Below are 72,089 nucleotides of genomic sequence, written 5' to 3'. Positions count from 1 at the left end.
GTTTTAGAGTGGTGCCGGCGTAGAGGGCGTTTCCGTCATCAAGTCTGCTGCTGATGAGTGCATGAGTGACAGTTTTTCTGGTATCTGTGGGGATCCATTTGAATGTTTTTTTCAGTATACGGAGTGTGTTGAAGCATGAGGAGGTGAGAGCGTTGATTTGTTGGGTAATCGAGAGGGAGGAGTCTAGGATGATGACGAGGTTGCGTGCGTGGTTGGCGGGGGTGGGTGCAGGGCCTAGCGTGGTGGGCCACCATGAGGGGTACCAGGTGTTTTTGTGTGGGCCAAAGAGGATTATTTCGGTTTTGCTTGAGTTGAGTTTCAGGTGGTAGGCTGTCATATATATATCACTTTTGTCAATATGTGTGTGGTTTCCCTGGGGGGAAAAGGGTCGGACTTGTCTAGTGGCAGTTTTAGTGCCATAAAGAAGCGCAGAAGGTTTATATGCCTACTGCAAAGAGCAAATCTGTATTTTATGTAAATAGCTGAGTACATTAGTAAAGTCAGCCATTACCTGCGCTATACTACCAATGAAATGTATGTGCAGGGTGGAGGGTGGCTATGGAGAGATGAAGGGCACTTTTGCTGGGTGGTAATAAGGGAATCCTAGGAGGAGGGAGTGGGAGCACCAATAATGATTGTTGGACTGGGCGCAGGAGGTGCTAAAGACTGTGACGAATGTTATGTGACAAGATGTTTTTTGAGTGTCTTGAAAGAACGTGCTGATTGAGGGAAGAAGCGCAGGTAAGGTGGCCTCTACTGTTGAACGTATCTCACACACACCACCGATTTTGTGACTGTCTACGTAGGCTAGTGTTTTAGAGCAACAGTTTAGCCAATAACAGAGATGGCATCTTGATGGATGACTGCTGCCTGCACTCGGGTTATAGAGGACCGCTCTGACATAGGATCAGAGACTGAGATATCAGATACTGAGACAGCATCTGAGGGATAGGACAATGGCGCAGACTCTGGGAGTGATTTTTCAGTCGGAGGAGTCCCATTCGGTAACTCCTCTTCCAGTACATTATGAGGAAGGTGATGAGGACAGTCCTGCTGTCCCTTCGCAAGCTGTTTGTGCAACTGGGTAATAGTGGGTTAGCCCAACCCAGAGAGCAGGTGAATGTGGCGGCAAGCAGAGAGAGAGAGAGTGCTCTCTTGGGAGCTCCCCAATTTAGTTCAGCCCCAAATTCCACCGCCCAAATCGTATTGTGGAGACATCAAAATTATCTATCGCAAAACAAACTGGTTTTGTAAGGCAGGCACCTGTGTTTTTGGTCCTGGATTCGGCGGCCATATAGAGAAACACACTAAACCCAAACATTTCTGGAAACTAGACATTCGGGGGAGTCCACAGAGGTGTGACTTGTGTGGATTCCCCAAAGTTTTCTTACCCAGAATACCCTGCAAAGCTGAAATGTTGAAAAAAAACTCAATTTTTCTCGCATTTCTGTCACACAAACTACAGGACTATGCTGGAATCCACAACATTCCTACCACCCAGTGACTCCTCACCTGTTCTGATAAAAATACTACCCCACTTGAGTGCCTACACCTAGTGCCTGTGTCAGGAATGGATCACCCCAGGGTCAACAGCTGCCTCACGTGAGGACCGACATTGACCGTTGTGTGATCTATTCCTGTCACGGGCACCAGGCCTAACCACACAAGTGAGGTATCATTTTTATCGGGAGACTTGGGGGAACGCTGGGTGGAAGGAAATTTGTGGCTCCTCTCAGATTCCAGAACTTTCTGTCACCGAAATGTGAGGAAAATGTGTTATTTTAGCCACATTTTGAGGTTTGCAAAGGATTCTGGGTAACAGAACCTGGTCAGAGCCCCACAAGTCACCTAATCTTGGATTCCCCTAGGTTTCTAGTTTTCAAAAATGTGCTGGTTTGCTAGGTTTCCCCAGGTGCCGGCTGAGCTAGAGGCCAAAATCCACAGGTAGGCACTGTTTTCTATGAAAAAATGTGATGTGTCCACATTGTGTTTTGTGGCATTACCTGTCGCGGGCGCTAGGCCTACCCACACAAGTGAGGTATCATTTTTATCGGGAGACTTGGGGGAACGCTGGGTGGAAGGAAATTTGTGGCTCCTCTCTGATTCCAGAACTTTCTGCCACAGAAATGTGAGGAACATGTGTTTTTTTAGCCAAATTTTGAGGTTTGCAAAGGATTCTGGGTAACAGAACCTGGTCAGAGCCCCAGGAGTCACCCCATCTTGGATTCCCCTAGGTCTCTAGTTTTCAAAAATGCACAGGTTTGGTAGGTTTCCCTAGGTGCCGGCTGAGCTAGAGGCCAAAATCTACAGGTAGGCATTTTGCAAAAAACAGCTCTGTATTTTGTCAAAAAATGGGATGTGTCCACGTTGTGTTTTGGGGCATTTCATGTCGCGGGCGCTAGGCCTACCCACACAAGTGAGGTATCATTTTTATCGGGAGATTTGGGGGAACGCTGGGTAGAAGGAAATTTGTGGCTCCTCTCAGATTCCAGAACTTTCTGTCACCGAAATGTGAGGAAAACTTGTTTTGTTAGCCACTTTTTGAGGTTTGGAAAGGATTCTGGGTAACAGAACCTGGTCAGAGCCCCACGAGTCACCCCATCTTGGATTCCCCTAGGTCTCTAGTTTTCAAAAATGCACAGGTTTGGTAGGTTTTCCTATGTGCCGGCTGAGCTAGAGGCCAAAATCTACAGGTAGGCACTTTGGAAAAAACAGCTCTGTATTTTGTCAAAAAATGGGATGTGTCCACGTTGTGTTTTGGGGCATTTCCTGTCGCGGGCGCTAGGCCTACCCACACAAGTGAGGTATCATTTTTATCGGGAGATTTGGGGGAATGCTGGGTGGAAGGAAATGTGTGGCTCCTCTCAGATTCCAGAACTTTCTGTCACCGAAATGTGAGGAAAACTTGTTTTTTTAGCCACTTTTTGAGGTTTGCAAAGGATCCTGGGTAACAGAACCTGGTCAGAGCCCCACGAGTCACCCCATCTTGGATTCCCCTCAGTCTCTAGTTTTCAAAAATGCACAGGTTTGGTAGGTTTCCCTATGTGCCGGCTGAGCTAGAGGCCAAAATCTACAGGTAGGCACTTTGCAAAAAACAGCTCTGTATTTTGTCAAAAAATGGGATGTGTCCACGTTGTGTTTTGGGGCATTTCCTGTTGCGGGCGCTAGGCCTACCCACACAAGTGAGGTATCATTTTTATCGGGAGACTTGGAGGAACGCTGGGTGGAAGGAAATTTGTGGCTCCTCTCAGGTTCCAGAAGTTTCTGTCACCGAAATGTGAGGAAAACTTGTTTTGTTAGCCACTTTTTGAGGTTTGCAAAGGATTCTGAGTAACAGAACCTGGTCAGAGCCCCACGAGTCACCCCATCTTGGATTCCCCTAGGTCTCTAGTTTTCAAAAATGCACAGGTTTGGTAGGTTTACCTATGTGCCGGCTGAGCTAGAGGCTAAAATCTACAGGTAGGCAGTTTGGAAAAAACAGCTCTGTATTTTGTCAAAAAATGGGATGTGTCCATGTTGTGTTTTGGGGCATTTCCTGTCGCGGGCACGAGGCCTACCCACACAAGTGAGGTATTATTTTTATCGGGAGACTAGGGGGAACATAGAATGGCAAAACAAGTGTTATTGCCCCTTATCTTTCTCTACATTTTTTCCTTCCAAATATAAGAGAGTGTGTAAACAAGACGTCCATTTGAGAAATGCCCTGCAATAATATGGGCACCTCCGAATTCAGAGATGTGCAAATAACCACTGCTGCTCAAAACCTTATCTTGATCTCATTTTGGAAATGCAAAGGTTTTCTTGATACCTCTTTTTCACTCTTCATATTTCAGCAAATTAATTGCTGTATACCCAGTATAGAATGAAAACCAACTGCAGGGTGCAGCTCATTTATTGGCTCTGGGTACCTAGGGTTCTTGATGAACCTACAAGCCTTTTATATCCCCGCAACCAGAAGAGTCCAGCAGACAAAACGGTATATTGCTTTCAGAAATCTGACATCGCAGGAAAAAGTTACAGAGTAAACCATAAAGAAAAATGGCTGTTGTTTTCAGCTCAATTTCAATATGTTTTTATTTCAGCTGTTATTTTCTGTAGGAAAACCTTTAAAGAGTCTACACAAATGACCCCTTGCTGAATTCAGAATTTTGTCTAGTTTTCATAAATGTTTAGCTTTCCGGGATCCAGCATTGGTTTCACACCCATTCCTGTCACTAACTGGAAGGAGGTTGAAAGCACCAAAAATAGTAAAAATGGGGTATGTCCCAGTAAAATGCCAAATTTGTGTTGGAAAATGTGGTTTTCTGATTCAAGTCTGCCCGTTCCTGAAAGGTGGGAAGATAGTGATTTCAGCACCAGAAACCCTTTGTTGATGGCATTTTCAGGGAAAAAACCACAAGCCTTCTTCGGCAGCCCTTTTTTCCCATTTTTTTGGAAAAAACGAAATTTTCACTGTATTTTGGCTATTTTCTTGGTCTCTTCCAGGGGAAACCACAAACTCTGGGTACCATTAGAATTCCTAGGATGTTGGAAAAAAAGGACGCAAATTTGGCGTGGATAGCTTATGTGGACAAAATGTTATGAAGGCCTAAGCGCGAACTACCCCAAATAGCCACAAAAGGGCTCAGCACTGGGGGGGAAACGGCCCAGCAGCTAAGGGGTTAAATTAAAAAGGAATGCATTTCAAAACCAAAAAAAAACACATTTTCTTGTCATTTTTTAAGAGTAGGCAGTGGTCCCACACTTAATACGCTCCTTCGTAACACTGAATCGCAAACCATATTTTGCAATTCAATAATAGGTTACTGCCTCACAAAATAGGATAGTACATAAAAAAAAGCTTTTTAGCTATCGCAAATGGCCGGATTCTGCAAATAAGACCCTTTGCGACTGCCAATTAGCTTTGTACATGTGGCATGTTGTACTTATTTAAAAGAACTATAAGAGTTGATGAAGCAGTAGAAATTGGACTTTATGTAATGGAACACTGTGAGCTACTGAAATCTACTGAAAGCATTACTCTTTTAAGGTCAAAGCCTACCAGACAGTGCAGCTTTCTGGCTTGCTAATAACATCTTGAGGACATTCCACCCATTGCTTACCATTGGCTTTGTGGTTTGTAACTCTCCTTTGTTTACTTTAAATTTGCTGGCTTTATTTGTCTTAAGCTGTCCAACTTGAGTTTTTCCCTTCCCTTGCCCAATCCCTATTTACTGTATTCTTTTACCACTACTGAATCTGTAAACAATCTTCTAAATCTTGTTCTTATCTTGTCACTTTTCCTGTGCATTCAGAGACAAATGCCAATGTCAGTCTCTGTCTTCCAGGGAGCTTGGTGTTTACTTTTCTTTTGTCTGACTTCAAAGTGAGACGATTTTTGTGACAATCATGCTGGCCACTCGGAGTGTGCTGGATGATGTAATTTTTTTTGTTGCACAAAACAAGATGTAAATGTCTGTAAAGGAACTGTGCAGATATTTCAGAAAACAGAAAGCACAAATAAAGTACATTTTGGTAATTCTGAAGTTTGGTGGAAATAAATAATTTCGTATGATCAAAATAAATCAATACAGTGGATGATATTTCCACATATTATTGTTTGTTCGCTGTATTCTTTTAACAGTAAAGCTGTATGTCTGTGCAAATGTCATTTCAATTGAAGATGTGTTTATAATGGGAGTGCGCTACCACACCATGCATACTCCACTTTACCCCACTCCTCTCTACACCACTCCACAACACTGCACTCTACTCTGCATCACTCTACATAATGCCACTCCACACCACTACACACTACGCCACTGCACTATACTCTTCACCACTCCATGCTATACCACTCAACTCCATGCCAATGCACTCTAACCCACAATGCTCTACTGTACACCACTGCACTCTTCACTGCTGCCCTCTATGACACACTACTCTATGCCACTGCACTCTACGCCTCTCCACTCTACACCTCTCCACTCTACACCACTGCACTCTACTCCAACAACAATCGACTCTATGACACTCTATTCCACTCTTCGTCATTCCACTCCACTCTATGCCACTGCAATCTACCCTGCACGACTCCACTCTGTGCCACTGCACTCTACACCACCTTTCTCAAAACCAATACACTCTACACCACTGCACTCTTCCCCAATCTACTTTGCACCACTGCACAGTATAACACTTTACCTGCACCATTCTATGCCACTGCACTCTGCACCAATGCACTCTATGCTACTTTGCACCATTGCACTCTATGTCACTTTACTCTGCACCACTCTACACCATTACACTCTACACCAATGCACTTTATTGCCACTCTGCTCTACTCCATTGCACTCCATGCCACTTTACTCTGCAACACTGCACTCTCTGCCACTGCACTCTACACCTCTTTACTCTGCATCACTCTACTCTGTACTACTGCACTCTTTTCTGCATCACTCTACTCTAGTGCACTCTACACCACTATACTGTACTCTTCACCACTCTACTCCACTAAACTCAACTCCACTTTACTCTATGACACTGCACTCTACTCTTCACCGCTCAATTCTACCCACTCCACTGCACTCTACAGCACTCTACTCTGCTTTAATCTATCCTGCACCACTGCACTCCAACCACTCTTCTCTATGCCACTCTACACCTCTGCACTCTACAATGCACCATTCCACTCTACCCGCACAACGCCACTCTATGCCACTTCATTCTACTCCAAAACAATCTACTCTATGCCATTGCACTCTATTCTGCATCACTACACATTACTGCCATCTACGCCAATGGACTCTACACCCCTTTACTCAAAGCTAATGCACTCTATGCCAATCTACTCTGCAGCACTGTACTTTACACCACTTCACCCTACTCCACTCTATGATGCTCCCTTTTATTAAACTATACTCTGCTCTATGCCACTCCACTCTACAACTCTCTATGACAGTACTCCACTCAAGACTTTATGCAACTCCACTCTATTCTATGACATAGTACTCCACACTACTAGACTACTCCATTCCCATCTATGCCACTTCACTCTAACACTCTATGCCACTCGACTACACACCACTCCCCTTTGACATTCTATGCCACTTTGACACTTTGACACTCTAAGCTACTTCACTCTACTTCACTCTACTTTACGCCACTCAACTCTACAACACTCTACTCTACTCTTTGCCATTCCAATTTCATACACCACTCCACTGATGCCTCTAGACTCTACACTAATATTCTTGCTCTAGGTCACTCTACTCTACAACACTCTTCTTCACTCTAAGCAACATCCCCTACATCACTCCATTCTGCTCTACAGCACTCCACAACATTCTATGCTATTCCACTCTGTCACATTACTCCACTCTACCCCCTTCCACTCTGACACTTTACTCCTTTCACTCCTCTCTACAATACTATACACCAGTGGTTCCGAACCTTTTGACTCCTGAGGACACATGACACACGTTCTTTGCAGCAGCCGTATTAGTCATCTGCGCTACCTTAGATGAGTCAAAACTGCCACTAGATAAAACTCCCATCTCTCTCCAGCAAGTAAATTAATCACCGGAATTATCTTGAACCTTTTATGTTTGCCCGAAAACTGCTGGATATACAAGGAGCTTGCAGTGCTTTTAAAACTGCTGCACAATGAAGTAACAAATATTAAAACACTCACATGTTTCTGCCTAGAGGCCCCCGCTGGAGAAGTACCTTCCTGCCTGCCAAGGCCTTGAAATGCCTGAGGAGCCCCTGGAAATGTGTCACGGACCGCTGGGGGTTCGCGGACCACAGTTTGGGAGCCACTGCTCTACACCACTCTACTCTATGCCACTCCATGTCACTCCATTCAACTCTATGCCATTCCACAATTCTCTACGCCGCTCCATAACACTCCACTCTACTCCAGTTTATGGCTCTCCACTTTCATTACCCCACTAACTTTTAGCCAGGAGGTATAGGAGCCACGCTGGTGTACAACACGGCTAAAACATATTGACAAAGCCAGTAGCGCTTGCATTGGTGAGACCTATTGGCTCTGCCAATGCTTTTTTTTCCTTTGGGGTATATGGGTGTAAAATAGAGCCATAAACTTAATGTGAGCTCCCATTTTTTTTTTTTTGGTTCTTGCAATGGCATTGTTATGGCCCAAGTCACTATCCTGTTTGACCTTTTCTCACATGGCAATCAGTTTTAATTTGTAAGTCACCTTATCTTTTGCCTAAGGATTGTTTAAGGTATTCTTCCATGAAAGCTCTCTATACTTTTTGCTTTGGTTTGGTGGAAGGGAAATGTGTTAAACATTGGCTGTTCTTTCATTTACACACATATTTTCTCTATTTAAGGTAACAGGTTTTTCTTTGCTACTGGAAGCCTAATTACATTTTCTAGTATATTTTGACTTACCTAATCAGGATATTCAGTTCCCCCCACCATTAGGCTTGGATTGTTTTTACTCTATAGCATTTTGTGCTTCTGAATCTGGCCTGCAAGCTGAAGTTCCATCATGAAACTCATGCAAGTCTCTTTACCAGTTTTCGTATATCAATGACTTTTCTTTTATGCATTTTTATGGCCTGTGCAAACTTGAACTGCATCTATTGTAAAAACCTGGTTTTCATTTTCATTAACGGTGCCTTGTTTTTGCTAGTTTTTGCCTTTTGGGTAATTAGGCCTTCTTTTTACCTTCCAAAATGTTTTACCCCTGTGTTTTTCATTGTTGGCTTGGCAGACGTATCGAACTGGAACATGAATCTCAGTGATGGCTGGTGACATTTGAAAGGGGTGGGGCATAAAAGTTAGAAATGAGTTTTAAGTAGTGATCTACCACTACATTTTTGTTTGGTTTCGCCTTGTCATAACTTTGAAAACTGGGCACTCCCATGATGAGGGCTTCAACGCACCCATTTGCATAGAATCAGAATTACACCTGAAATACGTAACCACTGTCCTATGTGCTCTGCAGAGAGACCAATGATTGCATGACTTTGTATTTTGAACACCTTTTTGACCCACTGACAGACCCTGTGAGAACGTTGCAGTGCCATCAATCACAGCTCCAGAGGTCTCAATTGTGCAAACAAGTGGTGCCACTCAGTTCAAAATATGCACTGTACAAGAGGAATGTGCATATGCTACATGAAAACGTACAGAAACAACATCCTGGAAGTAGCTGACATTATCTTACATTATCCTTCATATTGGATGGGCACCCATGCAAAACTGATAGCCTATCTGAACGACAAAGCTATCCGGTGACTCATAATGCCTAGCTGTGGTCCAAAGTCACCCTCAGACGCTCATGAAGGAGATCGACACAGCAGCCCTGTTCAGCTTTTGGTTGTATTGGGTCACCCCATTCAACCAATGCTTGCTGTGTGTTATCCACATTTGAATCAGACCACAGGAGCATTTCCTCTTTACTATTATGCTGCAGTTTTATTGGCTACCAGTTGTATATTTTTACCTTTGGTAATGTGAAGTGCATGCACAGTGAAGCGTCCATGAAGTGCAGTGGGCACGCACTGTTCTTTTCTAAATTGTGCACTGCTCGCCATGTCAATGCAATCACACGTGATAACGCGTCAGAACCTTGATAAGTAAACTTACAAGGAGACACGTCTAGGCCAATTAACTTTTTGACCACGTTTGGAGACTTCCCAGAATGAGATGTCCTTTGGCATCACAATCAATATATCAATAACCCCATCAATATTCACAATCACTAATCAATTAAGCTAATCAATAACATTTAATATAGATCAATACAACGAATGCACCATGACCTTTCAGCCATGAATAACCACACAAATCTAGTAAGTGTTCGGATATTTATTCCCTATTGGTTACAATCTAATATCATATTTATTAGTTTCAATATCAACAAGCACACCAAAACCACTATGACTTGGCAATCAGAGCAAAACTTTATCAAACATACATCATGAGCATTTAGGATAAACACAACAGTATTATGAGTCAACTTCAACAGAGTATTGTTAGTACATTATTCAACAAAGCAAGATCTTAGTCGTTTGTCTATTTGCATCCAGTATTAGTGAACTCCTTAACCAACCTCAAATTAGCATCGGTGTGTTGGGCTTCATGCAAAACAATTTAGCAACACAAATCAAAAGAGCAGTTGGTACCTAGAAAGAAAAGACAAACAGACAATTACAATTATCATCAGATAGTTACCCAACCGAATGAGTCAGCAAACAGCATCAGTTTTCGTCCTCAGGACATCAGTCGGTTTGTCACCAGCAAGGATAGATCAGGGCAAAGTCTCAGTATGGCATAGCTAAGAATAGGCTCTTCCCTCATGAGGAGGAGAAGTCAATATCAGGTAAGGATTCATAAGAGGATGTTTAAGATATCAGAACAACAAAGTCTCAAAGCATAATGACAAAAGTATAGCTCGGTGGAATGTTCAGTAATGGCTCCATTCTCCTTGACTCATGCGATTATATTAAAACAGTCGAACTAGCCCATAATTCCCCATTGGATCAATTTTGGTGCATCATTATCTCTGTCCAATAATTCTCCACGCACCTCACTAGAATTTTCACCTAACACAGTTCTCATGCAGTTTATTGGTTCCTGTGATTGATGTCTTCATCGGGTGGATTGTCAGGTGAGAAAAGTTACACTTTACGCTCCAGTCAGTAGCTCCATGGTCTTCTCCTAGTCCAGGCAGCCTTGCACCTGTTGCGAATTACACTGTTGCATTTCGCAAGAATGTCTCCTTGAGCAAGTCGGGTCCCATGAGAAAGAACTTACTACGGCTACACACACGTCTCTAGCTTCTGGAAAAGTACAGCTTCGTGTCATTCAGGAAAACAGCACATTGCGCGTTAAAAAACACAATTAATATGAGACCAGGCAGCTAGGCCCAGACCTTTGCTAACTAAGGCCGAGTGATTAATTTAACAAGACCTAATACATCATTCTTAATGCTAATACAAAGTCATACATTAGTACATTATTAATTCATCATTAATCAGTTTCATTAATCATTGTATACATTGGTGGCCACTCCCCGTGGGCACATTTCAAACATGTACATTATTTTCTAGGTTAACACATTTTCTATGCAGTTTCACTACACATTATATTGCAAGCTTCTAATGTTAATACTAATTTTAAAGTTACACTCCAACACACGTATCAGTTGCTACCTCTGCAAGGGCAGCTCCATCCCTGCAGTGGTTTCTTCCTCGGCCTGCTTGCACCATGGAGCGTGTGATGAGAGTTGGGTGCTCCCCTCACATCTTCCTCATGTGAAGCTTCACAACCTTCTCAACAGAGCCCCCAGTACTTTAGAGGAAGGGGTGACCACGTCTGTCAGTTGAGGTCACATCTGCACCATATTCCTCTCACTGAAATCATATAGATCCCTCTTCTGTTTCTACATGTATGTGTCAATCCAAGTGAACAAGCCTGAAAACTATTAAAGGACTCAAAATAAAAAAAGAAAACGCAGCAGCTCTTTCTACACAAAAAAGAAAGTGAAATTTTTATAATGTTTTTAAAAAAATGTAAGCTTTCATGCCTTTAACAAACAATATAAATATTTGAAAGGGTTAGTTGTGTTTGATTTCACTCTTTTCGCCTCACCCATATCACGCAAGAAACATGTTTTGGTAATACTTTAACCAGGTGTTTCTTTTTGAAAGGGGTTGTGTTTGCCTCATCTGGCAGCAGACGGGCAGAGTGAAGGGGGCATGTGTGGATTGCCTGGTAATAGCGTGGTAGTTCGACTGATAGCGGCGTTCAAGAGACTGCAGGTTAAAAGGCAGGAGTGCCCGGGAAGGCAGCTGAGCACTTCATCGGGTGCTCAGGGCTGCAGGAGTAGGAGGTCTGACGTAGGTATGACACACAGGGCTGTGAGTCCACCAGCAGCAGCGTCACTCTGGACAGACCTCCTTCTTACTTCACCCCAAATTGTCTCTAAGTTCAAATGGGAACTCTAAATCTGTTTCTTCCTGCCAGCATATTCTTAACGTCTTGTTGGTTGTCTCGACACCTGCATTCTGGGACCAAGAGACTCTTGGGGAATAATTTCAGGCCAAGTGAAGAATGACAAATAATAAATGCACCTGTTGCTGGACCTTTCACTCCATAATCATGGGAAAGAAGCGTTAAAGCTGTCTCAGGGAACATGTTTTAAGCTTCCAAGAAATGGGCCACAGTGAAGGGAAGAAATGGAAGGTGGTTGACTTCCTACAGCCAAAGGGAACCTAACGAATCCTGGTGCTTCAATCATGCTCTTTTCAGCATGACTGAAATGCCAGGGTTGGTTTGAGCAGACTAACCCAGAGCTCCTTTTGAGGCTAGATGCCTGTGCAAGCAATCCCTCTGTAGTTTAACACCACTGGGATTAGTGCAGTCAGAATTGCGCATGTCGGGTTGCCCATGGCAAGACCGCAGCCAATCCGACGTGCACTCTGCACCAGCACCCTCTCAAGTCATCCTGTTGCTACCATCAACCCTGCCACCATTTTAATACTTACGCTAGTAATAAAATGATTATGGTAATGACCATTTTATTTAGATTTACCTGCTGCACTGGGAGCAGGCGGTGTGACGCTCCTCCTCCCTTTAGGAGGAACCACCCCTGGTGAATCTCATGCTATGGGCATAATTATTTTCTTGTGTTTTTGTCTGCATTTTTAAGTTCATATTTTAGAAATTTACCCTCCTTTTTCATTCTGCTTCAAATCAAATTTCTCTTGGCAGGAACTTTAGCCACTAGCCACATCGATTGCTGTCTTTTGAGTTGACCATTGTCCTTCAAGATAAGGAAGGCCCTGGTACCCAGCACATTCTCTCCTGCTGCTACTTCCTCCTCAAGGATTCAGCAACACAGCATTAGTAAATTGCTTACTTTCTTCCCCATCCTTACTTGTATGCATGCCTCTCTTTGACCAGTCACCACTACCCGCCGAATAACATGCACATATGTAAGGGGGGTGCTGCAGCTCGGAGAAATCCTAGCTGTTACCTCAGACCAAATAGTGGATTTCACGCCTTAGGCCGATGGATTGACACAACATTCATTAGGGGATGTGAATAGTATTTGTCATAATCATCACAATAAACATCAATAAACAAGAAATTGATAAACTGATTACACTGCAATGTCCACACCAGTTTATTAAGAAGGTTTGTAAATGTATTTCCCTATATTATCAATGCTAAAGTCACGAAAATAATTCTCAAACACAAATGATACATATAAAGAATCATCAATGGCTGATTAGAACGCCTTATATATCTGAGTTTAATCAAAGCAAGCAAACAAATTAACTCAAGAATTATGACACAACTTGATAACACCAATATCTGCGCCAGTGAGATACTATACATCGAAGCACTAGATCAAAGAACGTCAATATGAATCATAAGCAGGTAAAGACAGACTACCCAACTAACCACTAATTATCAATAACATGTTGGGCTTCATGTAAAAGTTTTAGAAACACAACTTTAAAAAAAAAACTCACTCAGGTTATATAAAAAATAATATTATTATGCAGCAATAAATTCATGAGTTCCAGCTGGCACCTATAAAACAAAAGACACATACCAATTTGCATTCTATTCATTACCCATAAGGTCAATGAATAACAACAGGAGTCACTTCAGCAAGGGGACACCATCAGTAGGAGAGATCTGTAAATCCCCCAAGTCTGCAAAACTCTAACAGGTCTCTCATAAACTGAATCTCTGAGAATAACTCATAATATCTGACTCTCATCTGGAATATCTGACAATATCTGAATCTCAAAATATCCCTGACTCAAAGAATAAGTGACAGAACATTAAATTAATTCTCACAAAGCTCATGATTGGTCAGGACATGGGGTGTTATACATTCAACCAATAAAACTACTGTTAGATAACAAAAAGTTACACATTCATACTACACTAAGTTTTAATTCGCCAAAGTCTTATTGACGAAATCATTAACTCAACACAATTATAACAATTTCTTCTTCTCTTCCATCTTGTCTGTGAATCCATTGTTCCATCTCGTCAGGATTTCATGTTCAGGAAGAAACTTCTAACAATGTTGCATCTACTTCCATCCTCACGGAAAAAACACATGCTAGTGACATGTTTCTAAACAATGGGACAGTCAAATTCTAGCAATGACCTAATAAATCTGACCTTGTAAGGCTTAACACAAAATTCCACTAGGGATGTTTACACTTCCCTGTTTGCACTTCTATAAACTATTAAGCACACTATTTTTGAGAAATCATTGAGCAATGAAAAACAATTCCATTATAAGCTAAAGTTAGCCTAAGTAGAAAACAAAATGGATTATGGTGGCCATTTACAAAAAGTCACCCATTTTGTTAGCATTTATTAGAAAATCACACATTAGTTCATCAAGATCAGTACATATTTAATTATAAATTTAATCAGTAAAGTCTCTGCTCCTGTGGGGTACACGTTATAGTTAGGGCACAAGTTATAGTTTCATTAGATAAGTATAACTATAGCTGCTGAATTTATATGGTTTTGTATGCATAAAATCTGAACCTAACTATAACGTTGCTGTAGCTTTTTTTTAGTGAATAATATATATACACACATGCACAGTCCTCATAATGCACCGATCTTCACACAGATAGTGTTTGTCTGGTTGAGTCAGGGTTTAGCCAGGCTATGAGGACCAATCCGAACCCTAAAGCATGGCGTATACATGCACACACACACACACACACACACACACACTCAGGTTTATTTCTCAATTAACATCAAAACAGAATTCCGAAATTCTCCTCCAAAATGCACTAAATCATTGATGATACGAAAACAGGATGAAACAGTAATAAGCAATCTTTCTTTACTTTTTCAGTGGCTAAACAACACCAATAGGAACAAAGCCTTGCAGTGAACCCACTTGTACGTCTGTAACAATATTATGCATTCGATAACACAAGTCAATAATGCTTTCTAATTATTTAGATTCAGTGTCAGTCATTTGAGATTCTGCTATGGGAAGCCACAGTGAAACTTTCAATGCATTTCTTTTCCCTTGCAATACATCAATGTGAATGTGTGCACCTTGTTGCTGGAAAAGTGCTCCACTCAAAATATGGGATGACAGAAATTCTTCTTCACTCCTTAACCCTCTATCTTTAACAGAAACTAACTTCGCCAGCTCAACCCAGCATTCTTGGTTCAGCTTTATAGACTCTTTCAACAATTATGGACTCTTTTTCAGTTAGAATCACCTCACACTGTGCAAAAGCTACAGACAGAGCGATGCGTATTTTGGCTGCACTACTTTGTATGAGGAAAGTGTGCATGGAAGCAGCGTGCAGATTTTATGTAAGCAGCATATAGATAACCACGAACCCTGCAAGGCTGCCCTGGTTCAGTTACAATGAATATTCCACTGTCTACACAAATAAAATCCATATTTTGTGTATATTCTTCATGTGTATGCATTTACTGTCTGTCTGTTAAAAAAATATAGACAAATTTTAGTGACAACTACCTTCTTGTGTTGTTTCACCATCTAATTTTGAATCTCTAACCCTACCCACCATGAAAAATGCAGTAATGGCTTTCTAATTAAACAGGAGTGGTGGCTCTTCTGCTATGGCAGAGGATTGACACCCTCCCACCCCCTGCGCTAGCAGCCTTAGCTGCAAACCAAAAACTAAAAATGAGAACAAACAATGTTTATTATTGTTTTTAGTTTTTCAATGGGCAGGCCACAGGGAATGGCAGGGACAAAGGGGGAGTGGTGTGCACTCCCCTCAGTATGCCAGCAGCATGAGAGCAGCGTTAGGATTGGCTGCAGGGCAGGCTGGGAGCCTATGCCTGCAGTGAGTGGTAGAAGAGCGGCACGGCAGCAGCGGTGATGCGGCGAGTCAGGTATGTTTTAAAAAAAATAGTTTTATTTGTAATGTTATTGTCTTTGTTTTGTGGCCCTGCCCTGCCACTTTGCCCCAACAGGAGCCACCCCTGCTAAACAGATTAGAAACTATTTAATTCCCTACACTTTGGGTCTGCTGCTATAGATACCTAATGGTGCTTGTCTGTTTTGATTGTCTGCTTTCCAGTCAGTCAGTTGAAAACCAAGGTCCAGGTGTGTTGAGGGGCAAGGCAGTTCCTCATTTTGGGACAGGATCACATTAACCACTCTCAGTGCATGCACTTTCTCTACTTCCTCTTGACTCTACTCTCTGATGACTGCCTCAAGTAAATATGAACTAAAAATCCCGCCTCTGTCTGAAGAGGCTACCTGTAGCTGTCTACTCCCCTATCCAGGTCATTATTGCAGGTTTCATAACTGTCAGACTTTGTTCACATGGAGAATTTATTTCCTTGTCTAAGGATCTTGTGCCTTGCAGCTTCTAGGACCAGATGAAAATCACGATGGATCATAGCCACAATGTATTGCAAGAACATTTGTGGTTTTATAAACTATGGAGGTCTGTGATTTTTTTCTTATATTTCATTTTTCTAAGTTCTACAAAACTATTTCAAATATGATTGGGAAGGGATGTTGCAGTCAGCCATCAGTGGATGTATCCAGTTGGAAAACCTTTAATAGAACATATGTTACATAGGAACAATAGTTATATGGCCAATCCCTTCTCAAATTCATTACAAACTAGAAAAATATCAAAAAAATTATCCAAGTGAACTTCTCTTTTAGAGATGATTGACTTTGTACATTCACCACTCAGAGCCTGATTTATATGATGGGCAAGAGGGTATTCTGTGCAAGCGGAGTTCCCCGCCCCACCAATATAGTGATCTGCCCGCCAAATGTATTTGTGGGTGGACCTTACATTTGGCCACTGCAGAGACTACACTATCTCCACAGTGGGCAAACTTCTCTGATGGTCTGGGAGTAAGGACCATTGGAGAAATGGCTACATGTCCACCCACACAATTTAGATGGACAGACATGAAGTCATTTTTCACAGTTCCTTGCAGCCAGGTTTTACCTGGCAGAAAGGAACAGCAAAATCATTTTAATGCTCCCCTCACCATGGTAGAAGCTTCCAAGGCATAGGGAGCATTATTTTTTTGGATTTTTCTTATTTGAAAAGATAAAAAGAATGTTGTTGGCTGGGTTCTTCCAAGGATCCCTGCAGCAAACAATAAAATGCATTGACAGGAACCGTCATGACAGTGGTTTCAGCCAGTGCCTTTATAAATGAGCGTCTGCTTGACGTTCATTTATAAATTAGGTGGATGGCCTCTCCACCATGGGGACAGAGTAACTTACTCCATTCCCATGGCAAAATGGTGGGCCCCCTACCTAAATATAAATCATTCCCTTAGACTATAGCCTACCCTTGTTGTAACATCTGTGTGCATATCAAGAGCTGACCTGTATACTGTGTCAAAAGCACAGCTCCGGTCAATAAATGCATGGCGTACTGTACCCCTTTGAGATTTAGTATATTTTCTGACACAGATATACAGACTAATTGTTAGAAATGGGGTCCTTGGTTGACAGTCAGGTTACCCCCTGTTCAAGCAAGGACCCTCACTCTGGTCAGGGTAAAAGAGAATCACCCTCAGCTAACCCCTGCTTACCCCCTTGGTAGCTTGGCAGAGCAGTAGGCTTAACCTCAGAGTGCTAGGTGTAAAGTATTTGTACCAACACACACAGTAACTTAATGAAAAACACTACAAAATGACACAACACCGGTTTAGAAAAATAGGAAATATTTATCTAAACAAAACAAGACCAAAACGACAAAAAGCCAACAGTGACAGGTCAGAAAAAAATAGGAGGCAGGAGGCGAAAAGATTCAGGATGACCCTGCATAAGCAAAAGTCCAACACGACCCCCTACCAGCCTAAAGCCAGGGGAGAACAATCAATACCTTGATGTACTTCCCTGATTGGGGAGATAGAACAAGGACCCAGGCCCACAACAGCAGGGGCATGTTCCAGTTCTACGCCTTCCTGACTCCAGTTGGATCCCTCTGTCCATACTCTCAGGGCCCACTAAGCTAACCCATGGGGAACCCTTCTCCACATCTGCAGACACCATCTGTGCAGCGCATAACTTTACTTTGCTCACAGTTGTATTGAAATGGGCAGATAGTACCACCAAGGCCAACACAGTGGTGTTGCCCACTCCACCCCTGGGGACGGCGTCAGGTGCAGGCGGCGTTACCGGATTCAGCAGCGGCGGCGGTCCGAAGTCGTCCGAAGTCAATTTCCTTGGATTTCCACCAACTTTCCTTTCAAGGGCCCAGGAACTGGATAGGGCACCCCTTGTCAGAGCAGGAGTCTCTCCAGAGACTCCAGGTGTTGACAGAGAGAAGTCTTTGCTGTCCCTGAGACTTCAAACAACAGGAGGCAAGTTCTACATCAAGCCCTTGGAGATTTCTTCACAAGATGGAAGGCACACAAAGTCCAGTCTTTGCCCTCTTACTCTGGCAGAAGCAGCACTTCAGGAAAGCTCCACAAAGCACAGTCACAGGCAGGGCAGCACTTCTTCCTCGGCTATCAGCTCTTCTCCAGGCAGAGGTTCCTCTTGGTTTCAGAAGTGTTTCTCAAGTCTGTAGATTTGGTTGTCCTTCTTATACCCATTTTAGTCTTTGAAGTCACCTTTCTTCAAAGGGGACTCACACCTACTTGTGAAATCCTGCCTTGCCCAGGCAAGGCATCAGACACACAGCAGGGGGTTGGAGCCGGCATTGTCAGAGGCAGGCACAGTCCTTTCAGATGAGAGTGACCACTCCACCCCACCCTCCTAGCAGAGCTGGCTAATCAGGAAATGCAGGTTACACCCCAGCCCCCTTTGTGTCACTGTCTAGTGTGAGGTGAAAAACAACCCAACTGTCAAACTGACCCAGACAGGGAATCCACAAACAAGGCAGAGTCACAGAATGGTTTAAGCAAGAAAATGCTCACTTTCTAAAAGTGGCATTTTCAAACGCACAATCTTAAAATCAACTTTACTAAAAGATGTATTTTTTAATTGTGAGTTCAGGGACCCCAAACTCCACATGTCCATCTACTCTCTAGGGGAATCTACACTTTAATCATATTTAAAGGTAGCCCCCATATTATCCTATGAGAGAGACAGGCCTTGTAACAGTGAAAAACGAAATTGGCAGTATTTCACTGTCAGGACATATAAACCACATTACTATGGCGGTCATTCTGACTCTGGCGGGCGGCGGTTGCCGCCCGCCAGGCAGGAACCGCCATTTGGCCGCTACGCGGTCAAAAGACCGCTGCCGGCATTTCAACCTTCCCGCTGGGCCGGCGGGCGCTAACCATGTTAGCGCCCGCCGGCCCAGCGGGAAGGAGGCCTGCAACACAGAAGCCGGCTCCGAATGGAGCCGGCGGTGTTGCGGGCGTGCGACGGGTGCAGTTGCACCTGTCGCGCTTTTCACTGTCTGCTAAGCAGACAGTGAAAGGCTTCATGGGGCCCTGTTAGGAGGCCCCTGCACTGCCCATGCCAGTGGCATGGGCAGTGCAGGGGCCCCCAGGGGCCCAGGACACCCGTTCCCGCCAGCCTCTTCCTGGTGGTGAAAACCACCAGAAACAGGCTGGCGGGAAGGGGGTCAGAATCCCCAGGGCAGCGCTGTTTGCAGCGCTGCCCTGGCGGATTCGCCCAGCCGGGGGTAAAACGGCGAGAAACCGCCGGCCCGGTTTTCTGACCGCGGCTTTACCGCTGCGGTCAGAAAGGGCTTGGATGCACCGCCAGCCTGTTGGCGGTGCTTCCGTCATTCGCGACCCTGGCGGTCTGAATTACCCCCTATATGTCCTACCTTATCCATACACTGCACCCTGCCCTTGGGGCTACCTAGGGCCTACCTTAGGGGTGCCTTACATGTAAGAAAAGGGAAGGTTTAGGCCTGGCAAGTGGGTACACTTGCCAAGTCGAATTTACAGTGTAAAAATACACTTACAGACACTGCAGTGGCAGGTCTGAGACATGATTACAGAGCTACTTATGTGGGTGGCACAACCAGTGCTGCAGGCCCACTAGTAGCATTTGATTTACAGGCCCTGGCACCTCTAGTGCACCTTACTAGGGACTTACTAGTAAATCAAATAGGCCAATCATGGATAAACCAATTACATACAATTTACACAGAGAGCATATGCACTTTAGCACTGGTTAGCATTGGGAAAGTGCTCAGAGTTCAAAAGCCAACAGCGACAGGTCAGAAAAAAAAAGGAGGCAGGAGGCGAAAAGATTCAGGATGACCCTGCATAAGCAAAAGTCCAACACTAATGCATTGTTCTACTGTTCCTCTACTGGGCCAGAAGCCATACTGAACCTCTGGGAGAATATCCTTTGTTTCAGCCCAGGTTGCCAAACTCTCCCTATGATCTTGACTATAGAGTTAAGCCAGGAAATTGTCAATAGAAAATTGAATAATTTTTGTCCCCTTTATGAAAGCTGGTGATAATTATTGCTTCAGAACATTTACAGCAGCAGACCTAATAACATTTGTTAATATCAGTGCCCACAGGGGCAGGTTATATATTTACATAGGAATGCCATCTGGGCTTGGAGCTTTCCTGCTGGAGCTTTACTTTTAGGCATGGACAATCTCAATCGCCTTAATAGAAAGACTAAGATTCAAAAGCCTGGACGGACCAACTAGGACTTTGGTAACACCACTGATAGTTTTTACCCGGGGTAAAGAACATACCTTGCTGAAAAGGTCTAGCCACTTTTCAACTGGTATTAGACAATCCACTCTAGGAGCCTCTGACTCATCCAAAAAGGGAGGTTAACAGCCTTTCAAAATGCCCGCTGTCCTTGTTTTCACCTGTGTTCACTAGACCACCTTTGCCCCCTTTCCTCCTGGCAGCAAAACGCTGTTATAGGGGAATGTATTCATAAACGAGTCTCAAAACCTTTTTAATTGCACATACAACAGTAATTCGCATGCACCAGATATATATTTTTCAAAACTTTATTTTAGGGTTTTTTTTCAAAAGAAAAAACACTACAGTAATAAGGCGATAGCAGCACAAAAGGAGATTGCACACTGTCACAACAACAGCAATGGGAAAGAATTGCAAAGGCCAGAGCCTGAATCAATCTCTATTGGGCTGCCAATCCACCATGGATGCCCTCCTGGAATGCATTGCATCGCTGCATCTGGGATGCCAGCCCCTGAATGGCATTCACAATGGTTGACTACCCTACAGAGAGGTCAATAGCCTCCTCACTCAGGGCAGCAGGGCTCACTGGGGCAGGGCCTGAGGTGCCTAGGGCCAAGGAGATGCCCACCTTCCTGGGTGAGAGAGCACCGGCAACTCACTGAGGGGCTACCGGGAGGGCGGTGCTGGTACGGGGGTGGCGACTGTACCTGCAGCCGGGGTGGTCACAGAGGTGTCTGCCACCACCAGGGAGCTTCCATCGGAGGGGGTATCTGAGTCTGTTTTGTCACCTCTTTTGTCTCTGCCGTGTTGCTCTCCTCGCTCTCCATCCCACTGATTCCCTCGGCGTTGGTGGACTCTCCCTCCAGGGTCCTGTGGAAAGTAGCTCCCTCTGTTGCTGGTGCCCCTGCTCCTCTGCCAGATGATGCTAATGCACACATTAACAGGATGACAGAAGAAAAAAGGGGAGAGAGAGAAAGGAAACACTGGGTCAATTACTGCACCAACACCACAGTTGGCATACACAGCACCGTCACACACAGGGATCAGAATTTAGCACTATGCATTGCACTGCCAGTGATTTGGCTAGATGCCACGGCAAGATGAGGGCCACACACCACTAACTGCACCCCTCCTGGTACCCACAAAGCCCTAACTGACATGAAATGCTAACAAGCTAGGTTACCTGCATTTGCCATAGCTTGAGCCATGAGCTGGATCACGTTGCAACGTCTGACCTGGCATTAAGGGGAACCCACTAACTCACACCCACCACCCATGCCACCTACCAATTATTGTTGTAATGCCCACTGTACTCACCCCCTTGTGGCTGCTGTGATGCCCTCAAGCGTCCAACCAGCTCTGGGTAGGCCACTGCCAGTATGCAGGCCATCAGTGGGGTCAGGTTCCGACGGGCACCCCTTCCTCGTTGGGAGGCCATCCCCAGCTGGGCCTCTGCGGTCTTCCATGCCCAGCGGCTCAGGTCCTCCCACCAGACAGGAGGACATGATTATACATACAATCCAACCTGTCACACATATGTCCTGTTTCCAACTCCATTGGCACACACATCATTTGGGGCACACCATGTAGACCACCACAAGACATCCCCCCTGATGCCACGATGCTTGCAGACACATCGTGTCAAAGGTGTACTCACCTGTTGGTCTGGAGGCCCATACAGCAGTCTGTACTGGGGTAGGACCCCATCCACCAATCGCTCCAACTCCTCCTCAGTGAAGGCAGGGGCCCTTTCCCCAGTCACACGGGCCATGGTACGTTCCAGACACAGGTCACAGCAGCACACGCAGTGTAGGTGTTCTCCTGTTGAAGGTCAGGAAACAAGTGAGGAATCAGATAGAAAATGGTGGTCATGTCCGCAGTGGTGTACACCATCACCGCCGGCACTGATCCGCATTGGCCACTGTACTCCATAGAGCCCCATATTATCCAATGAGGAATTGCACGGCGGTGCAGGACCACCTTCCACCACGACGCCCAACGTCAGCCAAGTTACCTCACTTCCACCTGTCCTTACATACAGGACAGGCGGTTGCCATTTCATGGTGGAGGACAACGGTCATATCTACCTTAACTGCGTCACAGCCTAAATTAGCACATACCTCGCCATTCCCCCTGTCCCATCACATAAATGCACTATGTACACTGAGGTTGTGGTTCCATTGTTCAAATTGTGACAGCCTACTCACTCTTATATCCCTTAGATACCTACCGCTGATATTGAATAGGAGGAGGAGACAAACCTCCGTGTACAGACCACTGGTGGACTTGGCTACACTGGAGGACAGGCACATAATACTCACCTATAGACTGGACAGGGCCACAATCACAGAGCTGTGTGCCCAATTGGAGTCTGACCTGATATCCGTCATCCAACTGCGAACCCTCCTCTTGTGTAAGTGCTATCAGTGCTCCATTTCCTGGCAACTGGTTCTTTCCAAGTGACAGTGGGCTTGGCAGCAGGATTGTCACAGCCAATGTTCTCAATCGTGCTGGCAACAGTTTTGTCTGCCATGGTGAAAGACATGTGCAGCTACATAGCTTTCCCCCAGGTGGAAGATTTGGCCACTGTGAAGGCCTGATTCTATGCACTAGGACATATCCCCAATACTGTTGGGGCGATTGACGGGACACATATTGCGTTATTCCCCCCGCCAGTATGAACAGGTGTTCAGGAATCGTAAGAGTTTCCACTCCCTAAATGTGCAAATGGTGTGCCTGGCAGACTGGTACATCTCCCACGTCACTGCTAAGTATCCTGGGTCGGTGCATGACGCCTTTGTCCTGAGGAATAGCAGCATCTCAACTGTGACGGTTCAACTACAGAGGCACAGGGTATGGCTAAAGCCTTGGTCCCCACCCACTGTATGTTAGTGTATGCCTTCAAGTGTCATCCCCATAGCATTGTGTGAGGCTAAATGTTGTCCCTCAATACTTGCAGGTGACTCTGGCTACCCAAACCTATTGTGGCTGCTGACCCCTGTGAGGAATGCCAGGACAGGGTCTGGGGAACGTTATAATGAGGCACATGGGCGAACCAGAAGGATAGTCAAGAGGACCTTTGGGCTCCTGAAGGCCAGGTTCAGGTGCCTCCATCTGACACAACCTGGCCCTCAGACGGCATGTACCTTTTTTGCAGGAGGAGGAGACTGGAGATGCCCCTGTGGCAGCAGTAGACCCTGAGGACAGTGAGGATGAGGAGGCAGAGGAGGAGGATGAGGACAACTGAACATCAGTTATACGTCAATACGTCCAATGACATACAGGTGAGACAGTGCAACTGACCATTCCTCTGTGGATGTTTTCTGTGTGGCTGTAGCATGATGACATTAACTTCCATTGCATTTCAACTTACTGTCATCTATGGCTTGTCATTTTACAGATGTTGGTGAGATAACAACTGTGTACTGATGTGATGACTACAGACAGCTACAGGTCATTATTTCTATGCTCTCACAGTGTTCACATCATTTGCACTAGATGTGACTGTTTCCATGAATGCACATTTTCAACACATAAGATACTAGTAGTCAAGTTGTGTTCAAGGGTATTTATTGTAGTGCTATGAAATTGAAGGAAAAGTGCAATGGAATGGGGTGATGATGGAGGAAAGTCCAGGGTATTTTTCTAGTCTATTTGTAGCACAGGTCCAGTGTCCAAGGGGCCATAGGAAGGGGAGCAAATGCAGTTCGAAGTGGACAAGGTGACAGTTTGGGACACAAGGGAGAAAATCAGGAGAGTCTCATTTCCTGGGGGGTGGTCTGGGCAAGTGTCTCTGGCTTCTGTCTGGGTCTGGGTTGCAGGGAACATTTGCGGGTGGTTCACCTTCTGCAGGGGGAGGGGTGTGGCGAGGCCTCCTGCCCACTAGCTGCAGCGGAAGTGGAGGGCTGGTCAATGGACTGGCTAGTGGTAGGGGCCAGCTGGTGTGCTGTTGCTTCCCTCATGATGTTGCCCATGTTTGCCAGCACCCCTGCTATGGAGATCAAGGTGGTGTTGATGGCCTACAAGTCCTCCCTGATACTGTTCCTCCTGCAGCTGCCTGTTCTCCTGCACGTTGTCAAGGATGTCGCCCATCGTGTCCTGGGAATGTTGGTAGGCTCCCAGGATCTTGGTGAGTGCCTCCTGGGGAGTCAGTTCCCTGGGCCTGTCATCACCCTGGTGCACTGCTGTCCTCCCAGTGTCCCTGTTACCCTTTGCCTGTTTCCCCTGAACGGTGTGCCCACTGCCACTGACCCCAGGTCCCTGATTGTCTTGGGGGGGCGAGGTGTGGACGGGGTCCCTGTACGGGTGGGCACACTGCTGATTGACGTGTCCTGGGGACAGAGGTGTGGGTACGCTCGGTGGGTGCTGTGGTGTTGGATACTGATGAGGGAGGCTCTGTGGTGGAATGTGAGTGGGCTGGGGTGACCGACTGTCCAGTGATCCCTGATGGGCCAGGTTGTTGGTCCAGATCCTGAAGTCCAGAGTTACTTTCATCTGGGGTATCTTCTATTTGAGGGACTGGCTAGTCGTGGCACCTCCTCTCCGCTGGGATTGGCTGGGGCACGTGCCTTGCTGCCACGGAATGTACCTTCCCCCGTAGGTCGTTCCACCTCTTCCTGATGTCGTCCCTTGTTCTTGAGTGCTGTCCCACCGCGTTCACCCTGTCCACGATTCTCCACCATAGCTCCATCTTCCTGGCAATGGATATTTGCTGTACATGTGCTCCAAGCAGCTGTGGCTCTACCCTGACAATTTCCTCCACCATGACCCAACTGGGGTGCCCTAGTGGGGACATGGGTGTTGTGTGGTGTGTGTTGGTGAGAATGTGTTTAGTAATGTGGTGGGGTGTGTGATGTGGGATGCGTGAGGGATGTATGAGTGTATGTGATGTGTGTGTCTAGTTGTCTCTGTGCTGTTTGTGTCAATCTCCTGGCAGTAATTGTTGTTCGTAAAGGATTGCGGGTAATGTGGGTGGGTGTTTTATGGTGCGGTGGGTGGGTGGGTGTGGTGTGTGTATGAGTGTCAGGTGTGTGTTTTTAGCATTGGCCAATGTAGTGTTGTTTTGTATGTGATTGTCCATTCTGAGCACGGTGGTATGTACCGCCAATGGTTTACTGCCATTGAATGTCCGCTGTGGTGATTCATGACTCATGATGTGGTGATGTTGTTTTGGTGGTGTAACGGTATGGGTGTTGGTACCGCCACTTTAGCATTGACCTTTGAGCTGGTGGATTTGTGTATGTATTCTGTCGGAATGGTGTGAGTGTGTCATAATATGGGGAACGGATATTCGCCACTGTGGCGGTATGATGGCGGCTGTCACCATGGTGGTAAGTGGGATTTACTGCCAATGTCATAATGAGGGTCATAGTATTTACAAAAAAAGATAAAATGTAAAAGAGCTAAAATTCCATCACAGGGACAAACGTGCATCAATCCTACCGTAATTGACATAAGGGGAAGCAAAGGCGAATTCCAACAATGCCTGTCCTAATTCCAGATAATAAAGCTATCTCACAGTGCCCTATTGCATATGTAATGCAGGGCTCTGTTAGCGCGTCATTCCTTATTTGGGCTTCTAATGTTAATAGATGAGGGGACTCGTATTAGGTTGATGAACCTTTTGACTATGCTTGGAGTGATTCCACTATAACACTTAGTTAAATGCAAATACGACATCACAATTCATAAACATTAGCCAATTATTTCCCAGGACTCAATAATCTTCACATACCATGATCTTTTCAGTCATGAGTAACCACACCTTTATGAAAGTTAATATATGTATTTCCCTAGATTAACAATGCTAATATCATGTAAATTAGTCTCAAAACCAAATGGTATGCATACACAAACAACACCGGTTGACTGAATCATCTAAAGAATCTAAATTTAGTTTGTGTATTGGCTATCAAACATTCCAGAATCAGAGTACAAATCAATTACAAGAATAGCTGCACTTCAGAAATGACATACATTAGTTCAACAAATGCACAACATAAATCCTTTTAGTAATGATCTGTTAACCTTTACGTGCCTTCTTCTCTACCTCCAGATTAGAATAGCATGTTAGGCTTCATGCAAAACAACGACCTGTACCTAGAAACAAAGAACAAATCAACAAACAAGACAATAGTATTTTATTATACCTCTCCTCAATATGGATCAGCAAGCTGCGATTCTCTTCGTCAGTTGGACATCCGTCTGGTCTTCTCCAGTGAAAGGAAAAGGAATGGTTCAGACATAGGGGTCTCTAAGCAATCTGAACCATTTAAGCAGCAATCTCTAAGGGCAGCATCATGTTTATTTATCCATCAAGCTTCAAAGTTAAAGTTTAAGAATAAAGTCATCAGGAACTGCTCAGCTCCCAGAACAGAATAGAATAAACATCTATGGAGGAAACCCAAAGAAGAAAAGGCGCGCTCTCTGTCTGTGTAGTCGGGCTCAGTTAGAATCACTCAAAGAACTTCCCACATTGCAATTGGTCAGCAATTCGTACATTCACAGTCAATCAAATTAGAATTAGACTTTAAATCAAAGATATAATTAAACTGTCTTTCACACGTTGATGATTGGCTCCTCTTCTCCTGTTCCCAATATCCGGCTCGTGAGGTAACAATTTTTATAACACTCTGTACTCCAGTCAGTGCATCCATTGTTGATTCCTGGGAACATCACTGTCTTGTGCATCAAACTTACATTTGTATTGGTTTGAGAACAACATAATTCTACAAGCAGTTTCTTTTGAGAAAGTTAAAGATATCTGCTAAAGCTTGGTCAACTTAGTGCGAGCAATAAATGTGTTAGATTTTCTTAGCACACATTCCCACGATTTTATTCAGGCACTGCAGTTCAGCATGAGGCTGTGCAAACTAGAGCCAAAATCTCGCTAACTTAAGATCTAGGATTAATAAGCAAATACACAACATTAAATCATGAATATAGCATTTCATTATATTTTCTCTATGCATACACTTTAAATATTAATTAATATGGGTTTACTAAAGGCATTACAAATTTCATGGCGGTCACTCAGGTGGACACATTTTATAAGTCGCACATTATTTTCTATGTTAACTCAATTCTATGCCAATTCATAACGCGTAATACATAAAATCATTAGTAATAAATTCAGCGTTCACAATCCCTCCTCTGAGACTAAATTTGTCATCATACTTTCACATCCTCCCAAATTGTTGTTCACCTAAAATTTGCTCTCCCAAAAACTTTTATTTTCTTCTACACCTTTTTGATTTCCCTAAACAATTTTTCGATTTGAATTTCTTCCCTCCTCTGATCATTCTCCAATTTTCTCATTTTATTCACAATATACAATTGATATATTTCTCATGTTCCAAATAAACAAATCAAAATAATCAATATCACTTCAATTAATTTCAAAAGAATTCCTTTACCAATGTTGCCAAGCCAATTTTCCACAGAAGCAAAACCTTTGCCAACCTTTTCCCAAACTGCAGGTTGTTTCAGCTCATTCAAATCAGTGTTTTCATTAGTCAAATTGTTAATCAAGCCTCTATTTGCTTTACTATTATTAGGTATGAACGCACAGCAATGTTACGAATTTAGCATTTTACAAACTCCGCCATCTTTTGCTAAAAGGATGGCTAACATAAGGCAGTTATGAAGAGTCATAGATCTTACCGCAGCCATTTCTGTATCCATTAGGATCATGGCTCCCGAACATTTTGTCAGCATGTTATCCACAATAGTAGACAACTTACGAATTTTCACTGAAGTCAGAATAACTCCCACTGAAGGGATCATTGCTCCAAATATGTATGCTATAAGAAGTTTCTTTTTTTCGTCTGTTATGGTGTAAGTCAGTCATTTTAGGTATTTTGCTCCAGTCCTCAAGTTGATAAATCTTTGGGAAAACTATTCCCAAGTAACATGTGCCATACCATCCTCTTGGAAGTATTAAGTATTTGGTCCACAGACGTAATAAATAAACTCCTGGAACCGCTCCATTCAACATAAATGTCCATTTACTCTGAAACAGAAACACATGTCTACATTCACTCATTCCCACAAATAACGTATCTGTTCTAGATTTAGGCCTATAAATGCAAAGTTCCCCTACGCGATGTGCATCTAAACGAATTTCTCTTGCGTCTTTCTTCCACTAAATGTATGATCATTGCTAGGTGTCCTTTTTTCTAAGCCCTTTTCTATCCTTTCCTTTTGTGCTTTTCACCTATCATCAGTGTGATCAAAGAATTAATTTTCTACTGGGGTCAGCAAGCATGTCAGGTTTTTCCTGTGTGCATAAGCTGTGCCGAAAGTTAATGTAGGCTCAAAGAATCCTCTCACTATCTCTATATTATTTTCCTTAGCTACTCTACTCCAATACTTGATTATAGGGATGAACAAAAATACAACATTTTGATTAGAAAAGAAATACTGAATGTACTCCTGGTTATAGAATTTGGTTAGTGAAAGACTACAAGTTATTGCATAAGTAAGAGGCAAACTATGGTAAGTAACTCATTCATCTACTGATGAAGGAATCTGCATACACACTTAACACTCCCTCACATCCATTGTCTCAAACTTACTCATGCAATAGGTGATAGAAAACGTTAGAAGAAAGATCTCCTTGGTTGTTATCTCCATGTAAATACTTCTCATCTATCCTAAAGTTCTCTAGTTCTGTAAGTGTAGTAGTTGTTTCCAAAGCAGTGGTATGTTTGGCCACAATTTTGTCAAGACAAGTCATACTCACAATCAATACCAAACACAATATCATGCATTCGATCGCCAAACCAATATCCATGTATTTACAGCACCTATTGTTCCTAACTTTTTGGCTATGGTTATTCGTGACCTGTAAAGAATCTGAAAGTAGAAGAGAAACATTTTATAGTTATGTAGCAAAGAATAAAGCAAAATCTTCAGTCTTCTTTTAGCAGTTATTTACAGCTTTCAGTCTTTCTTCCAGGACTGTTTTGTCAAAATAGGTAGCTGGTCAAAAATCAGTTTAGCAGCTCGTCAAATCAGGTTATTTCAAAAGTCTCTTCTGGTTACTTTCAGTTGTCTCCTATCCTTTTCTCAGTTTACAACTTTACAAAGTTCAGTTCATCAATTTTCTTCATGTGCCAAAATATTGATCTGGGACTTCTCGATCAAAACATTAAGACAAAAATTCACTCTGCCATTCATTTGTCATTGCATACGCCCATTCAGGACCAGCATTCCTTCTATTTGCGATTCGCTCTCTTTTCAGTCTGCAATATCCATTTAGTTCTCCAGCACTCAAATCTTCCTTTCTCGTAGTGTCTACTTCCTCTTCAATTGTTCTTACTGTAATTGCTTTCTTAATCTTTGCTTGTGAATTCGGCCACTTGTCACCTTTTAGTGGTCCTCTTGTCAATGCTCTTGTCAGTGTTGGACTTGTGCCTTCTTTCGGTTCTGCAGGATTTTCTCTTGATGTACCTGCAGCTGATTCAGGAGGAGTCAGATCATTTTGTCTTTGATCGGCCTTACCTCCTTCCCCCTTCGGGGTCTGTCACTTGTGCTGTTTGTCTTTCAAGACTGTCTGCTTCTGGGAGAGCCCTCCTCTGGCAAGACTCTCTTGCTACCTCAGTTGAGGTTGGTTCACTGTTGCTCTCCTGTATGCCTTCCTCGTTTCTCACAGGAGTGTTGGAGTCACTTTCAGTTTGCTCAAATTCAGTCTCTGATTCTCCTTCTCCCCTCTCCAATTCTGGAGTTGGTATGGAAGTTGTTGGTACTCACAACAACTCTTCTTCAATGTCTAAAGAAATTGGCAATTTCCGAGTATGGCTTGTGTGGATCCAATTCGGAACTCCAGCGCACTTTACAGCTGTAGTAGTAACCAGTTCTACTTGTTAGGGGCCTTTCCACCTACGCTCCAAGCAAGTCTTCCTCACATGTTTTCTGATCACCACCCAGGCCCCCACTCTCAGGTTGTGGCTTTGATCTTGTGGCAGTTGCAGTGCGGTGGCTTCCACCTGATGAGAGAAAGAGCAAACCACATCAGCCAGGCCTTTGCAGTAATCATCTGTTATGTTCACAAGAGCATTTGCAGGAACCGTTGGCAATCTCATTGCTCTGCCCATGAGGATTTCATGCGGCAACAGTCCAGTTTTCCGGCCAGGTGTGTTTCTCATACTCATCAGAACTAGCTGCAGTACATCTGGCCATTTCAGATCTGTGGACGCACACATTTTCGCCATTCTTGATTTCAAGGTACCATTCATTTGCTCAACAAGTCCTGATGCTTTAGGGCGATAACTACAATGCAACCTCTGTTCAATGTTTAAAGCTGATCACAGCAATTTAAATACTTCATTTTTGAAGTGACTTCCCCTATCTGATTCTAAAGAGGCCAGAAAACCAAAATGTGGTGTCAGTTCCCTAAGCAGTAACTTTGCTACTGTGATGCTGTCATTTCTTCGAGAGGGTAAGCTTCAATCCAATACTAAAGAGGCAAACAATCCCTAACACATATCTCAATCCTCCACACACAGGCATTTCAATAAAACCCTGCATTCTTCTGAATGGACCTCCTGCTCTTTCAATGTGGCTCATGTTTACCACAATCCCTTTACCCATGTTTTTCTTCTGACAGATGATGCATCAATGGCAAATTGTTTCGGCAACCAATCTAAATTTTGGATTAACCACTTCTGTGTCACGGACGTAATGGTTACATCCTGCGGCACAGTGCTCCTGTGCCGAGGACGTAACCATTACGTCCTCGGCCTGGAGCACGCAGGGAAGCCCTTCCCCTTACACCCGACCCCCCATGACCCCCCAGTGACGTCTGATGACGTCAGCGCGCAAATGCGCGCTGACCTCATCAGAGGCCACTTCCCCATCGTGCTGGAAGCTGATCGGAAGAGAAATGCAAAGCATTGAGAGGCTTCCAAGGGAAAGAAAGGAATTTCCTTCCCTTTGAAGTCTCTCAGAGCATTTCAAAAGCCGGATTGTAAAGCAGAAGACAGAAACCTCTAGACGCCAGGGCTATTTTTCTTTTTTTTTTTTTTTTTGGAGATAGGGAGCGACCCCTTAGGCAAGGGTCGCTCCCCTGGGGGGCAAATTTATTTTAGGGCATTTCTGCCCCCTCTGTCTATTGTTAGGCTGATCTGCCCCTGGGGGGCAGAATCCACTAGGCGCCAGGGATCTTTTTTTTTTTTGTGTGTTTCTTTTGTTTTTGTTTTTAGTTGGGGAGTGACCCCTTAGGCAACGGTCGCTCCCTAGGGGGCAAATTATATTTAGGCCATTTCTGCCCCCCTTGGAGGCAGATTGGCCTATTTTTATGAGGCCAGTCTGCCGCCAAGGGGGGCAGAAACCACTAGACACCAGGGAGTTTTTTTTTACGCCAAATTCACGGAAGGGGAGCGACCCCTTAGGCAAGGGTCGCTCCCCAGGGGGGCAAATTTATTTTAGGCCATTTCTGCACCTCTGGGGGCAGATCAGCCTATTGTTACTAGGCCGATCTGCCCCCGGGGGGCAGAAGCCTCTAGGCGCCAGGGATACATTTTCTTTTTGTTTTGTTTTGTTTTTTAGCGGTGGGGAGAGACTCCTTAGCCAAGGGTCGCTCCCCGGTGGGGTGGTGGGGCGGCAAATTTATTTTAGGCCATTTCTGCCCCCCGAGGGCAGATCGGCCTATTGTTATTAGGCCGATCTGCCCCCGGGGGGCAGAAGCCTCTAGGCCACAGGGATAATTTATTTTTTGATTTCTTTTTTGTTTTGTTTTTTAGAGGTGGGGAGTGACCCCTTAGCAAAAGGTCCCTCCCCTGGGGGGCACATTGTATTTAGACTATTTCTGCCCCCCTTGGGGGCAGATCGGCTGATTTTTGTTAGGTCAATCTGCCCCCAAGAGGGGCAGAAACCACTATGCACCGGGGACCTTTTTTTTTGCACCAATGTCACGCAAGGGGAGCAACCCCATAGGCAAGGGTCGCTCCCCGGGGAAGGGGGGGGAATTTATTTGAGGCCTTTTCTCCCCCCCGGGGGGCAGATCGGCCGATTGTCATTAGGCTGATCTGCCCCCAGGTGGGGCAGAAACCTCTAGGTGCCAGAGATAAAATTGTATTTTTCTTTTTTTTTCTTTTTTTTTTTTAGAAGTGGGGAGCGACTCCTTAGTCAAGGGTTGCTCCCCTGGGGGCAAATTGCATTTAGACCATTTATGTCCCCCTTGGGGGCAGATCGGCTGATTTGTGTTAGGCCAATCTGTCCATGGGGGCAGAAACCACTTAGGCACCAGGGATTGGTGTGTGCCTATGTGTGTGTTTTCTTTAGGGGGGCAGCCCCTTGGGTAAGGGTCACGCCCCATGGGGGCACATTACTGTTGGCCATATCTGCCCCCCATTAGGTGTAGATGGGCCTATTTTTGGAAGGGCCATCTGCCCCCAAGGGGGGGCAGAAAGCCCACCAGAGGCCAGGGAAGTTTTTTTTTTTAAAATAAGAGGGTGGGGGTACGGCCATACCCGCCCCCCAAATAAATGGGGTCAAAGTTGTTCTGCCAGTGGGCAGATGGGGCAATTACCCCTGATCCACACCCCGGGGGCAGAAAGTCTACTAGATGCCAGGGAATTTAAAAAAAATTGGGGTGGTGGCTACCAACGAGTATGGGCCTGGTTACGCCCCCACCTCACCTGAAGGGGGTAACAGTCTTTCAGCTCTCCCCCGCACACTAAAACATCTTATCTCACAGCAAACAAGAAGATATTTGATTATTTTGGGTTTTAGTTTTACATTTGGGCCATGAGAGCTTGGCTTACTCTCAAAATCGTCCCACTTGGAATGGTGAGGGCTGCACTTTATGGACTTTGGGACGCTGCCATGTAGAAAAATCCACAAGCCCTAGACACATCTGAAAACTAAACATCTGGGTGATTCCAGGGCGGTCTGTTTCACATGCACCCGCACCATTTTTGACCCCACAATCCCCTGCAAACCTCCAACTCTGTTGGAAATCACACATTTTTCCCATGTTTTTGTGATGGACCCTTCCGGAATCTGCAGGAAATCCACAAAATTCCTACCACCCAGCCTTGTCTCATCTATACCGCTAAAAATTCTGCTGCACTTGTCAGCCTAAAAATGTTTTTTTGCAAACTGCCCTTTTGGGCCCTCTTTGGTTCCCCCTCAATATCGACATGTTTTTTGCTCTTCCCTTTCACAAGCACTTGGCCCACCTACACAAATGAGGTATCATTTTTACCGGGAGACCAAGGGGAACATTGGGTGGTATGAAATGTGTCCCAGTGCGGTGATCCCATACAGAAATGTGGGAAAAATTTGATTTTTTAGCTAAATTTGAGGTTTGCTGAGGATTCTGGGTAAGAAACATTGGGGGATCCACGCAAGTCACACCTCACTGGACTCCCTCGGGTGTCTAGTTTTCAGAAATGTCTGGGTTTGGTAGGTTTCCCTAGAAGGCTGCTGAGCCCAGGACCAAAAACACAGGTTCCCCCCGCAAAAACAGGTAGTATTGTATTTGATAATTTTGATGTGTCCAGATAGTGTTTTGGGGCATTTCCTTTCGTTGGCAGTAGGCCCACCCACAAAAGTGAGGTACCATTTTATCGGGAGACTTGGGGGAACACTGAGTGGAAGAAAATTTGTGGCTGCTCTCTGATTCCAGAACTTTCTGTCACCTAAATGAGAGGAAAAAGTGTTTTTTGGGCCAAATTTTGAGGTTTGCCAAGGATTCTGGGTAACAGAGCCTAGTCAGAGCCCCACAAGTCACCCCATCTTGGATTCCCTGAGGTGTCTAATTTTAAAAAACGCACTGGTTTGCAAGGGTTCCCTAGGTGCCGGCTGAGCTAGAGGCCAAAATCCACAGGTAGGCAGTTTGTAAAAAACACCTGTTTTCTGTGGAAAAATTTGATGTGTCCACGTTGTGTTTTGGGCCATTTCCTTTCGCGGGCGCTAGGCCTACCCACACAAGAGAGGTACCATTTTTATCGGCAGACTTGGGGGAACGCTGGGTGGAAGGAAATTTGTGGCTCCTCTCAGATTCCAAAACTTTCTGTCACTTAAATGAGAGGAAAAAGTGTTTTTTTGGCCAAATTTTGAGGTTTGCAAAGGATTCTGGGTAACAGAACCTGGTCAGAGCCTTCAAGTCACCCCATCTTGGATTCCCCTAGGTGTCTACTTCTCAAACATGCACTGGTTTGCTAGATTTCCCCAGGTGCCGGTGAGCTAGAGGCCAAAAGCCACAGGTAGGCACTTTGTAAAAAACACCTCTGTTTTCTGTGGAAACATTTGAGGTGTCCACGTTGTGTTTTGGGGCATTTCCTTTCACGGGCGCTATGTCTACCCACACAAGTGAGGTACCATTTTTATCGGGAGACTTGGGGGAACGCTGGGTGGAAGGAAATTTGTGGCTCCTCTCAGATTCCAAAACTTTCTCTCACCTAAATGAGAGAAAAAAGTGTTTTTTTGGCAAAATTTTGAGGTTTGCAAAGGATTCTGGGTAACAGAACCTGGTCAGAGCCCCACAAGCCACCCTATCTTGGATTCCCGTAGGTGTCTACTATTAAAAAATGCACTGGTTTGCTAGGTTTCCCCAGATGCCAGTGAGCTAGAGGCCAAAAGCCACAGGTAGGCTGTTTGTAAAGAACACCTCTGTTTTCTATGGAAAAATTTGATGTGTCCACGTTGTGTTTTGGGGCATTTCCTTTCACGGGCGCTAGGCCTACCCACACAAGTGAGGTACCATTTTTATCGGGAGACTTAGGGGAACGCTGGGTGGAAGGAAATTTGTGGCTCCTCTCAGATTCCAGAACTTTCTGTCACCTAAATGAGAGGAAAAAATGTTTTTTTGGCCAAATTGTGAGGTTTGCAAAGGATTCTGGGTAACAGAACCTGGTCAGAGCCCCACAAGCCACCCCATCGTGGATTCCCCTAGGTGTCTAGTTCTAAAAAATGCACTGGTCTGTTAGGTTTCCCCAGGTGCCGGCTGAGCTAGAGACCAAAAGCCACAGGTAGGCACTTTGTAAAAAACACCTCTGTTTTCTGTGGAAACATTTGAGGTGTCCACGTTGTGTTTTGGGGCATTTCCTTTTACGGGCTCTAGGCCTACCCACACAAGTGAGGTACCATTTTTATCGGCAGACTTGGGGGAACTCTGGGTGGAAGGAAATATGTGGCTCCTCTCATTTCAAAACTTTCTGTCACCTAAATGAGAGGAAAAAGTGTTTTTTTGGCAAAATTTTGAGGTTTGCAATTATTCTGGGTAACATAACCTGGTCAGACCCCCACAAACCACCCCATGTTGGATATCCCTAGGTGTCTGGTTTTCAAAAATGCACTGGTTTGCTAGGTTTCCCCAGGTGCCGTCTGAGCTAGAGGCCAAAATCCACAGGTAGGCACTTTGTAAAAAACACCTCTGTTTTCTGTGAAAAAATTTGATGTGTCCACGTTGTGTTTTGGGCTATTTCCTTTCGCGGGCGCTAGGCCTACCCACACAAGTGAGGTGCCACTTTTATCGGAAGACTTGGGGGAACTCTGGGTGGAACGAAATTTGTGACTCATCTCAGATTCCAGAACTTTCTGTCACCTAAATGAGAGGAAAAATTGTTTTTTAGGCCAAATTTTGAGGTTTGCAAAGGATTCTGGGTAACAGAACCTGGTCAGAGCCCCACAAGTCACCCCATCGTGAATTCCCCTAGATGTCTAGTTTTCAAAAATGCACTGGTTTGCTAGGTTTCCCTAGGTGCCGGCTGAGCTAGAGCCGAAAACCCACAGGTAGGCAATTTGTAAAAAACACCTCTGTTTTCTGTGGAAAAATTTGAGGTGTCCACGTTGTGTTTTGGGGCATTTTCTTTCACGGGCGCTAGGCCTACCCACACAAGTGAGGTACCATTTTTATCCTCAGACTTGGGGGAACGCTGGGTGGAAGGAAATTTGTGGCTCCTCTCATTCCAAAACTTTCTGTCACCTAAATGAGAGGAAAAAGTGTTTTTTTTGGCCACATTTTGAGGTTTGCAAAGGATTCTGGGTAACAGAACCTGGTCAGAGCCTTCAAGTCACCTCATCTTGGATTCCCCTAGGTGTCTAATTTTCAAACATGCACTGGTCTGCTAGGTTTCCCCAGGTGCCGGTGAGCTAGAGGCCAAAAGCTACAGGTAGGCACTTTGTAAAAAATACCTCTGTTTTCTGTGGAAACATTTGATGTGTCCACGTTGTGTTTTGGGGCATTTCCTTTCACGGGCGCTAGGCCTACCCACACAAGTGAGGTACCATTTTTATCGGGAGACTTGGGGGAACGCTGGGTGGAAGGACATTTGTGGCTCCTCTCAGATTCTAAAACTTTCTGTCACCTAAATGAGATAAAAAAGTGTTTTTTTGGCAAAATGTTGAGGTTTGCAAAGGATTCTGGGTAACAGAATCTGGTCAGAGCCCCACAAGTCACCCCATCTTGGATTTCAGTAGGTGTCTGTTTTTCAAAAATGCACTGGTTTGCTAGGTTTCCCCAGGTGCCGGCTGAGCTGAAGGCCAAAATCCACAGGTAGGTAGTTTTTAAAAAATACACCTCTGTTTTCTGTGAAAAAATGTGATGTGTCCACATTGTGTTTTGGGCCTTTTCCTTTCGTGGGCGCTAGGCCTACCCAAACAAGTGAGGTACCATTTTTGTCGGGAGACTTGAGGTGAACGCTGGGTGGAAGGAAATTTGTGACTCCTCTCAGATTCCAGAACTTTCTGTCACCTAAATGAGAGGAAAAAGTGTTTTTGGGCCAAATTTTGAAGTTTGCAAAGGATTCTGGGTATCAGAGCCTGGTCAGAGCCCCACAAGTCACCCCATTTTGGATTCCCCTAGGTGTCTAATTTTCAAAAACGCACTGGTTTGCAAGGGTTCCCTAGGTGCCGGCTGAGCCAGAGGCCAAAATCCACAGGTAGGCAGTTTTTTAAAAACACCTCTGTTTTCTGTGGAAAAATTTGATGTGTCCACGTTGTGTTTTGGGCCATTTCCTTTCGCGGGCGCTAGGCCTACCCACACAAGTGAGGTACCATTTTTATATGGAGACTTGGGGGAACACTGCGTGGAAGGAAATTTGTGGCTCCTCTCAGATTCCAGAACTTTCTGTCACCTAAATGAGAGGAAAAGGTGTTTTTTGGGCCAAATTTTGAGGTTTGCAAAGGATTCTGGGTAACAGAACCTGCTCAGAGCCCCAAAAGCCACCCCATCATGGATTCCCCTAGGTGTCTAGTTTTCAAAAAGGCACTGGTCTGTTAGGCTTCCCCAGGTGCCGGCTGAGCTAGAGGCCAAAAGCCACGGGTAGGCAGTTTGTTAAAAACACCTCTGTTTTCTGTGGAAAATTTGTAGGTGTCCATGGTGTGTTTTGGGCCATTTCCTTTCGCGGGCGCTAGGCCTACCCACACAAGAGAGGTACCATTTTTATCGGCAGACTTGGGGGAACGCCGGGTGGAAGGAAATATGTGGCTCCTCTCATTTCAAAACTTTCTGTCACCTAAATGAGAGGAAAAAGTGTTTTTTGGGCCAAATTTTCAGGTTTGCAATTATTCTGGGTAACATAACCTGGTCAGACCCCCACAAACCACCCCATCTTGGATATCCCTAGGTGACGGGTTTTCAAAAATGCACTGGTTTGCTAGGTTTCCCCAGGTGCCGGCTGAGCTAGAGGCCAAAATCCACAGGTAGGCACTTTGTAAAAAACACCTCTCTTTTCTGTGAAAAAATGTGATGTGTCCACGTTGTGTTTTGGGCCATTTCCTTTCGCGGGCGCTAGGCGTACCCACACAAGTGAGGTGCCACTTTTATCGGAAGACTTGGGGAAACGCTGGGTGGAAGGAAATTTGTGACTCATCTCAGATTCCAGAACCGTCTGTCACCTAAATGAGAGGAAAAAAATTTTTTTAGGCCACATTTTGAGGTTTGCAAAGGATTCTGGGTAACAGAACCTAGACAGAGCCCCACAAGTCACCCCATCTTGGATTCCCCTAGGTGTCTACTTTTCAAAAATGCACTGGTTTGCTAGTTTTCCCCAGGTGCGGTGAGCTAGAGGCCAAAAGCCACAGGTAGGCAGTTTGTAAAAAACACCTCTGTTTTCTGTGGAAACATTTGATGTGTCCACGTTGTGTTTTGGGGCATTTCCTTTCACGGGCGCTAGGCCTACCCACACAAGTGAGGTACCATTTTTATCGGGAGACTTGGGGGAACACTGGGTGGAAGGAAATTTGTGACTCCTCTCAGATTCCAGAACTTTCTGTCACCTAAATGAGAGGAAAAGGTGTTCTTTGGGCCAAATTTTGAGGTTTGCAAAGCATTCTGGGTAACAGAACCTGGTCAGAGCCTCACAAGTCACCCCATCTTGGATTCCCGTAGGTGTCTACTATTAAAAAATGCACTGGTTTGCTAGGTTTCCCCAGATGCCAGTGAGCTAGAGGCCAAAAGCCACAGGTAGGCAGTTTGTAAAGAACACCTCTGTTTTCTATGGAAAAATTTGATGTGTCCACGTTGTGTTTTGGGGCATTTCCTTTCACGGGCGCTAGGCCTACCCACACAAGTGAGGTACCATTTTTATCGGGAGACTTAGGGGAAAGCTGGGTGGAAGGAAATTTGTGGCTCCTCTCAGATTCCAGAACTTTCTGTCACCTAAATGAGAGGAAAAAGTGTTTTTTGGGCCTAATTGTGAGGTTTGCAAAGGATTCTGGGTAACAGAACCTGGTCAGAGCCCCACAAGCCACCCCATCGTGGATTCCCCTAGGTGTCTAGTTCTAAAAAATGCACTGGTCTGTTAAGTTTCCCCAGGTGCCGGCTGAGCTAGAGACCAAAAGCCACAGGTAGGCACTTTGTAAAAAACACCTCTGTTTTCTGTGGAAACATTTGAGGTGTCCACGTTGTGTTTTGGGGCATTTCCTTTTACGGGCTCTAGGCCTACCCACACAAGTGAGGTACCATTTTTATCGGCAGACTTGGGGGAACGCTGGGTGGAAGGAAATATGTGGCTCCTCTCATTTCAAAACTTTCTGTCACCTAAATGAGAGGAAAAAGTGTTTTTTTGGCCAAATTTTGAGGTTTGCAATTATTCTGGGTAACATAACCTGGTCAGACCCCCACAAACCACCCCATCTTGGATATCCCTAGGTGTCTGGTTTTCAAAAATGCACTGGTTTGCTAGGTTTCCCCAGGTGCCGTCTGAGCTAGAGGCCAAAATCCACAGGTAGGCACTTTGTAAAAAACACCTCTCTTTTCTGTGAAAAAAAGTGATGTGTCCACGTTGAGTTTTTGGCTATTTCCTTTTGCGGGCGCTAGGCCTACCCACACAAGTGAGGTGCCACTTTTATCGGAAGACTTGGGGGAACGCTGGGTGGAAGGAAATTTGTGACTCATCTCAGATTCCAGAACTTTCTGTCACCTAAATTAGAGGAAAAATTGTTTTTTAGGCCAAATTTTGAGGTTTGCAAAGGATTCTGGGTAACAGAACCTGGTCAGAGCCCCACAAGTCACCCCATCTTGGATTCCCGTAGGTGTCTACTTTTAAAAAATGCACTGGTTTGCTAGGTTTCCCCAGATGCCAGTGAGCTAGAGGCCAAAAGCCACAGGTAGGCAGTTTGTAAAAAACACCTCTGTTTTCTATGGAAAAATTTGATGTGTCCACGTTGTGTTTTGGGGCATTTCCTTTCACTGGCGCTAGGCCTACCCACACAAGTGAGGTACCATTTTTATGGGGAGACTTAAGGGAACGCTGGGTGGAAGGAAATTTGTGGCTCCTCTCAGATTCCAGAACTTTCTGTCACCTAAATGAGAGGAAAAAGTGTTTTTTGGGCCAAATTTTGAGGTTTGCAAAGGATTCTGGGTAACAGAACCTTGTCAGAGCCCCACAAGACACCCCTTGGTGGATTCCCCTAGGTGTCTAGTTTTAAAAAATGCACTGGTCTGTTAGGTTTCCCCAGGTGCCGGCTGAGCTAGAGCCCAAAACCCACAGGTAGGCAATTTGTAAAAAACACCTCTGTTTTCTGTGGAAAAATTTGAGGTGTCCACGTTGTGTTTTGGGGCATTTTCTTTCACGGGCGCTAGGCCTACCCACACAAGTGAGGTACCATTTTTATCCTCAGACTTGGGGGAACGCTGGGTGGAAGGAAATTTGTGGCTCCTCTCATTCCAAAACTTTCTGTCACCTAAATGAGAGGAAAAAGTGTTTTTTTGGCCACATTTTGAGGTTTGCAAAGGATTCTGGGTAACATAACCTGGTCAGGGCCCCACAAGCTACTCCATCTTGGATTTCCCTGGGTGTCTGGTTTTAAAAAATGCACTGGTTTGCTAGGTTTCCCCAGGTGCCGGCTGAGCTAGAGGCCAAAATCCACAGGTAGGCACTTTGTAAAAAGCACCTCTGTTTTCTGTGAAAAAATGTGATGTGTCCATGTTGTGTTTTGGGCCATTTCCTTTCGCGGGCGCTAGGCCTACCCACGCAAGTGAGGTACTATCTCTATCGGAAGACTTGGGGGAGCGCTGGGTGGAAGGAAATTTGTGGCTCCGCTCAGATTCCAGAACTTTCTGTCACCGAAATGAGAGGAAAAAGTGTTTTTTTGACCAAATTTTGAGGTTTGCAAAGGATTCTGGGTAACAGAGCCTGGACAGAGCCCCACATGTCACCCCATCTTGGATTCCCCTAGGTGTCTAGTTTTTAAAAATGCGCTGGTTTGCTAGGTTTCCACAAGTGCTGGCTGAGCTAGAGGCCAAAATCCACAGGTAGGCACTTTGTAAAAAACACCTCTGTTTTCTGTGGAAAAATGTGATGTGTTCATGTTGTGTTTTGGGCCATTTCCTTTTGCGGGCGCTAGGCCTACTCACACAAGTGAGGTACCATTTTTATCGGGAGACTTGGGGGAACGCTGGGTGGAAGGAAATTTGTGGCTCCTCTCAGATTCCAGAACTTTCTGTCACCTAAATGAGAGGAAAAAGTGTTTTTTGGGCCATATTTTGAGGTTTCCAAAGGATTCTGGGTAACAGAACCTGGTCAGAGCCCCACAAGTCACCCCATCTTGGATTCCCCTAGGTGTCTAGTTTTCAAAAATGCACTGGTCTGTTAGACTTCCCCAGGTGCCGGCTGAGCTAGAGGCCAAAAGCCACAGGTAGGCACTTTGTAAAAAACACCTCTGTTTTCTGTGGAAAAATTTGATGTGTCCACGTTGTGTTTTGGGGCATTTCCTCTCATGGGCGCTAGGCCTACCCACACAAGTGAGGTACCATTTTTATCGGCAGACTTGGGGGAACGCTGGGTGGAAGGAAATTTGTGGCTCATCTCAGATTCCAGAACTTTCTGTCACCTAAATGAGATGAAAAATTGTTTTTGGGGCCAAATTTTGAGGTTTGCAAAGGATTCTGGGTAACAGAACCTGGTCAGAGCCCCACAAGTCACCCCATCTTGGATTCCCGTAGATGTCTACTTTTAAAAAATGCACTGGTTTGCTAAGTTTCCCCGGATGCCAGTGAGCTAGAGGCCAAAAGCCACAGGTAGGCAGTTTGTAAAAAACACCTCTGTTTTCTATGGAAAAATTTGATGTGTCAACGTTGTGTTTTGGGGCATTTCCTTTCACTGGCGCTAGGCCTACCCACACAAGTGAGGTACCATTTTTATGGGGAGACTTAAGGGAACGCTGGGTGGAAGGAAATTTGTGGCTCCTCTCAGATTCCAGAACTTTCTGTCACCTAAATGAGAGGAAAAAGTGTTTTTTGGGCCAAATTTTGAGGTTTGCAAAGGATTCTGGGTAACAGAACCTTGTCAGAGCCCCACAAGACACCCCTTGGTGGATTCCCCTAGGTGTCTAGTTCTAAAAAATGCACTGGTCTGTTAGGTTTCCCCAGGTGCCGGCTGAGCTAGAGACCAAGGGGGTCATTCTGACCCTAGCGGTAATTACCGCCATGGCGGAGGTCGGCGGTAGCACCGCCAACAGGCTGGCGGTGCACCGCTGGGCATTCTGACCGCGGCGGTTCAGCCGCGGCCAGAAACGGAAAGTCGGCGGCGCTGCCCTTGAGAATCCTCCATGGCGGCGGAGCGCGCTCCACCGCCATGGGGATTCTGACACCCCCTACCGCCATCCTGTTCCTGGCGGGTCTCCCGCCAGGAACAGGATGGCGGTAGGGGGTGCCACGGGGCCCCTGGGGGCCCCTGCAGTGCCCATGCCAATGGCATGGGCACTGCAGGGGCCCCCGTAAGAGGGCCCCACGAAGAATTTCAGTGTCTGCTTAGCAGACACTGAAATTCACTACGGGTGCAACTGCACCCGTCGCACCTTTCCACTCCACCGGCTCCATTCTGAGCCGGCGTCCTCGTGGGAAGGGTGTTTCCCGCTGGGCTGGCGGGCGGAATTTCGGCAGTCGCCCGCCAGCCCAGTGCGAAACCCAGAATGACCGCCGCGGTCTTTTGACCGCGGAACGGTCTTCTGGCGGTTCCCGCTTGGCGGGCGGCTACCGCCGCCCGCCAAGCTTAGAATCACCCCCCAAAAGCCACAGGTAGGCACTTTGTAAAAAACACCTCTGTTTTCTGTGGAAACATTTGAGGTGTCCACGTCGTGTTTTGGGGCATTTCCTTTTACGGGCTCTAGGCCTACCCACACAAGTGAGGTACCATTTTTATCGGCAGACTTGGGGGAACGCTGGGTGGAAGGAAATATGTGGCTCCTCTCATTTCAAAACTTTCTGTCACCTAAATGAGAGGAAAAAGTGTTTTTTTGGCCAAATTTTGAGGTTTGCAAGGGTTCTGGGTAACATAACCTGGTCAGACCCCCACAAGCCACCCCATCTTGGATATCCCTAGGTGTCTGGTTTTCAAAAATGCACTGGTCTGCTAGGTTTCCCCAGGTGCCGGCTGAGCTAGAGGCCAAAATCCACAGGTAGGCACTTTGTAAAAAACACCTCTGTTTTCTGTGGAAACATTTGAGGTGTCCACGTCGTGTTTTGGGGCATTTCCTTTTACGGGCTCTAGGCCTACCCACACAAGTGAGGTACCATTTTTATCGGCAGACTTGGGGGAACGCTGGGTGGAAGGAAATATGTGGCTCCTCTCATTTCAAAACTTTCTGTCACCTAAATGAGAGGAAAAAGTGTTTTTTTGGCCAAATTTTGAGGTTTGCAAGGGTTCTGGGTAACATAACCTGGTCAGACCCCCACAAGCCACCCCATCTTGGATATCCCTAGGTGTCTGGTTTTCAAAAATGCACTGGTCTGCTAGGTTTCCCCAGGTGCCGGCTGAGCTAGAGGCCAAAATCCACAGGTAGGCACTTTGTAAAAAACACCTGTTTTCTGTGAAAAAATGTGATGTGTCCACGTTGTGTTTTGGGCCATTTCCTTTCGCGGGCGCTAAGCCTACCCACACAAGTGAGGTGCCACTTTTATCGGAAGACTTGGGGGAACGCTGGGTGGAAGGAAATTTGTTGCTCATCTCTGATTCCAGAATTTTCTGTCACCTAAATGAGAGGAAAAATAGTTTTTTAGGCCAAAATTTGAGGTTTGCAAAGGATTCTGGGTAACAGAACCTGGTCGGAGCCCCATAAGTCACCCCATCTTGGATTCCCCTAGGTGTCTACTTTTAAAAAATGCACTGGTTTGCTAGGTTTCCCCAGGTGCCGGTGAGCTAGAGGCCAAAAGCCACAGGTAGGAAGTTTGAAAAAAACACCTCTGTTTTCTATGGAAAAATTTGATGTGTCCACGTTGTGTTTTGGGGCATTTCCTTTCACGGGCGCTAGGCCTACCCACACAAGTGAGGTACCATTTTTATCAGGAGACTTGGGGGAACGCTGGGTGGAAGGAAATTTGTGGCTCATCTCAGATTCCAGAACTTTCTGTCACCCAAATGAGAGGAAAAATAGTTTTTTGGGCCAAATTTTGAGGTTTGCAAAGGATTCTGAGTAACAGAACCTGGTCAGAGCCCCACAAGTCACCCCATCTTTGATTTCCCTAGGTGTCTGTTTTTCAAAAATGCACTGGTTTGCTAGGTTTCCCCAGGTGCCGGCTGAGCTAGAGGCCAAAAGCCACAGGTAGGCAGTTTGTAAAAAACACTTCTGTTTTCTATGGAAAAATTTGATGTGTCCATGTTGTGTTTTGGGCTATTTCCTTTCGCGGGCGCTAGGCCTACCCACACAAGAGAGGTACCATTTTTATCGGCAGACTTGGGGGAACGCAGGGTGGAAGGAAATTTGATGCTCCTCTCAGATTCCAAAACTTTCTGTCACCTAAATGAGAGGAAAAAGTGTTTTTTTGGCCAAATTTTGAGGTTTGCAAAGGATTCTGGGTAACAGAACCTGGTCACAGCCTTCTAGTCACCCCATCTTGGATTTCAGTAGGTGTCTGTTTTTCAAAAATGCACTGGTTTGCTAGGTTTCCCCAGGTGCCGGCTGAGCTAGAGGCCAAAATCCACAGGTAGGCAGTTTGTAAAAAACACCTCTGTTTTCTGTGAAAAAATGTGGTGTGTCCACGTTGTGTTTTGGGCCTTTTCCTTTCGTGGGCGCTAGGCCTACCCACACAAGTGAGGTGCCACTTTTATCGGGAGACTTGGGGGAACGCTGGGTGGACGAAATTTGTGGCTCATCTAAGATTCCAGAACTTTCTGTCACCTAAATGAGAGGAAAAATTGTTTTTTAGGCCAAATTTTGAGGTTTGCAAAGGATTCTGGGTAACAGAACCTGGTCAGAGCCCCACAAGTCACCCCATCTTGGATTCCCCTAGGTGTCTAGTTCTAAAAAATGCACTGGTCTGTTAGGTTTCCCCAGGTTCCGGCTGAGCTAGAGGCCATAAGCCACAGGTAGGCACTTTGTAAAAAACACCTCTGTTTTCTGTGGAAACATTTGAGGTGTACACGTTGTGTTTTGGGGCATTTCCTTTTACGGGCTCAGGGCCTACCCACACAAGTGAGGTACCATTTTTATCGGCAGACTTGGGGGAACGCTGGGTGGAAGGAAATATGTGGCTCCTCTAATTTCAAAACTTTCTGTCACCTAAATGAGAGGAAAAAGTGTTTTTGGCCAAATTTTGAGGTTTGCAAAAGATTCTGGGTAATAGAACCTGGTCAGAGCCCCACAAGTCACCCCATCTTGGATTCCCCTAGGTGTCTACTTTTCAAAAATGCACTGGTTTGCTCGGTTTCCCCAGGTGCCGGTGAGCTAGAGGCCAAAAGCCACAGGTAGGCAGTTTGTAAAAAACACTTCTGTTTTCTATGGAAAAATTTGATGTGTCCACGTTGTGTTTTGGGGCATTTCCTTTCACGGGCGCTAGGCCTACCCACACAAGTGAGGTACCATTTTTATCGGGAGACTTGGGGGAACCCTGGGTGGAAGGAAATTTGTGGCTCCTCTCAGATTCCAGAACTTTCTGTCACCTAAATGAGAGGAAAAAGTGGATTTTGGGCCATATTTTGAGGTTTGCAAAGGATTCTGGGTAACAGAGCCTGGACAGAGCCCCACATGTCACCCCATCTTGGATTCCCCTAGGTGTCTAGTTTTTAAAAATGCACTGGTTTGCTGGGTTTCCACAGGTGCTGGCTGAGCTAGAGGCCAAAATCCACAGGTAGGCACTTTGTAAAAAACACCTCTGTTTTCTGTGGAAAAATGTGATGTGTCCATGTTGTGTTTTGGGCCATTTCCTTTCGCGGGCGCTAGGCCTACCCACAAAAGTGAGGTACCATTTTTATCGGGAGACTTGGGGGAACGCTGGGTGGAAGGAAATTTGTGGCTCCTCTCAGATTCCAGAACTTTCTGTCACCTAAATGAGAGGAAAAAGTGGATTTTGGGCCATATTTTGAGGTTTGCAAAGGATTCTGGGTAACAGAGCCTGGACAGAGCCCCACATGTCACCCCATCTTGGATTCCCCTAGGTGTCTAGTTTTTAAAAATGCACTGGTTTGCTGGGTTTCCACAGGTGCTGGCTGAAGTAGAGGCCAAAATCCACAGGTAGGCACTTTGTAAAAAACTCCTCTGTTTTCTTTGGAAACATTTGAGGTGTCCACGTTGTGTTTTGGGGCATTTACTTTTACGGGCTCTAGGCCTACCCACACAAGTGAGGTACCATTTTTATCGGCAGACTTGGGGGAACACTGGGTGGAAGGAAATATGTGGCTCCTCTCATTTCAAAACTTTCTGTCACCTAAATGAGAGGAAAAAGTGTTTTTTTGGCCAAATTATGAGGTTTGCAAAGGATTCTGGGTAACATAACCTGGTCAGACCCCCACAAGCCACCGCATCTTGGATATCCCTAGGTGTCTGGTTTTCAAAAATGCACTGGTTTGCTAGGTTTCCCCAGGTTCCGGCTGAGCTAGAGGCCAAAATCCACAGGTAGGCACTTTGTAAAAAACACCTCTGTTTTCTGTGAAAAAATGTGATGTGTCCATGTTGTGTTTTGGGCCATTTCCTTTCGCGGGCGTAAGGCCTACCCACACAAGTGAGGTGCCACTTTTATCGGGACACTTGGGGGAACGCTGGGTGGAAGGAAATTTGTGGCTTATCTCAGATTCCAGAACTTTCTGTCACCTAAATGAGAGGAAAAATTGTTTTTTAGGCCAAATTTTGAGGTTTGCAAAGGATTCTGTGTAACATAACCTGGTCAGACCCCCACAAACCACCCCATCTTGGATATCCCTAGGTGACGGGTTTTCAAAAATGCACTGGTTTGCTAGGTTTCCCCAGGTGCCGGCTGAGCTAGAGGCCAAAATCCACAGGTAGGCACTTTGTAAAAAACACCTCTGTTTTCTTTGAAAAAATGTCATGTGTCCACGTTGTGTTTTGGGCCATTTCCTTTCGCGGGCGCTAGGCGTACCCACACAAGTGAGGTGCCACTTTCATCGGAAGACTTGGGGGAACGCTGGGTGGAAGGAAATTTGTGACTCATCTCAGATTCCAAAACTTTCTGTCACCTAAATGAGAGGAAAAATTGTTTTTTAGGCCAAATTTTGAGGTTTGCAAAGGATTCTGGGTAACAGAACCTGGTCAGAGCCCCACAAGTCACCCCATCTTGGATTCCCCTAGGTGTCTACTTTTCAAAAATGCACTGGTTTGCTAGTTTTCCCCAGGTGCGGTGAGCTAGAGGCAAAAAGCCACAGGTAGGCAGTTTGTAAAAAACACCTCTGTTTTCTGTGGAAACATTTGATGTGTCCACGTTGTGTTTTGGGGCATTTCCTTTCACGGGCACTAGGCCTACCCACACAAGTGAGGTACCATTTTAATCGGGAGACTTGGGGGAACACTGGGTGGAAGGAAATTTGTGACTCCTCTCAGATTCCAGAACTTTCTGTCACCTAAATGAGAGGAAAAGGTGTTCTTTGGGCCAAAATTTGAGGTTTGCAAAGCATTCTGGGTAACAGAACCTGGTCAGAGCCTAACAAGTCACCCCATCTTGGATTCCCGTAGGTGTCTACTATTAAAAAATGCACTGGTTTGTTAGGTTTCCCCAGGTGCCGGCTGAGCTAGAGGCCAAAAGCCACTGGTAGGCAGTTTGTAAAGAACACCTCTGTTTTCTATGGAAAAATTTGGTGTGTCCACGTTGTGTTTTGGGCCTTTTCCTTTCGTGGGCGCTAGGCCTACCCACACAAGTGAGGTACCATTTTTGTCGGGAGACTTGGGGGAACGCTGGGTGGAAGGAAATTTGTGACTCCTCTCAGATTCCAGAACTTTCTGTCACGTAAATGAGATCAAAAAGTGTTTTTTGGGCCAAATTTTGAGGTTTGCCAAGGATTCTGGGTAACGGAGCCTGGTCAGAGCCCCACAAGTCACCCCATCTTGGATTCCCCTAGGTGTCTAATTTTCAAAAACGCACTGGTTTGCAAGGGTTCCCTAGGTGCCGGCTGAGCCAGAGGCCAAAATCCACAGGTAGGCAGTTTTTAAAAAACACCTCTGTTTTCTGTGGAAAAATTTGATGTGTCTACGTTGTGTTTTGGGCCATTTCCTTTTGCGGGCGATAGGCCTACCCACACAAGAGAGGTACCATTTTTATCGGGAGACTTGGGGGAACGCTGGGTGGAAGGAAATTTGTGCTCCTCTCAGATTCCGGAACTTTCTGTCACCTAAATGAGAGGAAAAGGTGGTTTTTTTGCCAAATTTTGAGGTTTGCAAAGGATTCTGGGTAACAGAAGCTGGTCAGAGCCCCACAAGCCAAATTTTGAGGTTTGCAAAGGATTCTGGGTAACAGAACCTGGTCAGAGCCTTCAAGTCACCCCATCTTGGATTCCCCTAGGTGTCTACTTTTAAAAAATGCACTGGTTTGCTAGGTTTCCCCAAGTGCGGTGAGCTAGAGGCCAAAAGCCACAGGCAGGCAGTTTGTAAAAAACACCTCTGTTTTCTGTGGAAACATTTGATGTGTCCACGTTGTGTTTTGGGGCATTTCCTTTCACGGGAGCTAGGGCTACCCACACAAGTGAGGTACCATTTTTATCGGGAGACTTGGGGGAACACTGGGTGGAAGGAAATTTGTGGCTCCTCTCAGATTCCAGAACTTTCTGTCACCTAAATGAGAGGAAAAGGTGTTTTTTGGGCCACATTTTGAGGTTTGCAAAGCATTCAGAGTAACAGAACCTGGTCAGAGCCCCACAAGCCACCCCATCACGGATTCCCCTAGGTGTCTAGTTTTCAAAAATGCACTGGTCTGTTAGGCTTCCCCAGGTGCCGGCTGAGCTAGAGGCCAAATGCCACAGGTAGGCACTTTGTAAAAAACACCTCTGTTTTCTGTGGAAAAATTTGATGTGTCCACGTTGTGTTTTGGGGCATTTCCTCTCACGGGCGCTAGGCCTACCCACACAAGTGAGGTACCATTTTTATCGGCAGACTTGGGGGAACGCTGGGTGGAAGGAAATTTGTGGCTCCTCTCAGATTCCAGAACTTTCTGTCACCTAAATGAGATGAAAAATTGATTTTTAGGCCAAATTTTGAGGTTTGCAAAGGATTCTGGGTAACAGAACCTGGTCAGAGCCCCACAAGTCACCCCATCTTGGATTCCCGTAGGTGTCTACTTTTAAAAAATGCACTGGTTTGCTAGGTTTCCCCAGATGCCAGTGAGCTAGAGACCAAAAGCCACAGGTAGGCAGTTTGTAAAAAACACCTCTGTTTTCTATGGAAAAATTTGATGTGTCCACGTTGTGTTTTGGGGCATTTCCTTTCACGGGCACTAGGCCTACCCACACAAGTGAGGTACCATTTTTATCGGGAGACTCGGGGGAACGATGGGTGGAAGGAAATTTGTGGCTCCTCTCAGATTCCAGAACTTTCTGTCACCTAAATGAGAGGAAAAGGTGTTTTTTGGGCCACATTTTGAGGTTTGCAAAGCATTCAGAGTAACAGAACATGGTCAGAGCCCCACAAGCCACCCCATCACGGATTCCCCTAGGTGTCTAGTTTTCAAAAATGCACTGGTCTGTTAGGCTTCCCCAGGTGCCGGCTGAGCTAGAGGCCAAAAGCCACAGGTAGGCACTTTGTAAAAAACACCTCTGTTTTCTGTGGAAAAATTTGATGTGTCCACGTTGTGTTTTGGGGCATTTCCTCTCACGGGCGCTAGGCCTACCCACACAAGTGAGGTACCATTTTTATCGGCAGACTTGGGGGAACGCTGGGTGGAAGGAAATTTGTGGCTCCTCTCAGATTCCAGAACTTTCTGTCACCTAAATGAGATGAAAAATTGATTTTTAGGCCAAATTTTGAGGTTTGCAAAGGATTCTGGGTAACAGAACCTGGTCAGAGCCCCACAAGTCACCCCATCTTGGATTCCCGTAGGTGTCTACTTTTAAAAAATGCACTGGTTTGCTAGGTTTCCCCAGATGCCAGTGAGCTAGAGACCAAAAGCCACAGGTAGGCAGTTTGTAAAAAACACCTCTGTTTTCTATGGAAAAATTTGATGTGTCCACGTTGTGTTTTGGGGCATTTCCTTTCACGGGCACTAGGCCTACCCACACAAGTGAGGTACCATTTTTATCGGGAGACTCGGGGGAACGATGGGTGGAAGGAAATTTGTGGCTCCTCTCAGATTCCAGAACTTTCTGTCACCTAAATGAGAGGAAAAAGTGTTTTTTGGGCCACATTTTGAGGTTTGCAAAGGATTCTGGGTAACAGAACCTGGTCAGAGCCCCACAAGCCACACCATCGTGGATTCCCCTAGGTGTCTAGTTCTAAAAAATGCACTGGTCTGTTAGGTTTCCCCAGGTGCCGGCTGAGCTAGAGACAAAAAGCCACAGGTAGGCACTTTGTAAAAAACACCTCTGTTTTCTGTGGAAACATTTGAGGTGTCCACGTTGTGTTTTGGGGCATTTCCTTTTACCGGCTCTAGGCCTACCCACACAAGTGAGGTACCATTTTTATCGGCAGACTTGGGGGAACGCTGGGTGGAAGGAAATATGTGGCTCCACTCATTTCAAAACTTTCTGTCACCTAAATGAGAGGAAAAAGTGTTTTTTTTGGCCAAATTTTGAGGTTTGCACAGGATTCTGGGTTACATAACCTGGTCAGACCCCCACAAACCACCCCATCTTGGATATCCCTAGGTGTCTGTTTTTCAAAAATGCACTGATTTCCTAGGTTTCCCCAGGTGCCGGCTGAGCTAGAGGCCAAAATCCACAGGTAGGCACTTTGTAGAAAACACCTCTGTTTTCTGTGGAAAAATGTGATGTGTCCACGTTGTGTTTTGGGCCATTTCCTTTCGCGGGCGCTAGGCCTACCCACACAAGTGAGGTGCCACTTTTATCGGGAGACTTAGGGGAACGCTGGGTGGACGAAATTTGTGGCTCATCTCAGATTCCAGAACTTTCTGTCACCTAAATGAGAGGAAAAATTGTTTTTTAGGCCAAATTTTGAGGTTTGCAAAGGATTCTGGGTAACAGAACCTGGTCAGAGCCCCACAAGTCACCCCATCTTGGATTCCCCTAGGTGTCTAGTTCTAAAAAATGCACTGGTCTGTTAGGTTTCCCCAGGTTCCGGCTGAGCTAGAGGCCAAAAGCCCCAGGTAGGCACTTTGTAAAAAACACCTCTGTTTTCTGTGGAAACATTTGAGGTGTACAAGTTGTGTTTTGGGGCATTTCCTTTTACGGGCTCAAGGCCTACACACACAAGTGAGGTACCATTTTTATCGGCAGACTTGGGGGAACGCTGGGTGGAAGGAAATATGTGGCTCCTCTCATTTCAAAACTTTCTGTCACCTAAATGAGAGGAAAAAGTGTTTTGGGCCAAATTTTGAGGTTTGCAAAAGATTCTGGGTAAAAGAACCTGGTCAGAGCCCCACAAGTCACCCCATCTTGGATTCCCCTAGGTGTCTACTTTTCAAAAATGCACTGGTTTGCTCGGTTTCCCCAGGTGCCGGTGAGCTAGAGGCCAAAAGCCACAGGTAGGCAGTTTGTAAAAAACACTTCTGTTTTCTATGGAAAAATTTGATGTGTCCACGTTGTGTTTTGGGGCATTTCCTTTCACGGGCGCTAGGCCTACCCACACAAGTGAGGTACCATTTTTATCGGGAGACTTGGGGGAACCCTGGGTGGAAGGAAATTTGTGGCTCCTCTCAGATTCCAGAACTTTCTGTCACCTAAATGAGAGGAAAAAGTGGTTTTTGGGCAATATTTTGAGGTTTGCAAAGGATTCTGGGTAACAGAGCCTGGACAGAGCCCCAAATGTCACCCCATCTTGGATTCCCCTAGGTGTCTAGTTTTTAAAAATGCGCTGGTTTGCTGGGTTTCCACAGGTGCTGGCTGAGCTAGAGGCCAAAATCCACAGGTAGGCACTTTGTAAAAAACACCTCTGTTTTCTGTGGAAAAATGTGATGTGTCCATGTTGTGTTTTGGGCCATTTCCTTTCGCGGGCGCTAGGCCTACCCACAAAAGTGAGGTACCATTTTTATCGGGAGACTTGGGGGAACGCTGGGTGGAAGGAAATTTGTGGCTCCTCTCAGATTCCAGAACTTTCTGTCACCTAAATGAGAGGAAAAAGTGTTTTTTGGGCCATATTTTGAGGTTTGCAAAGGATTCTGGGTAACAGAGCCTGGACAGAGCCCCACATGTCACCCCATCTTGGATTCCCCTAGGTGTCTAGTTTTTAAAAATGTGCTGGTTTGCTAGGTTTCCACAGGTGCTGGCTGAAGTAGAGGCCAAAATCCACAGGTAGGCACTTTGTAAAAAACACCTCTGTTTTCTTTGGAAACATTTGAGGTGTCCACGTTGTGTTTTGGGGCATTTCCTTTTACGGGCTCTGGGCCTACCCACACAAGTGAGGTACCATTTTTATCGGCAGACTTGGGGGAACACTGGGTGGAAGGAAATATGTGGCTCCTCTCATTTCAAAACTTTCTGTCACCTAAATGAGAGGAAAAAGTGTTTTTTTGGCCAAATTATGAGGTTTGCAAAGGATTCTGGGTAACATAACCTGGTCAGACCCCCACAAGCCACCTCATCTTGGATATCCCTAGGTGTCTGGTTTTAAAAAATGCACTGGTTTGCTAGGTTTCCCCAGGTGCCGGCTGAGCTAGAGGCCAAAATCCACAGGTAGGCACTTTGTAAAAAACACCTCTGTTTTCTGTGAAAAAATGTGATGTGTCCACGTTGTATTTTGGGCCATTTCCTTTCGCGGGCGCTAGGCCTTCCCACACAAGTGAGGTGCCACTTTTATCGGGACACTTGGGGGAACGCTGGGTGGAAGGAAATTTGTGGCTCATCTCAGATTCCAGAACTTTCTGTCACCTAAATGAGAGGAAAATTTGTTTTTTAGGCCAAATTTTGAGGTTTGCAAAGGATTCTGGGTAACATAACCTGGTCAGACCCCCACAAACCACCCCATCTTGGATATCCCTAGGTGACGGGTTTTCAAAAATGCACTGGTTTGCTAGGTTTCCCCAGGTGCCGGCTGAGCTAGAGGCCAAAATCCACAGGTAGGCACTTTGTAAAAAACACCTCTGTTTTCTGTGAAAAAATGTGATGTGTCCACGTTGTGATTTGGGCCATTTCCTTTCGCGGGCGCTAGGCGTACCCACACAAGTGAGGTGCCACTTTCATCGGAAGACTTGGGGGAACGCTGGGTGGAAGGAAATTTGTGACTCATCTCAGATTCCAGAACTTTCTGTCACCTAAATGAGAGGAAAAATTGTTTTTTAGGCCAAATTTTGAGGTTTGCAAAGGATTCTGGGTAACAGAACCTGGTCAGAGCCCCACAAGTCACCCCATCTTGGATTCCCCTAGGTGTCTACTTTTCAAAAATGCACTGGTTTGCTAGTTTTCCCCAGGTGCGGTGAGCTAGAGGCAAAAAGCCACAGGTAGGCAGTTTGTAAAAAACACCTCTGTTTTCTGTGGAAACATTTGATGTGTCCACGTTGTCTTTTGGGGCATTTCCTTTCACGGGCACGAGGCCTACCCACACAAGTGAGGTACCATTTTTATCGGGAGACTTGGGGGAACACTGGGTGGAAGGAAATTTGTGACTCCTCTCAGATTCCAGAACTTTCTGTCACCTAAATGAGAGGAAAAGGTGTTCTTTGGGCCAAATTTGGAGGTTTGCAAAGCATTCTGGGTAACATAACCTGGTCAGAGCCTAACAAGTCACCCCATCTTGGATTCCCGTAGGTGTCTACTATTAAAAAATGCACTGGTTTGCTAGGTTTCCCCAGATGCCAGTGAGCTAGAGGCCAAAAGCCACTGGTAGGCAGTTTGTAGAGAACACCTCTGTTTTCTATGGAAAAATTTGATGTGTCCACGTTGTGTTTTGGGGCATTTCCTTTCACGGGCGCTAGGCCTACCCACACAAGCGATGTACCATTTTTATCGGGAGACTTAGGGGAACGCTGGGTGGAAGGAAATTTGTGGCTCCTCTCAGATTCCAGAACTTTCTGTCACCTAAATGAGAGGAAAAAGTGTTTTTTGGGCCAAATTGTGAGGTTTGCAAAGGATTCTGGGTAACAGAACCTGGTCAGAGCCCCACAAGCCACCCCATCGTGGATTCCCCTAGGTGTCTAGTTCTAAAAAATGCACTGGTCTGTTAGGTTTCCCCAGGTGCCGGCTGAGCTAGAGACCAAAAGCCACAGGTAGGCACTTTGTAAAAAACACCTCTGTTTTCTGTGGAAACATTTGAGGTGTCCACGTTGTGTTTTGGGGCATTTCCTTTTACGGGCTCTAGGCCTACCCACACAAGTGAGGTACCATTTTTATCGGCAGACTTGGGGGAACGCTGGGTGGAAGGAAATATGTGGCTCCTCTCATTTCAAAACTTTCTGTCACCTAAATGAGAGGAAAAAGTGTTTTTTTGGCCAAATTTTGAGGTTTGCAATTATACTGGGTAACATAACCTGGTCAGACCCCCACAAACCACCCCATCTTGGATATCCCTAGGTGTCTGGTTTTCAAAAATGCACTGGTTTGCTAGGTTTCCCCAGGTGCCGTCTGAGCTAGAGGCCAAAATCCACAGGTAGGCACTTTGTAAAAAACACCTCTGTTTTCTGTGAAAAAAAGTGATGTGTCCACATTGTGCTTTGGGCTATTTCCTTTCGCGGGCGCTAGGCCTACCCACACAAGTGAGGTGCCACTTTTATCGGAAGACTTGGGGGAACGCTGGGTGGAAGGAAATTTGTGACTCATCTCAGATTCCAGAACTTTCTGTCACCTAAATTAGAGGAAAAATGTTTTTTTAGGCCAAATTTTGAGGTTTGCAAAGGATTCTGGGTAACAGAACCTGGTCAGAGCCCCACAAGTCACCCCATCTTGGATTCCCCTAGGTGTCTACTTTTCAAAAATGCACTGGTTTGCTAGGTTTCCCCAGGTGCCGGTGAGCTAGAGGCCAAAAGCCACAGGTAGGCAGTTTGTAAAAAACACCTCTGTTTTCTATGGAAAAATTTGATGCGTCCACGTTGTGTTTTGGGGCATTTCCTTTCACGGGGCTAGGCCTACCCACACAAGTGAGGTACCATTTTTATCGGGAGACTTGGGGGAACGCTGGGTGGAAGGAAATTTGTGGCTCATCTCAGATTCCAGAACTTTCTGTCACCAAAATGAGAGGAAAAATTGTTTTTTAGGCCAAATTAGAAGGTTTGCAAAGGATTCTGGGTAACAGAGCCTATTCAGAGCCCCACAAGTCACCCCATCTTGGATTCCCCTAGATGTCTAGTTTTCAAAAATGCACTGGTCTGTTAGGTTTCCCTAGGTGCCGGCTGAGCTAGAGCCCAAAACCCACAGGTAGGCAATTTGTAAAAAACACCTCTGTTTTCTGTGGAAAAATGTGAGGTGTCCACGTTGTGTTTTGGGGCATTTTCTTTCACGGGCGCTAGGCCTACCCACACAAGTGAGGTACCATTTTTATCCTCAGACTTGGGGGAACGCTGGGTGGAAGGAAATTTGTGGCTCCTCTCATTCCAAAACTTTCTGTCACCTAAATGAGAGAGAAAAAGTGTTTTTTTGGCCACATTTTGAGGTTTGCAAAGGATTCTGGGTAACATAACCTGGTCAGGGCCCCACAAGCCACCCCATCTTGGATTTCCCTGGGTGTCTGGTTTTAAAAAATGCACTGGTTTGCTAGGTTTCCCCAGGTGCCGGCTGAGCTAGAGGCCAAAATCCACAGGTAGGCACTTTGTAAAAAGCACCTCTGTTTTCTGTGAAAAAATGTGATGTGTCCATGTTGTGTTTTGGGCCATTTCCTTTCGCGGGCGCTAGGCCTACCCACGCAAGTGAGGTACTATCTGTATCGGAAGACTTGGGGGAGCGCTGGGTGGAAGGAAATTTGTGGCTCCGCTCAGATTCCAGAACTTTCTGTCACCGAAATGAGAGGAAAAAGTGTTTTTTTGACCAAATTTTGAGGTTTGCAAAGGATTCTGGGTAACAGAGCCTGGACAGAGCCCCACATGTCACCCCATCTTGGATTCCCCTAGGTGTCTAGTTTTTAAAAATGCGCTGGTTTGCTAGGTTTCCACAAGTGCTGGCTGAGCTAGAGGCCAAAATCCACAGGTAGGCACTTTGTAAAAAACACCTCTGTTTTCTGTGAAAAAATGTGATGTATCCACGTTGTGTTTTGGGCCATTTCCGTTCGCGGGCGCTAGGCCTACCCACACAAGTGAGGTGCCACTTTTATCGGGAGACTTGGGGGAACGCTGGGTGGACGAAATTTGTGGCTCATCTCAGATTCCAGAACTTTCTGTCACCTAAATGAGAGGAAAAATTGTTTTTTAGGCCAAATTTTGAGGTTTGCAAAGGATTCTGGGTAACAGAACCAGGTCAGAGCCCCACAAGTCACCCCATCTTGGATTCCCCTAGGTGTCTAGTTCTAAAAAATGCACTGGTCTGTTAGGTTTCCCCAGGTTCCGGCTGAGCTAGAGGCCAAAAGCCACAGGTAGGCCCTTTGTAAAAAACACCTCTGTTTTCTGTGGAAACATTTGAGGTGTACACGTTGTGTTTTGGGGCATTTCCTTTTACGGGCTCTAGGCCTACCCACACAAGTGAGGTACCATTTTTATCGGCAGACTTGGGGGAACGCTGGGTGGAAGGAAATATGTGGCTCCTCTCATTTCAAAACTTTCTGTCACCTAAATGAGAGGAAAAAGTGTTTTTGGCCAAATTTTGAGGTTTGCAAAAGATTCTGGGTAACAGAACCTGGTCAGAGCCCCACAAGTCACCCCATCTTGGATTCCCCTAGGTGTCTACTTTTCAAAAATGCACTGGTTTGCTCGGTTTCCCCAGGTGCCGGTGAGCTAGAGGCCAAAAGCCACAGGTAGGCAGTTTGTAAAAAACACTTCTGTTTTCTATGGAAAAATTTGATGTGTCCATGTTGTGTTTTGGGCTATTTCCTTACGCGGGCGCTAGGCCTACCCACACAAGAGAGGTACCATTTTTATCGGCAGACTTGGGGGAACGCTGGGTGGAAGGAAATTTGATGCTCCTCTCAGATTCCAAAACTTTCTGTCACCTAAATGAGAGGAAAAAGTGTTTTTTTGGCCAAATTTTGAGGTTTGCAAAGGATTCTGGGTAACAGAACCTGGCCAGAGCCTTCTAGTCACCCCATCTTGGATTTCAGTAGGTGTCTGTTTTTCAAAAATGCACTGGTTTGCTAGGTTTCCCCAGGTGCCGGCTGAGCTAGAGGCCAAAATCCACAGGTAGGCAGTTTGTAAAAAACACCTCTGTTTTCTGTGAAAAAATGTGGTGTGTCCACGTTGTGTTTTGGGCCTTTTCCTTTCGTGGGCGCTAGGCCTACCCACACAAGTGAGGTATCATTTTTGTCGGGAGACTTGGGGGAACGCTGGGTGGAAGGAAATTTGTGACTCCTCTCAGATCCTCTCAGATTCCAGAACTTTCTGTCACCTAAATGAGATCAAAAAGTGTTTTTTGGGCCAAATTTTGAGGTTTGCCAAGGATTCTGGGTAACAGAGCCTGGTCAGAGCCCCACAAGTCACCCCATCTTGGATTCCCCTAGGTGTCTAATTTTCAAAAACGCACTGGTTTGCAAGGGTTCCCTAGGTGCCGGCTGAGCCAGAGGCCAAAATCCACAGGTAGGCAGTTTTTAAAAAACACCTCTGTTTTCTGTGGAAAAATTTGATGAGTCTACGTTGTGTTTTGGGCCATTTCCTTTTGCGGGCGATAGGCCTACCCACACAAGAGAGGTACCATTTTTATCGGGAGACTTGGGGGAACGCTGGGTGGAAGGAAATTTGTGGCTCCTCTCAGATTCCGGAACTTTCTGTCACCTAAATGAGAGGAAAAGGTTTTTTTTTTGCCAAATTTTGAGGTTTGCAAATGATTCTGGGTAACAGAAGCTGGTCAGAGCCCCACAAGCCAAATTTTGAGGTTTGCAAAGGATTCTGGGTAACGGAACCTGGTCAGAGCCTTCAAGTCACCCCATCTTGGATTCCCCTAGGTGTCTACTTTTCAAAAATGCACTGGTTTGCTAGGTTTCCCCAAGTGCAGTGAGCTAGAGGCCAAAAGCCACAGGCAGGCAGTTTGTAAAAAACACCTCTGTTTTCTGTGGAAACATTTGATGTGTCCACGTTGTGTTTTGGGGCATTTCCTTTCACGGGAGCTAGGCCTACCCACACAAGTGAGGTACCATTTTTATCGGGAGACTTGGGGGAACACTGGGTGGAAGGAAATTTGTGGCTCCTCTCAGATTCCAGAACTTTCTGTCACCTAAATGAGAGGAAAAGGTGTTTTTTGGGCCACATTTTGAGGTTTGCAAAGCATTCTGAGTAACAGAACCTGGTCAGAGCCCCACAAGCCACCCCATCACGGATTCCCCTAGGTGTCTAGTTTTCAAAAATGCACTGGTCTGTTAGGCTTCCCCAGGTGCCGGCTGAGCTAGAGGCCAAAAGCCACAGGTAGGCACTTTGTAAAAAACACCTCTGTTTTCTGTGGAAAAATTTGATGTGTCCACGTTGTGTTTTGGGGCATTTACTCTCACGGGCGCTAGGCCTACCCACACAAGTGAGGTACCATTTTTATCGGCAGACTTGGGGGAACGCTGGGTGGAAGGAAATTTGTGGCTCCTCTCAGATTCCAGAACTTTCTGTCACCTAAATGAGAGGAAAAAGTGTTTTTTGGGCCAAATTTTGAGGTTTGCAAAGGATTCTGGGTAACAGAACCTGGTCAGAGCCCCACAAGCCAGACCATCGTGGATTCCCCTAGGTGTCTAGTTCTAAAAAATGCACTGGTCTGTTAGGTTTCCCCAGGTGCCGGCTGAGCTAGAGACCAAAAGCCACAGGTAGGCAGTTTGTAAAAAACACCTCTGTTTTCTATGGAAAAATTTGATGTGTCCACGTTGTGTTTTGGGGCATTTCCTTTCACGGGTGCTAGGCCTACCCACACAAGTGAGGTACCATTTTTATCGGGAGACTCGGGGGAACGCTGGGTGGAAGGAAAGTTGTGGCTCCTCTCAGATTCCAGAACTTTCTGTCACCTAAATGAGAGGAAAAAGTGTTTTTTGGGCCACATTTTGAGGTTTGCAAAGGATTCTGGGTAACAGAACCTGGTCAGAGCCCCACAAGCCACACTATCGTGGATTCCCCTAGGTGTCTAGTTCTAAAAAATGCACTGGTCTGTTAGGTTTCCCCAGGTGCCGGCTGAGCTAGAGACAAAAAGCCACAGGTAGGCACTTTGTAAAAAACACCTCTGTTTTCTGTGGAAACATTTGAGGTGTCCACGTTGTGTTTTGGGGCATTTCCTTTTACCGGCTCTAGGCCTACCCACACAAGTGAGGTACCATTTTTATCGGCAGACTTGGGGGAACGCTGGGTGGAAGGAAATATGTGGCTCCACTCATATCAAAACTTTCTGTCACCTAAATGAGAGGAAAAAGTGTTTTTTTGGCCAAATTTTGAGGTTTGCAAAGGATTCTGGGTTACATAACCTGGTCAGACCCCACAAACCACCCCATCTTGGATATCCCTAGGTGTCTGTTTTTCAAAAATGCACTGGTTTCCTAGGTTTCCCCAGGTGCCGGCTGAGCCAGAGGCCAAAATCCACAGGTAGGCAGTTTTTAAAAAACACCTCTGTTTTCTGTGGAAAAATTTGATGTGTCTACGTTGTGTTTTGGGCCATTTCCTTTTGCGGGCGATAGGCCTACCCACACAAGAGAGGTACCATTTTTATCGGGAGACTTGGGGGAACGCTGGGTGGCAGGAAATTTGTGGCTCCTCTCAGATTCCGGAACTTTCTGTCACCTAAATGAGAGGAAAAGGTGTTTTTTTTGCCAAATTTTGAGGTTTGCAAAGGATTCTGGGTAACAGAAGCTGGTCAGAGCCCCACAAGCCAAATTTTGAGGTTTGCAAAGGATTCTGGGTAACAGAACCTCGTCAGAGCCTTCAAGTCACCCCATCTTGGATTCCCCTAGGTGTCTACTTTTCAAAAATGCACTGGTTTGCTAGGTTTCCCCAAGTGCGGTGAGCTAGAGGCCAAAAGCCACAGGCAGGCAGTTTGTAAAAAACACCTCTGTTTTCTGTGGAAACATTTGATGTGTCCACGTTGTGTTTTGGGCCATTTCCTTTCACGGGAGCTAGGCCTACCCACACAAGTGAGGTACCATTTTTATCGGGAGACTTGGGGGAACACTGGGTGGAAGGAAATTTGTGGCTCCTCTCAGATTCCAGAACTTTCTGTCACCTAAATGAGAGGAAAAGGTGTTTATTGGGCCACATTTTGAGGTTTGCAAAGCATTCTGAGTAACAGAACCTGGTCAGAGCCCCACAAGCCACCCCATCACGGATTCCCCTAGGTGTCTAGTTTTCAAAAATGCACTGGTCTGTTAGGCTTCCCCAGGTGCCGGCTGAGCTAGAGGCCAAAAGCCACAGGTAGGCACTTTGTAAAAAACACCTCTGTTTTCTGTGGAAAAATTTGATGTGTCCACGTTGTGTTTTGGGGCATTTACTCTCACGGGCGCTAGGCCTACCCACACAAGTGAGGTACCATTTTTATCGGCAGACTTGGGGGAACGCTGGGTGGAAGGAAATTTGTGGCTCCTCTCAGATTCCAGAACTTTCTGTCACCTAAATGAGAGGAAAAAGTGTTTTTTGGGCCAAATTTTGAGGTTTGCAAAGGATTCTGGGTAACAGAACCTGGTCAGAGCCCCACAAGCCACACCATCGTGGATTCCCCTAGGTGTCTAGTTCTAAAAAATGCACTGGTCTGTTAGGTTTCCCCAGGTGCCGGCTGAGCTAGAGACCAAAAGGCACAGGTGGGCAGTTTGTAAAAAACACCTCTGTTTTCTATGGAAAAATTTGATGTGTCCACGTTGTGTTTTGGGGCATTTCCTTTCACGGGCGCTAGGCCTACCCACACAAGTGAGGTACCATTTTTATCGGGAGACTCGGGGGAACGCTGGGTGGAAGGAAATTTGTGGCTCCTCTCAGATTCCAGAACTTTCTGTCACCTAAATGAGAGGAAAAAGTGTTTTTTGGGCCACATTTTGAGGTTTGCAAAGGATTCTGGGTAACAGAACCTGGTCAGAGCCCCACAAGCCACACCATCGTGGATTCCCCTAGGTGTCTAGTTCTAAAAAATGCACTGGTCTGTTAGTTTTCCCCAGGTGCCGGCTGAGCTAGAGACAAAAAGCCACAGGTAGGCACTTTGTAAAAAACACCTCTGTTTTCTGTGGAAACATTTGAGGTGTCCACGTTGTGTTTTGGGGCATTTCCTTTTAACGGCTCTAGGCCTACCCACACAAGTGAGGTACCATTTTTATCGGCAGACTTGGGGGAACGCTGGGTGGAAGGAAATATGTGGCTCCACTCATTTCAAAACTTTCTGTCACCTAAATGAGAGGAAAAAGTGTTTTTTTGGCCAAATTTTGAGGTTTGCAAAGGATTCTGGGTTACATAACCTGGTCAGACCCCCACAAGCCACCCCATCTTGGATATCCCTAGGTGTCTGTTTTTCAAAAATGCACTGGTTTCCTTGGTTTCCCCAGGTGCCGGCTGAGCTAGAGGCCAAAATCCACAGGTAGGCACTTTGTAAAAAACACCTCTGTTTTCTGTGGAAAAATGTGATGTGTCCACGTTGTGTTTTGGGCCATTTCCTTTCGCGGGCGCTAGGCCTACCCACACAAGTGAGGTGCCACTTTTATCGGGAGACGTGGGGGAACGCTGGGTGGACGAAATTTGTGGCTCATCTCAGATTCCAGAACTTTCTGTCACCTAAATGAGAGGAAAAATTGTTTTTTAGGCCAAATTTTGAGGTTTGCAAAGGATTCTGTGTAACAGAACCTGGTCAGAGCCCCACAAGTCACCCCATCTTGGATTCCCCTAGGTGTCTAGTTCTAAAAAATGCACTGGTCTGTTAGGTTTCCCCAGGTTCCGGATGAGCTAGAGGCCAAAAGCCACAGGTAGGCACTTTGTAAAAAACACCTCTGTTTTCTGTGGAAACATTTGAGGTGTACAAGTTGTGTTTTGGGGCATTTCCTTTTACGGGCTCAAGGCCTACCCACACAAGTGAGGTACCATTTTTATCGGCAGACTTGGGGGAACGCTGGGTGGAAGGAAATATGTGGCTCCTCTCATTTCAAAACTTTCTGTCACCTAAATGAGAGGAAAAAGTGTTTTGGGCCAAATTTTGAGGTTTGCAAAAGATTCTGGGTAAAAGAACCTGGTCAGAGCCCCACAAGTCACCCCATCTTGGATTCCCCTAGGTGTCTACTTTTCAAAAATGCACTGGTTTGCTCGGTTTCCCCAGGTGCCGGTGAGCTAGAGGCCAAAAGCCACAGGTAGGCAGTTTATAAAAAACACTTCTGTTTTCTATGGAAAAATTTGATGTGTCCACGTTGTGTTTTGGGGCATTTCCTTTCACGGGCGCTAGGCCTACCCACACAAGTGAGGTACCATTTGTATCGGGAGACTTGGGGGAACCCTGGGTGGAAGGAAATTTGTGGCTCCTCTCAGATTCCAGAACTTTCTGTCACCTAAATGAGAGGAAAAAGTGGTTTTTGGGCCATATTTTGAGGTTTGCAAAGGATTTTGGGTAACAGAGCCTGGACAGAGCCCCACATGTCACCCCATCTTGGATTCCCCTAGGTGTCTAGTTTTTAAAATGCGCTGGTTTGCTGGGTTTCCACAGGTGCTGGCTGAAGTAGAGGCCAAAATCCACAGGTAGGCACTTTGTAAAAAACACCTCTGTTTTCTTTGGAAACATTTGAGGTGTCCACGTTGTGTTTTGGGGCATTTCCTTTTACGGGCTCTAGGCCTACCCACACAAGTGAGGTACCATTTTTATCGGCAGACTTGGGGGAACACTGGGTGGAAGGAAATATGTGGCTCCTCTCATTTCAAAACTTTCTGTCACCTAAATGAGAGGAAAAAGTGTTTTTTTGGCCAAATTATGAGGTTTGCAAAGGATTCTGGGTAACATAACCTGGTCAGGGCCCCACAAGCCACCCCATCTTTGATTTCCCTGGGTGTCTGGTTTTAAAAAATGCACTGGTTTGCTAGGTTTCCCCAGGTGCCGGCTGAGCTAGAGGCCAAAATCCACAGGTAGGCACTTTGTAAAAAGCACCTCTGTTTTCTGTGAAAAAATGTGATGTGTCCATGTTGTGTTTTGGGCCATTTCCTTTCGCGGGCGCTAGGCCTACCCACGCAAGTGAGGTACTATCGCTATCGGAAGACTTGGGGGAGCGCTGGGTGGAAGGAAATTTGTGGCTCCGCTCAGATTCCAGAACTTTCTGTCACCGAAATGAGAGGAAAAAGTGTTTTTTTGACCAAATTTTGAGGTTTGCAAAGGATTCTGGGTAACAGAGCCTGGACAGAGCCCCACATGTCACCCCATCTTGGATTCCCCTAGGTGTCTAGTTTTTAAAAATGCGCTGGTTTGCTAGGTTTCCACAAGTGCTGGCTGAGCTAGAGGCCAAAATCCACAGGTAGGCACTTTGTAAAAAACACCTCTGTTTTCTGTGAAAAAATGTGATGTATCCACGTTGTGTTTTGGGCCATTTCCGTTCGCGGGCACTAGGCCTACCCACACAAGTGAGGTGCCACTTTTATCGGGAGACTTGGGGGAACGCTGGGTGGACGAAATTTGTGGCTCATCTCAGATTCCAGAACTTTCTGTCACCTAAATGAGAGGAAAAATGTTTTTTACGCCAAATTTTGAGGTTTGCAAAGGATTCTGGGTAACAGAACCAGGTCAAAGCCCCACAAGTCACCCCATCTTGGATTCCCCTAGGTGTCTAGTTCTAAAAAATGCACTGGTCTGTTAGGTTTCCCCAGGTTCCGGCTGAGCTAGAGGCCAAAAGCCACAGGTAGGCACTTTGTAAAAAACACCTCTGTTTTCTGTGGAAACATTTGAGGTGTACACGTTGTGTTTTGGGGCATTTCCTTTTACGGGCTCTAGGCCTACCCACACAAGTGAGGTACCATTTTTATCGGCAGACTTGGGGGAACGCTGGGTGGAAGGAAATATGTGGCTCCTCTCATTTCAAAACTTTCTGTCACCTAAATGAGAGGAAAAAGTGTTTTTGGCCAAATTTTGAGGTTTGCAAAAGATTCTGGGTAACAGAACCTGGTCAGAGCCCCACAAGTCACCCCATCTTGGATTCCCCTAGGTGTCTACTTTTCAAAAATGCACTGGTTTGCTCGGTTTCCCCAGGTGCCGGTGAGCTAGAGGCCAAAAGCCACAGGTAGGCAGTTTGTAAAAAACACTTCTGTTTTCTATGGAAAAATTTGATGTGTCCATGTTGTGTTTTGGGCTATTTCCTTACGCGGGCGCTAGGCCTACCCACACAAGAGAGGCACCATTTTTATCGGCAGACTTGGGGGAACGCTGGGTGGAAGGAAATTTGATGCTCCTCTCAGATTCCAAAACTTTCTGTCACCTAAATGAGAGGAAAAAGTGTTTTTTTGGCCAAATTTTGAGGTTTGCAAAGGATTCTGGGTAACAGAACCTGGTCAGAGCCTTCTAGTCACCCCATCTTGGATTTCAGTAGGTGTCTGTTTTTCAAAAATGCACTGGTTTGCTAGGTTTCCCCAGGTGCCGGCTGAGCTAGAGGCCAAAATCCACAGGTAGGCAGTTTGTAAAAAGCACCTCTGTTTTCTGTGAAAAAATGTGATGTGTCCATGTTGTGTTTTGGGCCATTTCCTTTCGCGGGCGCTAGGCCTACCCACGCAAGTGAGGTACTATCGCTATCGGAAGACTTGGGGGAGCGCTGGGTGGAAGGAAATTTGTGGCTCCGCTCAGATTCCAGAACTTTCTGTCACCGAAATGAGAGGAAAAAGTGTTTTTTTGACCAAATGTTGAGGTTTGCAAAGGATTCTGGGTAACAGAGCCTGGACAGAGCCCCACATGTCACCCCATCTTGGATTCCCCTAGGTGTCTAGTTTTTAAAAATGCGCTGGTTTGCTAGGTTTCCACAAGTGCTGGCTGAGCTAGAGGCCAAAATCCACAGGTAGGCACTTTGTAAAAAACACCTCTGTTTTCTGTGAAAAAATGTGATGTATCCACGTTGTGTTTTGGGCCATTTCCGTTCGCGGGCACTAGGCCTACCCACACAAGTGAGGTGCCACTTTTATCGGGAGACTTGGGGGAACGCTGGGTGGACGAAATTTGTGGCTCATCTCAGATTCCAGAACTTTCTGTCACCTAAATGAGAGGAAAAATGTTTTTTACGCCAAATTTTGAGGTTTGCAAAGGATTCTGGGTAACAGAACCAGGTCAGAGCCCCACAAGTCACCCCATCTTGGATTCCCCTAGGTGTCTAGTTCTAAAAAATGCACTGGTCTGTTAGGTTTCCCCAGGTTCCGGCTGAGCTAGAGGCCAAAAGCCACAGGTAGGCACTTTGTAAAAAACACCTCTGTTTTCTGTGGAAACATTTGAGGTGTACACGTTGTGTTTTGGGGCATTTCCTTTTACGGGCTCTAGGCCTACCCACACAAGTGAGGTACCATTTTTATCGGCAGACTTGGGGGAACGCTGGGTGGAAGGAAATATGTGGCTCCTCTCATTTCAAAACTTTCTGTCACCTAAATGAGAGGAAAAAGTGTTTTTGGCCAAATTTTGAGGTTTGCAAAAGATTCTGGGTAACAGAACCTGGTCAGAGCCCCACAAGTCACCCCATCTTGGATTCCCCTAGGTGTCTACTTTTCAAAAATGCACTGGTTTGCTCGGTTTCCCCAGGTGCCGGTGAGCTAGAGGCCAAAAGCCACAGGTAGGCAGTTTGTAAAAAACACTTCTGTTTTCTATGGAAAAATTTGATGTGTCCATGTTGTGTTTTGGGCTATTTCCTTACGCGGGCGCTAGGCCTACCCACACAAGAGAGGTACCATTTTTATCGGCAGACTTGGGGGAACGCTGGGTGGAAGGAAATTTGATGCTCCTCTCAGATTCCAAAACTTTCTGTCACCTAAATGAGAGGAAAAAGTGTTTTTTTTGGCCAAATTTTGAGGTTTGCAAAGGATTCTGGGTAACAGAACCTGGTCATAGCCTTCTAGTCACCCCATCTTGGATTTCAGTAGGTGTCTGTTTTTAAAAAATGCACTGGTTTGCTAGGTTTCCCCAGGTGCCGGCTGAGCTAGAGGCCAAAATCCACAGGTAGGCAGTTTGTAAAAAACACCTCTGTTTTCTGTGAAAAAATGTGGTGTGTCCACGTTGTGTTTTGGGCCTTTTCCTTTCGTGGGCGCTAGGCCTACCCACACAAGTGAGGTACCATTTTTGTCGGGAGACTTGGGGGAACGCTGGGTGGAAGGAAATTTGTGACTCCTCTCAGATTCCAGAACTTTCTGTCACCTAAATGAGATCAAAAAGTGTTTTTTGGGCCAAATTTTGAGGTTTGCCAAGGATTCTGGGTAACAGAGCCTGGTCAGAGCCCCACAAGTCACCCCATCTTGGATTCCCCTAGGTGTCTAATTTTCAAAAACGCACTGGTTTGCAAGGGTTCCCTAGGTGCCGGCTGAGCCAGAGGCCAAAATCCACAGGTAGGCAGTTTTTAAAAAACACCTCTGTTTTCTGTGGAAAAATTTGATGTGTCTACGTTGTGTTTTGGGCCATTTCCTTTTGCGGGCGATAGGCCTACCCACACAAGAGAGGTACCATTTTTATCGGGAGACTTGGGGGAACGCTGGGTGGAAGGAAATTTGTGGCTCCTCTCAGATTCTGGAACTTTCTGTCACCTAAATGAGAGGAAAAGATGTTTTTTTTGCCAAATTTTGAGGTTTGCAAAGGATTCTGTGTAACAGAAGCTGGTCAGAGCCCCACAAGCCAAATTTTGAGGTTTGCAAAGGATTCTGGGTAACAGAACCTGGTCAGAGCCTTCAAGTCACCCCATCATGGATTCCCCTAGGTGTCTACTTTTCAAAAATGCACTGGTTTGCTAGGTTTCCCCAAGTGCGGTGAGCTAGAGGCCAAAAGCCACAGGCAGGCAGTTTGTAAAAAACACCTCTGTTTTCTGTGGAAACATTTGATGTGTCCACGTTGTGTTTTGGGGCATTTCCTTTCACGGGAGCTAGGCCTACCCACACAAGTGAGGTACCATTTTTATCGGGAGACTTGGGGGAACACTGGGTGGAAGGAAATTTGTGGCTCCTCTCAGATTCCAGAACTTTCTGTCACCTAAATGAGAGGAAAAGGTGTTTTTTGGGCCACATTTTGAGGTTTGCAAAGCATTCTGAGTAACAGAACCTGGTCAGAGCCCCACAAGCCACCCCATCACGGATTCCCCTAGGTGTCTAGTTTTAAAAAATGCACTGGTCTGTTAGGCTTCCCCAGGTGCCGGCTGAGCTAGAGGCCAAAAGCCACAGGTAGGCACTTTGTAAAAAACACCTCTGTTTTCTGTGGAAAAATTTGATGTGTCCACGTTGTGTTTTGGGGCATTTACTCTCACGGGCGCTAGGCCTACCCACACAAGTGAGGTAATATTTTTATCGGCAGACTTGGGGGAACGCTGGGTGGAAGGAAATTTGTGGCTCCTCTCAGATTCCAGAACTTTCTGTCACCTAAATGAGAGGAAAAAGTGTTTTTTGGGCCAAATTTTGAGGTTTGCAAAGGATTCTGGGTAACAGAACCTGGTCAGAGCCCCACAAGCCACACCATCGTGGATTCCCCTAGGTGTCTAGTTCTAAAAAATGCACTGGTCTGTTAGGTTTCCCCAGGTGCCGGCTGAGCTAGAGACCAAAAGCCACAGGTAGGCAGTTTGTAAAAAACACCTCTGTTTTCTATGGAAAAATTTGATGTGTCCACGTTGTGTTTTGGGGCATTTCCTTTCACGGGCGCTAGGCCTACCCACACAAGTGAGGTACCATTTTTATCGGGAGACTCGGGGGAACGCTGGGTGGAAGGAAATTTGTGGCTCCTCTCAGATTCCAGAACTTTCTGTCACCTAAATGAGAGGAAAAAGTGTTTTTTGGGCCACATTTTGAGGTTTGCAAAGGATTCTGGGTAACAGAACCTGGTCAGAGCCCCACAAGCCACACCATCGTGGATTCCCCTAGGTGTCTAGTTCTAAAAAATGCACTGGTCTGTTAGGTTTCCCCAGGTGCCGGCTGAGCTAGAGACAAAAAGCCACAGGTAGGCACTTTGTAAAAAACACCTCTGTTTTCTGTGGAAACATTTGAGGTGTCCACGTTGTGTTTTGGGGCATTTCCTTTTACCGGCTCTAGGCCTACCCACACAAGTGAGGTACCATTTTTATCGGCAGACTTGGGGGAACGCTGGGTGGAAGGAAATATGTGGCTCCACTCATTTCAAAACTTTCTGTCACCTAAATGAGAGGAAAAAGTGTTTTTTTGGCCAAATTTTGAGGTTTGCAAAGGATTCTGGGTTACATAACCTGGTCAGACCCCCACAAACCACCCCATCTTGGATATCCCTAGGTGTCTGTTTTTCAAAAATGCACTGGTTTCCTAAGTTTCCCAAGGTGCCGGCTGAGCTAGAGGCCAAAATCCACAGGTAGGCACTTTGTAAAAAACACCTCTGTTTTCTGTGGAAAAATGTGATGTGTCCACGTTGTGTTTTGGGCCTTTTCCTTTCGCGGGCGCTAGGCCTACCCACACAAGTGAGGTGCCACTTTTATCGGGAGACTTGGGGGAACGCTGGGTGGACGAAATTTGTGGCTCATCTCAGATTCCAGAACTTTCTGTCACCTAAATGAGAGGAAAATTTGTTTTTTAGGCCAAATTTTGAGGTTTGCAAAGGATTCTGGGTAACAGAACCTGGTCAGAGCCCCACAAGTCACCCCATCTTGGATTCCCCTAGGTGTCTAGTTCTAAAAAATGCACTGGTCTGTTAGGTTTCCCCAGGTTCCGGCTGAGCTAGAGGCCAAAAGCCACAGGTAGGCACTTTGTAAAAAACACCTCTGTTTTCTGTGGAAACATTTGAGGTGTACAAGTTGTGTTTTGGGGCATTTCCTTTCGTGGGCGCTAGGCCTACCCACACAAGTGAGGTACCATTTTTGTCGGGAGACTTGGGGGAACGCTGGGTGGAAGGAAATTTGTGACTCCTCTCAGATTCCAGAACTTTCTGTCACCTAAATGAGATCAAAAAGTGTTTTTTGGGCCAAATTTTGAGGTTTGCCAAGGATTCTGGGTAACAGAGCCTGGTCAGAGCCCCACAAGTCACCCCATCTTGGATTCCCCTAGGTGTCTAATTTTCAAAACGCACTGGTTTGCAAGGCTTCCCTAGGTGCCGGCTAAGCCATAGGCCAAAATCCACAGGTAGGCAGTTTTTAAAAAACACCTCTGTTTTCTGTGGAAAAATTTGATGTGTCTACGTTGTGTTTTGGGCCATTTCCTTTTGCGGGCGATAGGCCTACCCACACAAGAGAGGTACCATTTTTATCGGGAGACTTGGGGGAACGCTGGGTGGAAGGAAATTTGTGGCTCCTCTCAGATTCCGGAACTTTCTGTCACCTAAATGAGAGGAAAAGGTTTTTTTTTTTGCCAAATTTTGAGGTTTGCAAATGATTCTGGGTAACAGAAGCTGGTCAGAGCCCCACAAGCCACACCATCGTGGATTCCCCTAGGTGTCTAGTTCTAAAAAATGCACTGGTCTGTTAGGTTTCCCCAGGTGCCGGCTGAGCTAGAGACAAAAAGCCACAGGTAGGCACTTTGTAAAAAACACCTCTGTTTTCTGTGGAAACATTTGAGGTGTCCACGTTGTGTTTTGGGGCATTTCCTTTTACCGGCTCTAGGCCTACCCACACAAGTGAGGTACCATTTTTATCGGCAGACTTGGGGGAACGCTGGGTGGAAGGAAATATGTGGCTCCACTCATTTCAAAACTTTCTGTCACCTAAATGAGAGGAAAAAGTGTTTTTTTGGCCAAATTTTGAGGTTTGCAAAGGATTCTGGGTTACATAACCTGGTCAGACCCCCACAAACCACCCCATCTTGGATATCCCTAGGTGTCTGTTTTTCAAAAATGCACTGGTTTCCTAAGTTTCCCAAGGTGCCGGCTGAGCTAGAGGCCAAAATCCACAGGTAGGCACTTTGTAAAAAACACCTCTGTTTTCTGTGGAAAAATGTGATGTGTCCACGTTGTGTTTTGGGCCATTTCCTTTCGCGGGCGCTAGGCCTACCCACACAAGTGAGGTGCCACTTTTATCGGGAGACTTGGGGGAACGCTGGGTGGACGAAATTTGTGGCTCATCTCAGATTCCAGAACTTTCTGTCACCTAAATGAGAGGAAAATTTGTTTTTTAGGCCAAATTTTGAGGTTTGCAAAGGATTCTGGGTAACAGAAACTGGTCAGAGCCCCACAAGTCACCCCATCTTGGATTCCCCTAGGTGTCTAGTTCTAAAAAATGCACTGGTCTGTTAGGTTTCCCCAGGTTCCGGCTGAGCTAGAGGCCAAAAGCCACAGGTAGGCACTTTGTAAAAAACACCTCTGTTTTCTGTGGAAACATTTGAGGTGTACAAGTTGTGTTTTGGGGCATTTCCTTTCGTGGGCGCTAGGCCTACCCACACAAGTGAGGTACCATTTTTGTCGGGAGACTTGGGGGAACGCTGGGTGGAAGGAAATTTGTGACTCCTCTCAGATTCCAGAACTTTCTGTCACCTAAATGAGATCAAAAAGTGTTTTTTGGGCCAAATTTTGAGGTTTGCCAAGGATTCTGGGTAACAGAGCCTGGTCAGAGCCCCACAAGTCACCCCATCTTGGATTCCCCTAGGTGTCTAATTTTCAAAAACGCACTGGTTTGCAAGGCTTCCCTAGGTGCCGGCTAAGCCATAGGCCAAAATCCACAGGTAGGCAGTTTTTAAAAAACACCTCTGTTTTCTGTGGAAAAATTTGATGTGTCTACGTTGTGTTTTGGGGCATTTCCTTTTGCGGGCGATAGGCCTACCCACACAAGAGAGGTACCATTTTTATCGGGAGACTTAGGGGAACGCTGGGTGGAAGGAAATGTGTGGCTCCTCTCAGATTCCGGAACTTTCTGTCACCTAAATGAGAGGAAAAGGTTTTTTTTTTGCCAAATTTTGAGGTTTGCAAATGATTCTGGGTAACAGAAGCTGGTCAGAGCCCCACAAGCCACACCATCGTGGATTCCCCTAGGTGTCTAGTTCTAAAAAATGCACTGGTCTGTTAGGTTTCCCCAGGTGCCGGCAGAGCTAGAGACCAAAAGCCACAGGTAGGCAGTTTGTAAAAAACACCTCTGTTTTCTATGGAAAAATTTGATGTGTCCACGTTGTGTTTTGGGGCATTTCCTTTTACGGGCTCTAGGCCTACCCACACAAGTGAGGTACCATTTTTATCGGCAGACTTGGGGGAACGCTGGGTGGAAGGAAATATGTGGCTCCTCTCATTTAAAAACTTTCTGTCACCTAAATTTGAGGAAAAAGTGTTTTTTTGGCCAAATTTTGAGGTTTGCAATTATTCTGGGTAACATAACCTGGTCAGACCCCCACAAACCACCCCATGTTGGATATCCCTAGGTGTCTGGTTTTTAAAATGCACTGGTTTGCTAGGTTTCCCCAGGTGCCGTCTGAGCTAGAGGCCAAAATCCACAGGTAGGCACTTTGTAAAAAACACCACTGTTTTCTGTGAAAAAAAAGTGATGTGTCCACGTTGTGTTTTGGGCTATTTCCTTTCGCGGGCGCTAGGCCTACCCACACAAGTGAGGTGCCACTTTTA

This window comes from Pleurodeles waltl, chromosome 6 (assembly GCF_031143425.1).
Source record: "Pleurodeles waltl isolate 20211129_DDA chromosome 6, aPleWal1.hap1.20221129, whole genome shotgun sequence".
NCBI lineage: Eukaryota > Metazoa > Chordata > Amphibia > Caudata > Salamandridae > Pleurodeles > Pleurodeles waltl.
This window is presented reverse-complemented; position numbering follows the sequence as displayed.